We start from the raw sequence: 70112 nt of genomic DNA on the forward strand, positions 1-70112 counted from the left end.
TGCAAGGCGTCCCCTGGCAGGGCTGGCTGGGGAACAGCACCTGCTCAGGACCAAAGCCGGATTTGTCTCACACAGTGGGATCTGATCAAGACAGGGATGGTGACCCCAAGAGATGTACAGCACAAAAATTATTAGAGCAGGAAATTTCAAGTGGTATGGAAATAATTGCCTGGGTGTGTATTTATTTTAGAATCTTCAGTTTAATAATTTAGACATCCTTGGGTTGGGAAAGTGAAGGAAGAAAGAGGCATTGTCAGGTTAAGAGGCTGGTACATTCAAGCCATTCTTATCCTTCCTTGAATTCCAAAAACAGCAGAAGCTTTTGTGCGCTTCATTAATTTAAAGGATTCATAATTCACATGCATAAAATTTCCATTCCCTTTGTCCCCACTCCTTGCCTTCCTAATATTTACTGTAAGAGGACTACTATTACCAAAACGTCTTTTTCCCCTAAATGCTTCAGCACATGTGTGAGCACATTACTAATGAACTCATTAATTACAAAAAGTTTCACTACACTTGTCAGATAAATGAACAAAGTATATTTTGGTGTGACAGGCCCTGGGGGGATTTTCCGCCTTCAGTCTCCTACACCTCTTCCCCCTGTTTATTTGTCTGTCACTGAGAAAACCAAGCAAACTGGTGACAGCAAACACAAATTATCAACAGCAACCGTCGCTTCTCTCCCGCTTGTTCATTTTCATTATTCATCAGCAGATTTCGGAATTCTGTGACGGTCCAGAAGGTGTGTCTGGAGAATACATTGCAAAAGTGAGCAGGAGCAAAGACGTGCTCACAAATAGAAGGGCTCGTCTCGGCTCAGCAACTTGCCTGGCCCCCGGTTTAGCCTCTCAGCCCCAGAAGGACTGCAGTCTCCACAAGAAGGAAACGGATGCGTGGTGTGGGGCTTTCCAGCCACCGGCTCGGGCGCTGCTGCTCAGGGTCAAAGCAGGGCTGGAAATGGCGGGAGAGCAGCAGAGTCCTTTCTGAGGCAGATTCGCCTTGCTCGCCATGCGTGCTGAAGACAGCCCGGCTGTGGCTGAAGCACTGCTCTGTCCTTCTCCAGTGCACCAATGCAAACTGTGCCCCCACTGAGCTCTGTGATTATTGGCTCTCACCCTGTTTCCTGTGGACACGTCAGTGGAGCTGTGGCTGGTCCTCCACTGGGAGAAGCATCAGAGAGCAACCTCTGTGGCCTGCAACCTCGCCTCTGCCTCGGGTGTGTTCTGCAGTGACTGCACCCGTGTGGGAAGGGGCAGAGCAAGGATGAGAAACCTTCACACAGTGCCTCACAAAGGAAGATTAATATACATCATTGTCATCATCACAAGTGCATCTTGTGGGTTGACTTCGAAGTATCCAGAAAGCCACATGCAGCTCTCAGGCAGTCAGGGAAGGAAGGAGGGAGGGAGGGGCCCCATATCCATCCACTTGGCTCCTGCTCAGGAGCACCTTGGCTCCAAGCTAAGAAGAGCTTCTGCCTGTCCTCATGGAGGGAGCCAGTGGGTGCCTGCGCCACAGAGAGCCCTTCCCCTCGGCGGGGCGTCTGCGTGGGTGTGGAGGGCCTGTGGCCGTGTGTCCCCTCCCTCTGCGCACGGATGCCTGCAGCCTGACGTCTGGGCATGGGTTTGCCGCGGCAGCGGTGCTGGGGCTGCGGCTGGCTTGGGATGTCTGGAAGGCTTCCTGCTTGGGGACGGGGAATTCTGCGGGAGCCGAGCACCCCCGGTGAGCATAGCTAAAGGCAAAAGGAAGCAACTCAGCAGCACAGAACATGCTCAGGCAGCAACGGCGGAGCGGCAGACACCGCGGAGCGGCCCCACCCAAGGCCGGCCGGCGTTCCAGGCTGTGCCACTCCCGGCAGAGGCAGAGAGGAGGAGAGGCATTCCACCCGAAGGCTGAGGCCTCGCCCCTGCGTCATCCGCCGAGCCCGAGCCCGCTCTGATGCCAGTGAGGAGGAATGTCCAAACAACCGAGGAGATTTCCCTGTGCAGGAGCAGCAAGGTTTGCCGGGGGAGGGGCTTCTCCTGCTCATTTCCTTCGCACCCCAAGGAGCACGTCCCCTGTGCATGCACGGAACGGCCCTGGCCCAGTGTGCCGAGACAGCGGAGCAACCTGCCTGCTTCACTGCCTGAACACATCATGGCCCTGATGCCTCAGCCAGTGACGGTCACGCGTGGCCCAGCCGCAGCCTCTTGGGCTCTGCGTGGGGCACCTTTGAAGGCTGCTCAGAAACCTCACAAGAGACATGCCAGTGTCGGGCGGCACCCAACGGCCTCGGGACTGCAGTGGCACTGGCTGCCACTCTGTTTCTGGGCACAGTTAGAAGTGCCGGTTTACATGAAGCCCTATAAAACCTGGGAACCAGGCTAGAAAATCCATGTGGCTCTACAGCCCTGGAAGGTGTCCAGGCCGGCCCCAGGAAACCGGGTGCACAGAGACAGCTGGGAAGGTAGAGCAGTGACGGGTGGATTTGGCCCACGCAAATTCCTGGCAAGGTGGGATTTGGGCGTGCCAGGGAGCCACCCACAGGTGGGATGCTCCCCTCCTCCTGGCCCTGGAGAGCCTCCCTGCTAGCAGTGGGTGCCCGGAGAGCACAGACCTCATTCGAGGCACTCCCGACTCTCCCCGCTCCCCTCCCTAAATGCAGAAAATGAAGAGGTGCTCAAGACTCTGCTGTGTATATTGGAAACTAAAATCCCTTTAGAATTTAATCTCTCACTGGTGGATTTAAAACTGTTACAGGCAGCTGGGGTCTTATTTTATCCCAGGAATTGTAGTAACTCTTTGAAGGGGGCTCAAATTGAAAACAGCGTTTTTGGATCCAGGGCGCTTGTCACCACAGCATCCAGAGCGGCTTCTCTCCAACAGACCTCGTGAGGGAGCCCCTCTCGGGGGAATTTGCACGGGTGGCTCAGCACATGGGTGGATCCTTCCCCAGGGACAAATTCCAGCCCGTCCTAGATCATCTGACAGAAATTTCTGCATCTCTTCCCCAAAGCTCACAAAGCTGCTTGCTGCCAAAATCCCAGGGACCAGCAGGGCCCGCACGCAGGAGGGCCTCCCGGCTGACCCACACGGGAGAGTCGGCCGCCCGCTGCACTGGGCACGTGTGGATGGGCTGCCACAAGTGGGCTGTTCTGGTGGACAAAGGAAGCCAGGCCATGCCCTGCTCCATCTGCAAATTAGTGGAGAACCATAGCTGGGAAGAAACGCACAGGAAACGGCCCCGTACACACTGTGGGGACCCTTCGCGGCATGTGCTCGGGACCAATCTGCTTTCCCAGTCCCCATCACCCTCCTGGCAAGGTTAGCATGCTCTGCCTCTCAGGGCTGCTTGAGGCCCATGAAGAGGAACCACGCCAAGCGGTTTGCACATTAGAAGACTTCTGCAGAAGAAGGCCATGTTGCGCTGCAGCGCTGGCGAATCCCAGCCACAGGCTCAGGAGGTAGCCGCCTTTCAGCAGGCATGAGCTCCTCCAGCTGCTGCTGCAGGAAGGGGTCCCCCAGCCCCCTCTTTCTAGCCTCTTCTCTCGAGCCAGCAGCCCTCTCTGATGGGAGCAGTTACACAGACCTTCTTGCTGCTTCTTGGAGAGACGCTGGGGCCGGGGCTGTCAAGTGCTGGAGGTCCTCCCACTAGGCTGGGAGCAGCTGCCCCACGTTTTCACGGGAGCGTAGCAACATCGCCACCGGCCCCTTCTCCCCCCACCCCTCACCTTCCATGTACATAATGCCCTTTAACTAGGGGCATGAGATTTAGGTGCTTTGCAATGTAGGACGTGGCCAGGATGCATGTGGCCAAGGGAGCAGGCAGGGGGCCGGGTGTTTCACGTGGAGTCGTGCACCAGGCCGGCAGCTCTTTGTTCCGTCTCCCCGCTGGAATGCTCTCTCCATCCACTCCCCCTGCCAGGTAAAGGCAAAGGGGCCGTTCTCAGGTGCTGAAATGTAGACCCGTTGCCTGCTCCCCATCCTCCCCACAGATAAAGCTGCTGCCAGCAGGAGTTGCTGACCTTGGCCCGATCTTTCAGCTGCCATTTCGAGAGACCCGCAGAGCAGACACAAGGTCATTGTCTTTGCTCGACACCGGCTGAGTTGCCGTTTCATCACGGTGGAATAGGCTGGTGCTGAAGAGCACCGGGGCTCTGTGAAAGGGCCGAGCTGCGATGTCCGTGGGCCAGGCAGGGCTAGGGAGCGGGAGAAGTCAGCGACGGGATGGGCCTCGGGTACAGCGGCCCTTCCGCCTGGCAGCTTCCCTTCTTTCCTTCCTGGCCTGCTGGTGCTCCTGGATGACCTGTGGGGACCACCCGGCCTGGGGCTCAAGGGGGCTGTGCTGCCAGGCCAACACACCTGTCAGCTTCTCAAAATCCAGGATGAGGAGATGCCGGCCGTGGGGGCACAGAAGCCGTCCACCTGGCAGCGTGCTGCAGCAGCGATGGGTCGGGAGCAAATGTTCTCCGACTGACTTCCCAAGAAATGTCCCCATTTAGATTCACCTAAGTTTCCTTTAGTTCTCTCCCTCCACAACGTTTCCAATTACTGATGCCATTAGATTCAGGAGCTTTGAGAGAACAGGCGAAGTGTAATTGATATTGGAATTTAACTTACATTTTAGTTTCAAAAATTTATTTTCAAAAACGAATCTTCAGAATTCAAAACTTCTGCTTTGCGTTGGGTTGCGTTGTGTTGCATTGCTTTGCTTGTGCTTCTGTGGGCTTTCACAAAATGTTCGATTGCCCAGGTTTTGGCCTTCCGGCTCGCCTCTCACTGGCGGGATACTGTGCTGCATGACGAAATGAGAGTGCTTTGCCAGGGCAGCTCAGCCTGACCTGCACGCCCTGAGTCAGCCTGCCTACATTGGATGACTTCTGTGCACATGCACTCCTTTTCAGCTCTTCCTGTTTCGCTCCTTTCCCAGGAGGAAAGCCAAGGACTGCTGAGTCTCCCTTTGGAGCCACGGGAAGGGCTGCCCCACCTCGCTCAGGGTTCCAGGCATGCATTTCTGGGGCTTCAGGCTGATCTTTCCAGCCAAGCTGGCTAGGGGTGCCCGCGCTGCAGGGAGAGGAGCGAGTTCCCGCTGCCCCAGTGGAGAGCGCCTGCCCTCGCCAGCAAGGCAAACGGGGCCTTGGCTGCAGCCCCTCCGGGCTCTCCCTGCCCTTCTGCCCGCAGTGGCCAGGACCGTTTCCCACTGCAACATTTTATTGTCCCTGGTTCCCGTTGGAAGCCCCAACGTGGAAGTGCCGCAGACTGCAGCTGCCATGCCACGAGCCACGGCCATGCCCCACCACTGCCGTTCTCATGGCAGCCAGGGCTGGGTGGCCCCAGAGACCTCGGTCCCTGCCTCTGGCATCCCCATCCCACCCTAGACCCACTCTGCCTCCTCCCCAGTCCCCTGCAGCTCCCTGCCCTGCTGTCCTGCTCAAGGTGGGCCGCAGCCGGGCACACAACATGCCGAGGCATCCGCGCCTCTGCCGAAATCAGCCAGGTGAGGGCTTGAGGGCTTCATTCATACCTCATAAAGGAGGTGCAAAGTGGCAGGGATTAATCGCCCATTACCCCCGAACAGATGTGTTCGCACTCCACCAGCATCTCTGGGGCTTTGGACAGGGTTGTGGTAAGCCACAAAGGAAAACAAACCCTTCCGAGCCGAGCTGCACGCAAAGCCGGAGAGGAGCACCGGCCGCTGCCTCGCGCCCGGGCAGGCAGTGCAGAGCTGAGCAGCGGCCAAGAGGGCTGGCTAAAGCATCCGTCCCGCACGGCCATCTCGGTGGCAGCAAATGCAACTTTGGGAAAAACAAACAGTCTGGTGGCAGTGGAGGGAGGCCCGTCTCAGCCGCCCTGCCTTCTCCACGCCAGGATACCCTGCCAGGAGGGCCCGTCGCTGCTTGGAGAGCAGCTCAAGGTGGGGCTGAGCCAGAGGCTGAGCTGCTCTGGGGTATTTGCCAACCCAAGACCAGAGTTTTGAGCAGGATTGTTCGAAACACAGGGGAGCACCTTAGGTGCAGCCTGATTACACTCTCAGGGACCGCCGTGATGTTGGTGACTGTGACGCTTCTCGGAACATCGTCTTGCTGTTCCTCTGGTGCCCGGTCCTGATTGCGTTTGCTATGCGAAAGGAAATCTCAGCAAACCGAACAGGGAGAAACTATTTGTGATTTATTTACATGATTTATATACTACTCCATGGTCTGATATTGGGATTCTGGAGCAATGAACAAAAAAAAGACAAAACAGATGAAAGGGAAAACAGCATGTTAAAAGAAAAATCAATAAAAACTTGACAGGTGAGTTCAGGAAGGCGTCCTGAAATAAAAGTGTTTCCAGGAGGTGCCAAAACCAATACCGTGTCAGTGCCTGCCTGGCTACAGAGAAATGGGCTGCTACAATGCAGGCGTCCCCTACAAAGGGGGTGCCGTGGGGGGGCTGGGAGGGCACAAGCACCAGAACTGATGAGCGTGGCTGCGTCCCCTCTGCGCAACTGGCGGGAGGGACAGGTCAGCCGACTGGATGCATGGAGGAGCCACGGCTGGCGCTGCTTCCTTCGATGCGCGGCTGTGAAATTGGCGCCGTTACTGGCTCTGGCTGAAAGCTGGCCTGGTCCAGGGGGCATGGTGTGGCCACGGGCAGTGAGCATGGGGCTTGCCCCAAGGCCGGCAGGAGGCCATGTGGCTGCCCCGCCGCAGGCAGGACGTCCCAGACCGCTCTGGCTGATGCCGCCACTCTCAGGGCTCAGCCCGCTTGGCTTCTCCCACGTGCCTTTCCGGGCCGGGGGCGCCTCCCTTCCTGCTCAGCCGCCTCAGCTGCCAGGCGCACTGGCTCCATCCCTGGGCCCTCCCCAGGATGCCCCCCAGCACCATACCCCTTTAGTCCCTCTGAAAGCCCCCCAGCGAGCTCACTGTGCAGGCCTTGCCTCTCATGTGTGGCTGCACCCATTCAGCTCCGTCGCTTGCTGCCCGCCTCGCCTCTCCCCGCCCTGCCTCTGCAGGCTCCTTGGGGCAGGGAGCTGGGTTCTGAATGCATGCCTTGCTGTCTGCGGCCCATCTCTCCTGCAAGCAGCAAGCGCAGCGGCTGGGCTCCCCACTCAGCGGCCCGCCGCACTGTGCACAGTGTCCTCCTGGAGTGGAGCCGCCTGCAGACACATGGCTCGCAGCTGCCACGGGGAATGCCGCCAGCTCGGAAAGCTGTGTGTGAAGCTGAGCCAGCCAGGGATGCGCCGAGCCGGGGGGAGACCAGGAGCGGGCTCTTGACTCCATTCAGAGCCTAACAAGGGGGACACTGTGCGGTGGCCACTCCGCAGGGGCTCCTGGCTCGCACAGCAGCGCTTTTGCAGCCGCAGCTGGGAGGGAGACCCCGGCACGACTGCATCTCCTCTGCAGGACTGGAGGGGGCAGGGGAGGCCAGCAGCCCCAGCCCAGCCCAGGGCTTTCTACACTGGTTGCCACTTGGGGACTCCACACACAGTGCGGTGAAGACCGCCCCGAGGCGCCCTGGAGGGCATCCCGGATGTCACCAGGTGAGTGTGCGAGATGAAGCCACCTCGGCACAGGCTCCCCTTTCTGCCTGTGGCCGGTGATGCATCGACCCACTTCAGGGCACCAACTGGACAAGGCTCCTTGTTGGTGCAGGCTGGCTGGTCTTACGGAGGCGAGGGTGCCGCGGGATCGGGCCACATTCCCGCTTCTGCATTTCCACGGGGCATCTGACTGGAAGGCGAGCGCTGGGCTGGAGAGACCCTGCAGGAATGCCATTTTCGCATCTGCCAAAGCTGGGCCTGATCTCCCCCTCCCTTTTTTCCAACAACACTCCCAGGTTTGACTGTCTTTGCTTCTCTTGGAAGCCAGGACTGGGCTTGGAACATTCGTCAGGAAAGGTGATACTCCGTCAACAAAGGCCGCCTGCAGGGCTGGGCTGAACTGGCACCGCCTTCCTTGACCGACAAACCTCCCGGTGGGTGGAAGAGCATTGCCCAGTGCATGGGCGGGGGAAATCAATCCTGCACTGGGTGGGAGGGCGATGAGCACTGATTTCACAAATATCGTGAAACCAAGCGAGAATTCATGCCACAGGAACACCATGGGGGAAAGGGCCATCCACTCTTCTGGAGGCACTGCCAAGAGCAACGCTGGAGAAGTGAAGGAGCGGTTTCCCCACCACGCTTCCTCTGCACGGCGTTCCCCCACCTCTGGAGCCTTTGCGCACGGAGGCATTTGGGGATCCTGGGATGGCTGCTGCAGGGAGGCAAAGCTGGGCGGGACAGAAGCCGCCCTTGGAAGGCACTCTGGCTGGCACCAGATTCCCGGGGATGCAGGGTGGGACCTCTTCTCTAGGCACAATCGCAGCGTTTGACGTCAGCCCAAGGTTGCAGTTTTCGCTTTTGGGTGGGGGGTGAATTGTTCAATGAGCAGCACTCCAGTTGCCCTCTGCTCAAGCTGGGCCAGTCAGGCGCTCCGCTCTGCTGCTCTCTCCAGCAGGAACAAAGCCGATCGGGGGGAGCACCTGCCCACGGAGGCCCTCCAGCACCCCAAAAGGCAGCAGCTTCAGGCTTCTTGCAACTGAAGTCTCCCCTGATGCTCATGTTCCAGAGATGCAGCCCACCCTGCCGGGAGAAGCACCCGTAGGAGAGGGCAGCCGAGGAGAATGCTTCCACTGCTTTCCGGAGTGCTACCTCGAACGGCAGTGTGAATGCAGTGCCAGACAATCCAAGATGGGGTGGCCCACAGAGTGCCTGCTCTGAAGAGCAACTGGAATGCTGCCTGGAGATGGCACCAGGCAAAAGTTTGAGCGGGATGCTGAACTAGAGACTGTCCAATCGAAGTGAAAAGGAAATTAGAGATTTTTGGTTAGAACTCCTTTGTCCCAGCACTGAAGGAATTCACCATGCAACAAAGCCCACTGTTCCTAGTCCAAGGTCCATTCAGGCAATGACACTTTTGGAGTTACCTAAGCATGGGAACCAGGCCTCAAATGGACCTTCTTTCTGTGCGGCAGATTTAGTCTTCAAGCTCCCTTTCCAGACTGAAACAGGAGAAAAATATTTCGCTGTCGAGCAGTTGCATGAACCTGCATCTAAAATATTTTTTGCAGCCGAGGAGAATGCCTTCCCTCCACCCCCAAACCTACCCCAGGAGGAGAACGAGGGGGGACCCCTCAATCCCTTTTCCTTGGAAGCAGGCTCTTTCTGCTGGCTCAGGATTGTCCAAGAGACCCTGGAGTCACAGCACGAGCCAATTTTCAGCAAGAACCTGGCGCTGAGCTTGCTCTGGGGGAATTACACCAGCGAGCAGGAATGAGAAAGGGGGAAATCCAGTTGAAATCCTAGATGCCTGCACTGCTTCCTGCCACAATCACAAGAGGGCCAGCGGAAGCGCAGGTAGGCCCTCCTGCCTCTGCCGTGCACACCAGCAGGAGAGAGAGACGTTCGCCTTTGTGTCAACGTGGCCCAGAGGACAGGGAAACCGGAACGGAGCGCTGCAGACTTCAGGGCGGCTGAGGTGGAATTGAGGTGAGGGAGCAGGTCGGCTGGGTCTTCCGAAATCTTGGGGCAAAGACTGGAGTTCCTTGCACCCTGGAACAGGTCCACCCTCTCCTTTGCATTTGGAACTTCCACTGGCAATTGGCTAGTTGGCTAATTAGCCAACTTCATTTTAGCCCCTTCATTTTACTTTCCTTGCTTTTTTCTTTTTTTAAGAGCATGTCTTCCAATCACAGAGATCCCCCAAGCATTCCTTCATCTTTCTCCATTACTACATTCTTGGCAGCCACCACAAACTAAAGCTGCAATTCGATGGAGCTGGGTGTGTGGAAGGCTTCCTCTCTGAACCCAAACGGTTAAATGCCAACAGTGGGAGATGCAGAATTGCACTTCATGCTCCAGCTCTGCCCATTTGCTTGGTGGCCAGCCACTCTCAGCCTCCGCATGCCCACCCCTTCCCATCGGCAAAACGGGGGCAATGCTTGCGACTGCCTTGCATGCTGGTCGTGAAGATCGCTCGCTGTGAAGCTTGAAAGGGTGAACTTCTTTGCAGAGTTCAAGGTGCCACGTTATTTTTATTTTGACTCACCCTGCAGAAGCACGACCTGCTCCAGGAGAAGAAGATGCACAGATCTGCCATCCTGCAGAGGTGCAAGTGAACTGCTTGCCTCCCGGGCGGCCCCGGGGCCTCCGCGGCACACTGGCTTTCCCGTGCCTCCCTCGATAAGCAGAGCGGGCAGCTGGAGTGTCCCTCGGGATGAGCCTGGCCTTTTGGCAGGAAAGCAACAGTGGGGCGGGGGCAAAAGCGGCAGCAAGCTGGCAGGGGCACTTCGTGCGACTCTTGGTATGCAAGGCTAAGCAGAGTGCGCGGAGGCAGGGACAAAGCGCTCCTGGGGTGCTCCCCTTTCATGTGAGGCTTTCTGGCTCCCCAGCTGGGGAGAGACCCCTCCTGCAGGTGAAAGGCCTTTGTGCCTCGCAGAATCCGTGCTCGGGCATGCTGGCTGTGTGCCCAGCCCAGGCGGTCTCCTGCCCAGGCAGGTGGAAGCCCCTTGCTCCTTCCATTGTGGCCCCACAGGAGGGCTTGCAGAGCGGGATGGGGACTGGGGCTGGGGTGGGGATGGGGGCGGCCAGCCAGCGCTGCTCCAGGCAGCAAGGTTAGGGAGGTCACCATGGCAACCTGCAGGCTGGCAACTGACCTAAAACGCTGTTCTCATCTCCAGTGAACACGAATGTTCAAAGCCCTCCCCCAGCTGGTCCTTTTTCCCCGGGCTTCCCCGTTTCTGCTTTGTTTTCTTCTCAATAGAGTTTGGGGCCCTTCCCAGCCCCCCATCGCTCCAGAGTTAAAAGGTCCCCCGGCCGCCTTTCATCCCCAGCAACTCCTCTCAGGAGGTGGAGGTGACGCAGGAGGTGGACTTTCCACCGGCCGGTTAAGTCCACCAAAGGAGCAGGCGAAGCCCAAGTGTGGAGACGACTCAGGATTCTGCTCTGGCAGGCAGGGCCTTCGGGTCGCTTTGCCCAGCCCAGAGCTGGGGATGGCCCACCTGGGAGTCCCCACTGCTTGGAGGCCCAGGATCACACCCTCTGTGGACAGAGGGGCACATGCTCACGTGCACACATGCGGGGGTCAGGCCCATCTGAATGACCCCCCCCAAATTACAGTCAGGTCAAAAGAGCAATGACGCTGGGGGTTCAGGAAAGGGGTGCAGCCGGACAGCTAGCGGTGAAGGCAAAGCCCCTTAGGGGAGGGGCATGATTCCTGCGGTCAGGCAACTGCAAGAGAGCCAGGCGACGTCCGGGCTCAAGAACCTGTTACAGTGCTCTGCTCATCCCTTGACGAGACCAAGTTCCTTCCCTTCCTTTCCTCGTCTTCCCGCTCTCTCTCAGGCGGCCAGCCCAGGAGCTGAGCGCTTGCTCTTGGAACAGTTACATAACAGCAAACAGAACGTGCATTATGCAGCCATGCATGGAGGCCTGAGAGGGCCCCACTCTCCTCTGGGCCTTTGAGTCATCGCCCTCTAGCCCCCTGGACATTCAGGCAAGGCAAGGCAAGCCCATCCTTGTGCTGGCCACCCATGGTGGTTTGCACAGACCCAGCTGCCCCTGAAGCGAGCCCCGCTTCCCTGCCCTGCCCTCCTGCCCCACCACTGGTATTTTGACTGCATGCCCCTTGGAGGCAGGGGCCTGCCAGTTTGGTTTAGTACCACAAATAATGGTGCTGAGCAAGCAGTAGGTCTCACTGTTTCATCCTTTGCAGTATCTGCTGGTGGAGCAGCAAAGCAATGAGTTCTGCTCCTCCCTGTAATCGCGATTCCCATCACAGCAAAATCCACCAGGAGCAGCAGCATCCCTCGCAAGCGGGAAAGGCATCCGGGGCTCTAATCAGTGCCACGTTCTGGATGGGCCCACTCCATGTGTGCTCACTCTTTGTGGATCCTTGCTCACCGGAAATCAAAAGGCTGCACCTGTGCAGAAGGAAGCAGTCGTGGGAGCGAGCGAGCGAGCGAGCGAGCATGGACAGACACGAAAATGCAAGCGCCTGGGGCACAGCCTGGAGCTTCCGCCTCGCTTGCAAGTCCTGCTGCAGGTGCCAGTGCGGCCATGCATCCCAAACGGCAGAGAAAACGACGCGCCCAGCCCTCCTGGAGCTCAGGTCGAGCTGTGGCGGAACTGCAGGATTCTTTCAGGCCGGCACCAGCTGCCAAAACGCCGGGACGGAACCCGCGGATGCCGACGTCGGGGCCCAGTGAGGCACAGAGGCCCGCCCAGCAGTTGTCCGTTACTCCTTGCAGAAAGCAGCCGGGCTCCTGAACTGGGCCGCGTCTCCTGTCCCAGAATCCTGCTCTTAGAACCAAGTGACGGCCTTGCAGCGTGGCTCCTCGGTCAACCAAAAGAGTGCCAGTACGGGAGGCTGGAAGCCTCTCCCCTTGTCATTTGACTGTGACTCTCCATAGCCCCAGCGTCTTGGCTAGGCAAACAGGTGCGTGCTGACGTGGCGAAGTGGCATTCTGGCCAACTGAGCTCACAGCAACATCTCCCTCCTCTTGATCCAGCGCGCCGGAAGAGCACATGACCCCTGGAGCAGAAGTGGCTGGGGAAGGGAAACCGTTAGCATGGAAACTGGCGGTTCTGCTCAGCAGAAATTCAGTTAGATCTTTCCTCTCCGTTCGCACCCCCTAATTCCTAATGCAGAAGTCTGACTTGCTGCTCTAGCCCAGTTCCCCAGTTCCCGCAGACCTGAAGATGAATTTTGCCCCAACAATGGAGTCATTGGAAGGATGCAAATCCTATCCAATTTGGGTTCCCTAGCGGTCCTGAAGCAGAGGAGGAGGGTTAAATCTTTCCAAAGGACCTAATGACTGACCAGGCAAGAGCTATTTTAAGAAAACCCCATGCCATCTCTTGCGGTCTTTCTAGCCTCCTCTGGAGATATATAATCCAGTGATTAAAAACTCAAACCCAGTTTAAGTAATTAAAACACAACGATCTTCTCTTCACATTCTCCCCATGGCTCAGTTCTCTTGACCTTGCATAAGGTATGAAATTCATTTCCAAAATTTTTTCTGTAGTAAATGAAAAAGCACATACAATACAGCCCAATTCCATAGGAAAAAATCTTTTATTTAACAATATATCAGGTTCCATCATGGCTCCAGGGAATTCAAATCCCAGATTATTTATTACTGATGACAATCATGACATGGTAATTGGGTGAAAGCTGTGTATAAAAAGGAATCTCTAAAAAGTGACAGAATGACAACAAAAAGATCACACTGTTCTGGTAAATTCTGTGTCACCAATAGGAAACCCCACACCCTGAGCCCTTGGCATAAAAATCTAACGTTGGTGGAACATGAGTGGAAGCTAAAATGGGACCGACAGGCAGTGAAACCCTCAGTTGCCGCCTTCTGCGGCACGCCCGCCCAAATCCAGAAGCAAGTGAGGGGACACCACCTGTGTGAAGGGGTCTTGCGAGCTAGCGCTCTGCTCTCCACCATGAGACCCTCGGAGGGGGAGGGAGAACCGGGGCAATGGAGGCCCAAGCCTCACTCCCTTTTGCCAGCAGCCACTCGTTCCTGGGGGGCAGCCAGGTGGCAGCCTGGTCTCGGCAGGCAGGAGGGCGGGCTGCTGCCCTGCGCCGAGATGATACAGGCGACAGAAGGCCATTTGCAGCTTACAGGTGGAAAAGGGAAGGTGGCTGCTTGCCGGAGTGCAGGGTGGGATGTGGCAGGGTGGCCCTGGAGGGCCAAATGATGTCCTGTTGGGGCAAGTGTGTGCACATGCCCCTTGCACCAGGACTGGGCAACGGGGGGCCCTCCAGATGGCTTGGCCTACAACTCCCACCATCCCTCACCACTGGCTCTCCCAGCTGGGTTGGTGAGAGTGTTTGGCTTGCCGTTGGCAGGGCCACCTCTGCACAGGTGTGCTGACTGCACCAACCCCCCGGGCCAGAGTTCAGCATGCCAGAAACAGAGGGCGAGCCGGAGCGGGCTCCCAGGCAGCCGGACGCCAGCCATCCCTCCTGGGGCCTGGGAGGCGGTGGGCTCTCCCGCACTGGAGGCATTCAAGGAGAAACTGGGCAGCCACTGGAGTGGGCTGGTGTCAACTGGTGTCCTGCAACAGCACGGGGGTGGACCAGTGGCCTTCCTGGCCCTCCCAACTGCACTGTTCTATGACTGAGTGTCAGGGCAGGAGCCCGGGAGGGCTGTGGCTGCAGCCTCTGCTGCGTGAGGCGGGGCCCGGAGGCCAAGCCTGGCATGCGCCAGCCTCATGCAGCAGCTGTGCCAGGCAGCAGGGCATGGGGCGCACCGGCACGAGAGCTGCAGAGGCCATGGATCTGCAGCGCTGGAAATGCAGCCCCGGACATCTGGTGGATATGAGCGAGCCTGTCCCTCCACCTCTGAAATAGCCAAGACAGCTGGAGGCCTGCCAAGATTTCCCGTTTTTGAATAGGCTCCAGAGCTGAAGCTTGTCCCAGGCATAACTGCCTGTGCGTTTAGACACTCAGACCGGGGTCGGGGGGAGACTCATTCCCTCTGCCCAGGACAGCTTGTGAGGGTCTCCGACAGAATTCTCAGCAGAACGCCAAACGGCAGTTCCCAAGAATCTTTGGAAAACAGGGACACGGCACCGATCCCTGCGTGCAGGGCCAGGAGCGGGCCGATGGTGTGAGGGGAACCCTGCGGGGCCCTGCAGCAGTCCTGGCCCTGGGCAGGGCGGGAAACCTTTCCAAAGCATTACTTCAGCCCCGTTTGATTGCTCAACCAGCTCCTCTCATTGCTCAAAACTATGATGCATGCTGGACTTTGAAATGAATCCAAACCCGCTACTCCAAGCGATTTGAGTGAGGCAGGGCTTTTGTTCTCCAGCAGCAGAGAACTGCAGGCACGGCCACTCGGTCCCTGCCCAAGCCCAGCCCGGCCCCCCCACCGCACCCCCGGATCGGCTTTTTCCCTGGGAGCACTCGGCTGCTGAGCGCCACGTCCGCTCCCGGGCACGCACACGCACAGAGCATGGGGAATGGTCTTTGCTGATGGATGAACCCTGCTTAGGTGGATCGCATGTATGACAAATGTTCTACACCCGTTCTTGTGGTGGTTGTTTTTCCCTTGTTTTTTAGTTCTTATTTGTTTTTTTCTAAGAAAAAGCAACCAGAAAATAATCCAGAGTTTATACAAAACATCTTTACATTATATCTTCCAAAACAGACTAGTTATTTACACAAAATAAAACCTCAAATAAAAAAGTGTCCTTTGATGGGGGAGGGGGAAGAACTCAAAATAAACTGCTTTAGGACCCAGCCGACAGAGGTGCTAAAAATACCTCCCCGGCCCAAAGCACTTCCTTGTCCCCCCCCCCCCCCCCCACTTCCCATGTTCACTTGGCTGTCCGCAGCTCGTCGATTTTGCTCCTTCCATGGTGGCAACCTTTGAGCAGAGGCACTGCCTTCGAGCAGACACTCAAGAGGACAGGTAGCATCAAGGAGGAGGGGGCCGAAATCACCCTGGGGAGGGGCGAACTCGAGGCAACCTCCTGGAGGAAGCGGCTCAGCCCCCCTCCCCTCCGAGTCGTACTTCGCCCCATGTGCAAGAGAGAGGAAGCGCACTCCAGGAGCAGCGTGCCGGAAGGATGCCTCTGCAGGTGGCAAAAGGAGCAGCGCGGCGTTTTCTTAGTTTTCTGGGGCTTCCAGAATTTCCTGGAAACGACCTCGCAAGATTACATTCAGAGTGAACAACTGTGGCTCTGCGCAAGTCGGCATCCTACACTTTGCTTTGATTTCTTGCTGCCAGTGCCCCAACGCTGGCTCTGCTGCCTCGGAAGGGATCCATGCAGCCCCCAGCCCAGCCCAGCTTTTCCGGTCACTTCCCGGCCCAACTCGGGAACTGCCCACACTCCCTTAGGGCCAATCCGAAGTTGGGGCTTTGCCAACCATCACCAAGTGGGGCTGCACCACCCAGCGGGTTGCATCTGCAACTGCTGCCAAGCCTGGGAGGCGTGTGGGGGATGCACTCGAGATGAGCTGATTCAAGAAGCAGGTTTGTGCTGGGAAGGCGGGGGGTGCAAATCCAGCCCACAGGCTCGGGGCCAAAGCATCGGGGCCCTCCCTCCCTCCCGCCCTCCCTCTCCAGGCTATTTCTGCAGGCTGCGCCCACATATAAGGCGCAGAATTCTGCCCCCTCCAGGTTTTAAGCAACCTGCGTTCACCTACATTGGCAACAAACCACAGACCAGGGGAGGGGCGGGGAAATCTGAGTTTGTTTAAATAACAACACCAACGACAATTACAAAAACAAAGGCTGTCAGGTATCGTATGGGTGAGCCCTGAGATACCCACGTCCTGGGCTGACACCCGGACCATCCCTCGAAGCGCATGGCTGCTGAAGCCCTTGCAGGGGCAGGGGCGGGGGCAGGGATGGGGACCCCTCCCCGCCCCTGCACAGCGATCCTGGTGGGGGGAGAAACAGTGCGTGGCCGGAGCAGAGCGGGGAGGGAGGAACGCGGCCGCTGCCGGCAGGGAGGGCCTGGGAAGGGGCTGGAGGGGCTGCTCCGGGGCCCAAGAGAGCACCGCAGGGGAGCAGAGGCCTCTCCGGCGGCCTGATCCTACTCCTGCCAGGGCAGCAGGGCCCGTTTCTTGCCCGTGCAGGAGGGCGTGTGGGCTGAGAGGACATGGGGGCGGGGGGGCGGGCTGGTGAGGAAGCAGATCTGGCTGTCAGCTGTGGAGAAGAAGTAAGGCTTTGGTGCAGCAGTGGGCGGAGGAAGGTGCTGGGCGTGTGCGTGGTGGAGGAAGGGCCTCCGCTCTCTCCAGGAAGGAAGGAAGGAAGGAAGGAAGGAAGGAAGGAAGGAAGGGAGGGAGGGAGGGAGGGAGGGAGGGAGGAAGGGAGGAAGGGAGGAAGGACGGCGGGCAGAGAGGGCGAGCTGCATGAGGGCACGGATGCAGGCAGGAGTGTGGTCGCCTCCTCCACGCAAAGTAAGGCTTCTGGCATGGCGAATGCAGCATGGCAATGGGAGAGGGCGAGCGCCATCTCAGCAGCGCACCGGGAGCGGCTTCCACGGATTGCAGCTGGAGCCCCCCCCCCACAACGCAGGACGTGTGGGGGGTGAGAGCGGTCGCCTGGAGACCATGAAAGGGGCGCAGCAGGGTCTTTGATTGGTGCTCGTGCCCTGATCGCGGCGCCCCGTGGGGTGTGCCGAGGCGATCAGAGGAGCTGAGCCCCGCTTCTAGTGCAGAGTGGCTGGCCGGGCTCCGGGGCCGGCCAAGCCGCAGATGAGCTCCCCCTTCTCTGCGGGAGATGGCGCATGAAACGATGCGGAGCAGTCAAACCTGCCTCCAGCGCTCCCAGAGGCTGTGGGCGTCGTGCTTGTGGTGGGCCTCACGGGGCAGACCTCAAGGGGGGGACGCTTTCCGCAACCACACCAGGACCCAACCTCGCCGGGGCCTGCAAGCTGAGTCAAACGAGAGGACACACCAGGGGACCGCGGCACCCCTTCCATACTGCCGCCTCCTTCCCCCTTGGCTCCGGCAAACAGGGCGGGACGCTGGCTGGCCTGGCGGGTGCCGCCCCTGGGGGGCCTGGATGGCCACGGCTGCCAGTCCACGCAGCGGGCCATTCGGGGCCGAGGCAGGCTGGGGCAGGGGGGACTCCGCCCAGGGAGGCCGCCCTGGTGTTCCTACCAGCCCCAGCTTCCTTCTGAAGGCAGCTGCGACGCACCCCGCTCCATCCCGCCCCTCGAGAAGCGTTGCTGGTCCACAGGCCTTCCCTGGAGGAGCTCAGCAACCAGGCCAGCATCCCGTGCAAAGGAAGGGGAGGGCTTCACTCCCACCTGCCACGCTGCCACAGGCAGAGTGTGCCTCCCAGAGTTTGTCACCCACTCTCATGGAGAAAACCAAAGTGCCATCTGAAGGGCTGCCACTGTGGCAAGAGCAAAGCACACCTCACGGCCCTGGCCCGGCTCTAGATCCTTCGGGGGAGGGACCTGCCCCTGCCGGACATGCCGTCCCACCTCGCCACCGCCCTCCCGCTCCCCAGCCAGATGGCGCAGTCGCGCAGCCTCATGCCTGCGGCTGCCTGGAAAGAGCGCTTGGCTGGGATGTGCTCAGCCCAAGGACGGGGAGGGAGCAGGCCTCCAACGGGCGGCTTCAAAGCGGGATTCTCCCTCGCACTGGCCATCGCAGTTTTCACCTTTCCGTTTTGCAAAACAAACCTACAGCAAAAGGGAGCCCGAGAACGGGGAGACGTGGGTGCGGGGGATCCACGCTGCAGAGACCGTCTGCAGGGGGCGGCTGCACTCCAGGGCTGTGCGCAGCCGTGGGAGGAGAGGGCTAGAGCGAGAGGGAAAGCTCTTGCTGGGAAGTAGCAGGGGGGCAGCCCAGAGTTTCGAGGGTTCACCATTTTGCTTAAGAACGACGTTACAAAAAATATTTGAAAATTATAATTGTAGAAAGTTGGGGTCAGGCAGCTCCCTCCTTCTGCAGCTTTGCCACCTCTGTAACAGGCAGATGGCTCCTCTACCCAACTCTCCGGGATCGCCCAGCTCTGGGACTCACGCGGCGCAGCCCTGCCCCACCCCACAAATACCCAAATGATGGAAGCAGGAGCGAGCACGGCAATCTGGGAGCAAAATTCCAACCAGGACCGAACCCTGACAGGTGATGGCGTGGCAGTGGCGGAGGTCCTCCAGGTCCCCAGGCAAGTTCAAAGTGAGGAAAGGCACAGAGCCCAAGCCGGGGGGCTGCAGAACGTGCTGGCGACGACCAGCTTGAAGCATCCCCAAGGCCTCAAGTGGGGGACGCTGCCCCCCAAGTCTTGGGATTACAAAAGCTCCGAACTACAAAACTAAATACTAAGGGGAGGAAGGAGGGGGGCGCGGGCGGGCGAGGGGGCATGAGGCGGGGAGCCACTGCTCCGCCCTGGCCGCACGAGGCCTTCCGTGCCTCCTCCTTCGCAGTGCAAGCACACCGGGGGCCGCCCCCCTCGCTCGGCGAGTGCTTCCTGTCGGCGGGTGCAGGCCGCGGCTCAGACCTTGTAGTAGATGTTCGCCGGGCTCTGCGGGGGCATCTCCTGCACGATGTAGACTGGGTGCCCGTAGTCCCCGCTCACTTTCTCGTAGTGCGGGCAGTAGTTGTTCTCTGTAGTCCGCAAGGGGATGATGATGTCGCTGGGCTCGGAGCCCGCGCTGCCGCCGCCCCCGCCGCCCTTGGGGCCGGCCAGTGTGCTGAGCGACAGGGCCGCTGCGCGCTGCTGCGTGTGCTTCCGGTGCCGCTTGCGCACCTTGATCAGGAGGACCACGAGGAAGATGATCAGCAGGATGAAGATGACGCAGCCGGCGCCGATCGCCGCGAAGACGGCCACCTTGGAGCTGAAGAACCCGTCCGCGGGGCCCTGCGAGTCCTGGCCATCCTGGTTCACGGGGTCTGGCGAAAGAGAGCAGAAGGAGCGGGGTTGGCGGCGGCCTCCGTGGCAGCAGGGGACTCCTCCTTGGCCCCAGCAGACCCTACGGACACCGGGGGCCTTTGAGGTGTGAGCTGCTAAAGCGAGCAAGGAGGAGCGACTCGGGCACGTGCGTAACAAAGCAACACACGCCGACCAGAGGACCCTGCTCGGCCGAGGGTGCCCTGTGGGGCCCAGCCTTCGCAACAGACCGGACTATTCGGGGCTCATTCCAAGGTATCTGCCGAATCTGCCACAGCCTGCTTCTGCCACACCAACCGTGCAGGAAAAGATCCTGACGATTCTGCGCCAGCCACGCCGGAACCTTCCCTGCTCTTTGGAGAAGCTGGACGTGGCAGCCCGAAGGCCTCCCTCCAACTCCTGCTATGTGGGAGGTGGAGAAGGCTCAGAAGCCGTCCTACTGTTCAGATCTCTTTCACTTCTAAACCCTTCTCCCCTCCTGCTCCCTCCAGCAGCCTTTATTCATCTGCCCTTCTGCATTGTGCTGGTTTTAATCTTCTCTGGAAGCTCTTGGCTCCCTTCCTACTGTCCATTTCCTATCCATTCCTTTTTACTGTGCATTTTCTACGCAGCATCTTAAATGTGCAATTCCTTTCCTGGCAGATGATAACTTAAGCTATCTTCACTCGTACTTAGCTCCCCTCCTATGCTTCTCTTCGCTGAAGCCCAGCTTCAGGGTGGCCGGCCGGCCCTCACTTCCAGAGGCCACAAGCAGCAACCTGAGAGCTCCGAAGCTCAGCCGCCCGGACCGACGAGGGCTCTCCAGCTCTGCTGGCACGGACCTGGCGAGTCCAGTGCGCCTGGAGCTCGACCACCGCATGCTGGCAGCAGTGCCCCCTTTGCCACTCCTCTTGCTTCTGGCTTCTTCTGCCTTTAGGGATGTTAACTGAACTGTGGGACACAACTGACCCGAGATGAGGGCTGCATGGACCAAGGCACTTGGACAGCTCTGGAGGGAAGGAGACGCTGCCTGGCTACCCCTGAACAACTGTGTGACTACAGGCACCTGACAAAGGGCTACAACGATTCCCTTGGTCCTCCGGAATTCTGATGAGCTTACCATTATTTATTTTTAGGAAAGCAAGTTACTAGTTCTCATGATTAGAAATAAGTCTTTGATAGCTGAGCAATGTCAATTGGAGACTCTGCAACTAGATTTGTGCAGGATCAGGAAAGGCACAGAGCAGTGCAAGTTTCCCACTGTTCAGTGGATGGGGCTTTTGGATTTCCCCCTTTTCCCAAATTATGCTTCCGTGCTCTCCGCCCTCACTATAGTCTGAATCCTCACCACAAAGTCTTCACAGAGAGTGGCCTGCTAGAGCCGTGTGTTATGCCACAGCCTCACCATGCCCACAGACAAGTTCAGAGATATGAAGAAATGGGCAGCATCTTGGCTTTCACGTTTCAAGCAATGCGCTATCAAGGCTGGTTAGAAAGTATGGCCGGGCCATGCCTGCCATAGTGAGTGATGAACAGGATTCCCAGCAGCCAGGTGTGGCCAGCAAAGCTCCCTCTCCCTCCACAGGACTGGCGACTGCAGGATCTCTGCATCATGTGACACAGGCCAGGGCTTCGGCGCGGCTTGGGCAGATGCCTAACTCCAGCCAGCCTGGAGGAGGCGCAGCCCCGCTCCCCAGAGAGCTTGGAAAGCACAGGACCCCTGATCCACCCCAGGCTAAACATGCGTGTTGGAGCTTCCATTTTGAGTGGGGGAGTTTAGCTTTCTCACGACTTTTTACAGGTGAATCAAAAGCAGGAAGTGGCTTTGTAAGCTGTCCCCGGATCCAGGCCTCCTGCTGCTAGTCTGCGGTTCCAGGGTCGCATGCAAAACACTACCTGGCTTCCCAGGGTGCTCCACCACAGGCGGGAGTCTGTTGCGAGGGCTCTGTGTGGCAATGTGCCCTGTATTATCTGATTCCTTGCTGGGCCGGCTGGTTGTCAGCTGCTCAGGCATCACCGCATTGGGATCTAGGAACAAAGACAGACAGGCCTGGATGAGCAACCGGGGTCCTCGGGAGGCGGAGGGCAGCGCCTCACCTGGCCGAGTACCCACTGCTGGATGCCGGCCTGAGCTTGACCGTCGCTTCCTCATCAGCAGGGGGGCGTGCAAGGAACAGGCCGGCTTTGGCTGGGCCCATTGGTCGGGAAGCTCATGCAGGCAACACGCACTTGCAGCGGAAGGGATCCAGAAGGTGCCACAGGGAGGAACCGAGACGCCAGAAGCCTCCCTTCATTTGGCCCATTCTGTAGGAGTGGGCGAACACTGGATGAGTCTGCATGCCTCCCTTCAACCTTCAGGCCAAGCCACACACCCTGGCCTGCCCCGTGCCTGGACAAGAGGCATGCGCATGCAGAGAAGGCACCCACATCTTCTGCTAATCAGCCACCACGGCCTTTTTTGGTGCTGCCAATGTTTGGGAGACTTGCAGATCAGCAACGGCTGCAGCCTTGGCTTGTTCTGTGGATATTTCTCTTAACCCAGGTTAAGAGGCGTAAGCTGTGCACACACGGTCCCATCCAGCCTCAGACCCACTCAGTCCAGTCCTCCAATTCCACAAATCGCACTTCAGGACTAGCTTCTGCACCGCCCTCGCAGGCCAAAACCTACTTCTGGAGACAGCGAACAAGTTCATTTTCATCAAACCTAAACTCTGAGTGGAAAAGGTGCACCTGGTGCAGGAAAACCAGTTGATGTGGGTTTTCAGGAAAGGACCAAAGTGGAAACGGTCCCTGAGCAAGTTGGTCTTTTGCCAGTGCGGTGTGGTGGCCAGTATGTTGGAGCAGGCACTTGGGTGATCCGGGTTCTAGTCCCCACTCAGCCATGAAACTCAATGGGTGGCACTAGGCCAGTCCCAGACTCTCAGCCCAGCCTACCTCACAGGGGAGTTGTTTAAAGGACAAAAATGGGGTGGAGAGCGAAGTAAGCTGCCTTGGGCTCCTCACAAGAGGAAGAAAGGAGTGCTGTGAATGTAATGTAAGAACAACAACAGTAATAATAATAATAATTTGCATGGGGTCACTTAAATTTTAAAAAGTTCAGTTTGCACCAGGAAATCTTCTGATGCCCTAGGCCACAAAAAGCGTCAAAACAAGTCACAGCGGCTCACCCTGTAGCCCTCCAGAATGGTTTGCTGCCGACTTTCTCCCCACGTTTTTGAGGGATGCCCCATGGACTGCAGCCCATAGATCCAGGGGAAGAAAATCCCTGGACCTCCTGAGGTTGCCCACCTGGCCTCAGAGAGGGGTCTGACTCTGCAGGTGTGCTCTTCCTGCAGCTTGTGCATAGCAAAGCTGACGCCCCACCTTCACGTTTTTTTCTCAGAGCGTGACCTGAAATACTTGGGATGCCTGGCACTGCTCTCCAGCGGAGCCGGGGGCACCAGGTTGAGGGGTGGCTGCAGTGATGAATCTCAGCAGCCCAAAGGCCTGTGCAAGATGGGGCCGCCATGCCACCCGCCTCCTCAGACACGGTTCAGCTCTTTGCTGCCGGGGCTGTTGAGGCACATTCAGTTTTGCTGTCCTTACTTGTTCCGGTTCTGACTGAGATGTGGATGTGTTTCAAGGACAATCCACAGGTACAGGCAAGGACAAAAATCACATGTACATGGTTACCAGGAGCCACTGTACATTTCCTCGAAGTCCCTGCTCCTCTCCTCACATGTCCTCCATGGGCCAAAGTCCCGCCCTCCCCGTGTGGCCCTGGCACGCATCCCGGGGTACATGCCGACTCACCCTGGCCCACTTTCATGACGATCTTCATTGAGCGGGTCTGGCAGACCCCACCTTCTCTGTTCTCCAAGCCCTCCAGAGACCCGTTGGAAGTTGCTGCAAGGAGAGAAGAGAATTTTACAAACATCAGGACTGTACAAGGAAGTTCGCGCCGCCAGACATTCACCTGCAGCCCACAGTATTCCGAGGGCTGCTGAGAACACACCCCAGAGCGCGCCTGCCCGGACTCCGCTTGCGCTCTGCAGCAGACGGGCAAAGCGGTGCTGCAGCTCAGGCCTGCAGGGGCGGGAGTGGGGCACGGCCTGCAGCAGGGGTGCCCCAAGGTGAGTCGCCCAGACACAGGCGAGCCCGTGTGGCGGAAAGAGCATCACCCTCCTTCAACGGGGAGATTCGAGCAGCCCAAATCCCTGCCTGGCCACTATGTGTCTGAAGAACCCTTGGGCCAGGGCCAGAATTGCTGGCACAGAAAACTGAACCCCCCCTGCTGCTCTCTCCGCTGGACCTCGATATTCCCTCGCCGCCATGCAGAACCTGCAACCAGGAAATGAAGCCCAGCGCAGCCTGGAGGCGAATGATGGGAACCCCCTCAAGGCCAGATGCATACAAGGGGCACTTCATCACAGGGGCATTCTGCTTCCAAGTGGGAGACAAAGAGGCTGAGTCTTGAGGAGCAGGCTGAGAAGGCATGGCTGAGCAGAGGAGAATGTGGAGGAGGGGGAATGCCTGGAGGCTGGGGGGGGGTGCGCTTTGCACTCACAGCTGGAAATGCCTCCAATCCCATTTCCAGGGCCCCTTTTGTGGCTCTGTGACTGGAGGCCAATTGAATTGGTTCAGACAGTCTCAAAAGATCACTTTTTGCAAGGGGGAGGGTCCTCTCCCATCAGGAGAGCTCTGCCCACACTGCACAGGAGGTGGGGTGGCGCTCGAGGCCCACGCAGCTCATGTCCTCTGCTCCCCCATCCCCACCAGGAGGCGAGTCGACCAAGTCCCTGGGCGGGAGAAGGCAGCAGACTGCTGAAAGGAACATTTCATGTTTTGTCCCACTGCCGGGTTAACAAGCTCCTATTAAACGGGGAGACAAAAGGAGTGGGGAAGACGCTCGGGTTTTATAGCTCAGCCTCTGCAGCATTCCTCTTCCCCGGCTGGCGTCTCTGGCGGCCTTCCTGCAACTTTTATCCCCATTGTGCCATGGCCGGGGAGTGGGAGACTGCGCCTTTGTCGGCTGCGGCCTTCCCTTCTCCCCCAGAGCCCCGTCTAATTAACAACTCAGCAAATAGCTCATGCAGGAGAAGAACACTTTTAATGGGCCAGAGGCTGGCAGGGCGGATGAAGAGTAACTGGGGGCACAGGCAGCAAAGTGCGGGCGGCTGGGGAGCTGCTGAGCCCGGTTTCCTCGGAGCAACCCAGCAGGAAAGCAGCTTCCGCCCTGAACCTTCCACCAAGGGCAAACACTACAGTGGGAGGCAGGATGGGGTGAGGATGGGAAGCCCATTTTAACCCCTGCCGTCCACAAGGTATCCTAGACTATATCCAGCCTTCACCTGCTATTCTGGTTCTGCAGCATATGACAAGCTTGCCCCAGGAACCCAAAGTCTGGCTAGGTCCCAGGGCAGCAGGGAAGGGGTGGGGGGACGTGAATTTCTCCAGGCAGAACTATAGAAATTTCAGGAGCTCGGAAGTTTGATTCTGGTATTTTGAGGGCTGTTTACCGTGGCCAGCAAAAGTGCAATTTTTTTATACCTAGCAACTGAAGATACTTATTTTTCCCGAGCCTGGGATGAAGGGATTGTGACTTCCGCATCTCTGGTCTAGGGCTACCCCATCCCCACAGATGCAGGATGTCTGGGGAGAGAGTCCACGGGTTGCTGCATTCAGATTTTTACTTTAAAACTGGGATACATTTCTTTTAAATTTGTAAATAAAATGATGGACACAGAAGGGTGGAACCAACAATCGGCAGGTTGGCTCCATCCTGGCTGCACGCCTTCCGCTCTGCTAGTGCCGGAGAAAAGCAATTTGGCTCACTGGTAAGGAAGGATGGCGGACCTTCACAGGCAGCAGAACGATGCTCAGGCCTTCCTTCTGCCCTGCCCCAAGATGAGTTACGCACTTGACCCCGAGCATGATCCTTATCTTAAGCACCATAAATCCCTCTGCACCGAGTACACCGGATGGCTGCTTTCGCCACACACTCCGTCTCCTGGGTTGGCTTTCACTGGACAGGAAATGGCTACGTAGTGACCAGCACATGGTTGCTATGTTGAAAAGAAGGCCTTGGCAACCCTTCAGCTTTGTCCTCAAAACCAACACAGACAATTGGAGTGCTTCAGAGTGTGGAGAGGCCGGGGGGTGTGGTGGGGGGGGGGACAGGACGTCCTCACTGGAGAGATCATTTTGAAGCTCCATGCAATCTCTTTTGGCTTTAACCACCCAAATAATTTAGTTTTAACAGTAAACATGGCCGTGCCATTGTTCACTCCTACAACCAGATCATTTGCGAACATGTTAAAAGCACTGCCCAAGTACAAGTCCTCAAGGGGCCCACTCTCCTCCTGCAAAAACTGGCGCTATGCGCGAGAGCTGCGGAGCAAGCCCCGCACGGCCCTCAGTGGCCATCCGTGCTTGGCAGGCCATGCCTGTCTTGCTCCGGCCCCGGACTGCAGAACCGCTGCCCAGGAGGCCCGGCTGCCCCTCACTGCCGCACATGATCCAGGCAGTTTTGTTCTGCTGCTCCTTTCAGAGGGCTGGTTTGCCACAAACGGAAAGACTGTAACGTTGGTGTTTGTTTTGTTGGGTGTGCGTCTGCGTGTGTTGTTTTTAAGCTGTTTGCAGACCGCTGTGGAGTCCTGGAGGCTGGAAGATACACAGCAAACCATGCCGACCTCGCCACTGCTACTCTCAGCAGCAAGGAAGGGAAGGCGCTCAGGCAGCGAGGCCAACCGAACACAGCCGGGCGATCGTCCACGCAAGCCAAGGGGACGGGCAGCAGCCCTTCGCCCTTCGCAAGAGCCCTTCCAACCTGGGAGCTGTTCTGGGGGCCAGAGGAACCCTTGTCCCCAGCCTTTTCTGCCACCCGCCACATACACACGGGGAGCAAGGAACCAATGCACCCAACAGCAGCCAAGGACCAGGGGCTGCCTGACCAGACCGGAGGAATGCGCCTGCCCCCACGGCACAGCCCAACATGCAGTTACACACCATCACAAGCAACTCTGCTTGGCTGATCACCGCAGCCTCCCGGCCCCAGCAGCCATCTGGAACGGCTGTAATTGCAGGGCACATGCCAGCTCAGCTCCCCTTGACCTCTCCCCTCCTCCCCTCTGAACACTCGCGTCTCTGCAGGGCCTTTTCCTTTTAAGTCTCTCTCGTTCCTGTCAGACTGGAGGAAGCCACAACTATCCGAAGGCGAATCTCAGCAAGAAGCTGCCGGGTCACAAGCAAACCTCCCTGGCAGGCAGCGTCTCCCACTGCACTGTGCATCGCCTGGTGGCCTTGCTGCCGAAGCGGATGGCGCCTGAAGCGGCCCTTCCACCCCGCCCGGTGGCACACAGTCCCAGTCCGCCGCTACTGGGAGTGGGGCCCCACAGCGGCTGAGGGAGCCCTTGCGTTCCTCATCCACACTCGCAGAACCTCAATGCCTGCTCAAGCTCTCTTATGCTGTGGCGAAAAGGCAGCCATTCCCCAGACAAGCTCCGAAGCCAGAGGACAGGGGAAGGGCAACACTTCCGAGCTACAAGCCCCAAAAACTGCAGGCACGTCTGAGCAAGCAGCCAGGACAGCCTCTGCCACGACCCCGAGAGCCATGCCCCATCCCCACCGCCCCCTGTCCCAGACCCTTTGCACCCATGGCCAGCTCAGGAGCCCGAAGGGGGACACTAGCAGCCCACAGGCACTGGAGGAAGCTTGTTCCCAGTTAGAGGCACGGGCGTGATGCTGCCCCACCCCACCCCCCAGCCTCCCACATGCTCAGCTTCACCATATAGTGGCGGTCTGTAGTTTTTGTTTTAATTTTCCAAGCAGACTATGACTGGCAGGTTGGAAGATTTGGAAAGCAAGCTTGGCAGAAGATGAATGCAAGGGTCTCTTAAACAGTAAGCTTTAGATGAAATTAAATCTTTGTGTTCTCTCCCAGATTCCCTTTAGCAGGTCTCTGTTATGATTTAGACCCCAATGCACAATTAACATGCTGGGACTGTAGCAAATCCAAGACGCTCATCTTTTATTGTTCTTAATGACTCTTCCATCTGTGTGGAACAACCAGCGCGAGGTGCCGTTGCATGCTGTCTGGATACTTTAGAGATGCTGGTAGGAATGAGCCAAAATTACTGGCTTCTTCTTCTCTTTCCTTTTCACTTAGATCAAAAACCCTTCCTATTTGGACCAACTCTCTGCAGCGCAGCCTTTCAAACGAAGTCACGCTAGCAGCTGTAGGAACCCTTCGAGCTGCAGATCAAGTACATCTAACACCAACCCCAGCCCAAAAACATGGTGGGGCATTCTGCAGACAATGCGAGCATCGCTCGCTCTGCCTGTAAAGCGCTGTGTGGTCGGTGCAGGCAGGAGGCCAGCCCTCCACGCAGAAATCCAGCACCTCTGCAAGCCATGGAAGAGAAGCTTCCACGTAGACGCTTCTGGACCGGCCTGCATGAACGGATGGATGTGGCCTTGCCTGAGTCCACAGAAGCATTACTGGAGCTGCTCTGAAGACGATCAGCTTTCCGCATAACTTTAGCATTATTCCCATAAACCCTTCTCTCCCTTAGGGCTAAATGCATGAGCTGCCCTAACAGGCCGCCAAGTTCCGTTATTTTAAAGGGGCTTGGGGGGGACTCTCCTTTCTTGAGCAAACATTTCCTGTTGACCCCTCCCCACACTGCTCCCCGTGGCCAGAGCTCTCATACCAGCACAGAGACCAGAGATTCCTAAAGCCCATGCTCTGCCCCATCTGGAAGCTGCTGGCCATTCGGGCAGCCGGCGTCCTCGACAGCAGGTCATTTTCCTGCATGTTCTAAGCAAAGTGTCAGGTGCACATTGCTATTTCTGCCAGGCTAGAACCGGAAAGGTTAGAAGAGGCTGCAAGCAGAAGAGCGCAAGGGATGTGCGCAGGGCCTCGCGGAGGGGCAGGAGCCACCCCTGCATGTGGGGTGCAGGGCCCTACCTAGACAAGGAGCAGCCGTGCTCTCAGCCAGAGCTTGGGGTGGGCACCTCAAAGAGCTACTTGGAACTTCTGCAAAAACAGCCAAAGAGCAAGATTGTGTGCTCCTCTTTAGAAGAGAACCCACAATGTTTCTTTTCTTTCCCCAGAACCATTCTGGATGTTGTAAATGGCAAAGGGAAGAATTCTTTCTGAGCTCAGTTCGAGAGATCCCATGGCCCAACACAGCTTGGGAGCAGCAGAGCTGAAGGACCGCCTGCTTCCCTTGGCCCAGCCGCCCAGGCCTTCAGCAGGGGAAGGGCCTCCTCACTGCTGGCACCTTGATCGCAGGATGCCTCCCCGTGGGCTATCCCGGCACCGGGCGGAGGTCACCCACGACTTCTAACTCGCTAGTGCATTGTCTCTGCGCTGCCTGGTCTTCCCGCTGGCCCTGCGTGCAGATGTTTGGATCTCCCCCACTGCAGTGTTAACTTCTTGCACGCTGCCCTGGGAACTGGCTGAAGGCTGGGGATAAATCCCTTACAGAACCAAAGCCAAACAGGGCAAGCCAAGGCTAGGATAGGAGAGAGGGATCGTCCCACAAGCCTCTGCACTGCTTAAACTGAAACTCTGGCAGAAGCCCAACTGGGGGACGATTGCCACGTCTCGGTGGAAGGACAGATGCACACGGCGCGATCTGTACGATCTGGAGGAGGGCAGAAAACAGGGAACAAAACTCACACTTGCGTTCTACCGCACTCTGTGCAGGCATTTGCTTTGGATGCCTCTGCGGCCACAGCTCCTAGGAGGAGGACACGCAAGCCTCCGTCCAAATCCCAGGCAAAAGGATTCCGTGGGATTTAACTGAGCTTCTCTGCCTCCAGTTCCGAGATCAAGGTCACCAAGCCCAGCCTCCCATCCAGGCTGCTGGGCCCGTGTCTATTTCTAGGTCACGTAACGCAGAGCGGCGCATGCGCAGGCACACGGCTACCACAGCCATCTGCCTGGAATCCGGCTCAGGGTTCTGCTGGCTTGTGCAGCGCTCTGCCCTCTTCCTTCCACCCCAGGGGAGCCCAAGAGTAGCGAGGGAGGCACCTCCTTCCCTTCCCTTCCTTTCCCTCCCCTCCCCCCTGGCCCCTACCAGTCACCCAGAGGCTGCGCTATCTCGCCCTGGCCCTCAGGGACACGTGCTAATGGTCCTTCCAGAAGTTCGGCATCTTTTACTACTCTCATGCCTGTCAGAGCTAATGCAAGGCAGTTTGGCAAAGGACCACAGAGCAGAGATTAAGGAGCCTGGATGTCACACAGCCAGGAGGCCGCTGAGCTTTCTCACACTCAAAGAGCTCAGTGAGCAGGCCAGAGCGCGAAGGCCAACACGAGTCTCTGTGGGCGGCTGCCTGCCGTACAGGCACCGGTGGGGAAGGGAGGCCGAAGACAGAGGCCGACACACTTCAATTGGGTGAGCGGTGATGGCCTGCTCACGCCCACGTGGGCCATGCTCCGCAGTGCTAAGCCGCGGCCTGGCAGCCCTCGGGCTCTTCCCCTGCAGCCGCCTCCTCCGCAAAGACATCCTTGGAAGCATCAGCCCGGATGGTACCAACCCGTGAATAATCTGCATGCGGTCTGCTGCCTGCTTCATCAGCCATGGGTTCCAGCTGGCCTTTTGAGCCACAGAAATGGGTCTGGACGCCACGGAAGGCTGTGACCGCCTCCTCCTCGTGGCTCTACCGCAGGACGCAAGGTAAGCTCAGGAGCCAAGGCTCATCCTTGTAAGGCTAACCCGTGGCCTCCGTTTCCATCTGAAAGCGCCCCTGAGAGCCACACATGGCTGGCCTGCAAGAAGTGCTCCCTTGGAAGGCTCACGAACTGACCAGGGGCTCGGGACAAACAGGTGGCTTGTTATGCCCACTTCGTAGCTCAGCTCTGAACCGGGACTGGCAATGGCTTCATGGAACTGTCAGAATGAGCAGCGGTGGGAAAGGGACAGCCTTCATGCCCAGTCCCAAAAGTTCCGGCTGACAAGGGACCTTGCACCTGTCACTTGCTAATGTTTAAAAAAACCCCAAAACAAAAACCTGCAGCTCTTTGGACTTGTGGCTGTTTCTGTAACCTTCCCCTAAAGGCACACAGATAGAACCGTGTGGCAATGGATTCTGTGTGTCTTCCCACATCCAGACACAAAAGCGTGGCCTTCTTTACTGTCCTCTAGGATTCCTTTTCCTTTAAGAAGGAAAACACAAAAGAAGCGACAACCCCATTTGAGCAAGTTTAATTGCAGTTCTGTGGTGGCCCTCACTCAGTGCCACATAATTCTCCACCTGATGCTCTGCCAAAATTATTTGTGAGCCCCACGGGGGAAAAGGGGAGGGGGAAAGGCACTAATTGAGTTTTAACAGGGTGCAAATCTCTCTAGGTTGATAACAAAACATCTGTGGCCACATAAGAACCAGCTATTAAGGGAACGGAAATGGGCTCCTTTGGGGACAGAATCAGACGCCCAATTCAGTTAACTGTGTCTGCGGGGAAGACTGAATGCTATGTTTAAAAAACAAAACAAAACGCAAACTTCAGGAAGGAGAAACAGACATGCCATTTACAAGCTAGAACACCAAGCACAGCCCCAATAATCTAACCAGCAAGCAAGTTCCAACCTGGGCTGAGTAAAAGGAACCACTTGGATAAGAAACCCAACACTCTGTACGCTGAGAATCATCCGAATGCTTGAAAAATATTCATCAATTTGTTTAGGCTTTATTCAGGCAGAGAGCTGGTCAAATTCAGATTGGTTGCTCTCTCTTATTCAGTACAACAACTAGCAGAAATTCATGTGAACAAAGCACAGCAAATGATATGAATTTTTTTTCAGTTCCTCTTTCAAGAGGGAAAAAAACCCTGAACTGGAGTGACACCAGGTTTTGTTTGATGTAACATTTCAAGGCAAAGGTGGAGTTCAACTTCCTGAGATCTAAAATTGACCAGTGTGGTGACTGTATACCTGAGATCAGAAGGCGCAGAGCACTTGGGGGAAATGCTATGTCCGGCGTGAATAACATCTGGAAGAGTAAAGATATCAGCCTCCCCACCAAATGCAGATTAGTCAATGCAATAATTTTTCCAATAATTTTTCACAGCTACGTGTGGCTGTGAAACGTGGATGCTGAAAAGGGCCAACAGATGAAGGGTGGATGCTTTTGAATTGTGGTGCTGAAGGCGACTGTTGTGCATCCCACAGGCTGCAAAAATCACAAACAAAGAAGTCCTAGACCAAGAGTCGCACCAAAATTGTGACTTGAAGCCAAGATCGCCAAACAAAGACTGACATACTTTGGCCATGTCATGAGAGCTGACTCACTCGAAAAGCCAATCATCCTGGGAATGATCAGGAAAGGGAGAAGGGGCCGCCCCAGCACCCACTGGCTGGACACCATAAAGAAAGACACTGGGATGGACATGGCGGACTTGAAGGAAGCAGTGCGAGACAGACGGGCATGGAGAACAATGATCCATAGAGAGGCCAAGGGTTGGACTTGGCTGAATGGCTGACGATGACGACAGTTAAATATCTGATAATTAGGAAAGAGTTATTTTAAAAGGCTGACATCAAACTAGAAAAATGGCTCTTGCATCACCAGCTAGAACTCACAGGAACCCTCAATGTGGGAGAGGAGTCAAGATGTGTTTCCCACCAACTCTCAATGTCCCATGAGAAATCAACAGCTGGCGAGACAGATTTCTGTGAGGACAGGTGATGAATGTGGGTCTAGACTAGTGGTGGCAAACCTATGGTACGTGGGCCACAGCGGGCACGCAGATCCCTCTCTGTCGGCATGCAAGCCAAGGCACCCCAGCATCGCCCCAACAGCCAAGCATCAGACAACAGTGTGACTGGAGCCAAGGAGTAGCAGCGCCAGGTGATGATGTCACGAGCCGCGACTCATCAGCCATGACTCGTCTGAGCTTTCGCACGGCTGGTCAGTGAGCTGCCAAGGATATAGATATATTTGCTTGGACTGGCATGAGTTGTTTTTTCTAAATTAAAACTTCGGATTTCAGGTTTTATTGCAGTGTTGGCACTTTGCGATAAGTAAGTGGGTTTTGGGTTGCAGTTTGGGCACTCGCTCTCTAAAAGGTTCGCCATCGCTGGTCTAGAGTGACCACTTCTCTTAAAATGAAATGCCAACGCATATTTCTTAAGAGAAACACCCAATACATTTTGAAGGAAACAAGAAAACTGTTGACGTGGGCAGTAACTTTTCCAACGTGGAGCCTCCATCCATATTCATACATTCCTAATGCACAGAGTTGATTGCTAGGTGGATGCAGCAGATCCAGGACCGACTTGTTTTCAGCCCTGGTTGAGCTTACCAAGGCTCGTTACTATCCCTCAGCCTGACTTCTGGAGGAAAGCGGACGTGAAGTTTGGAGATGAAGCCTGCTAAGAGGAGGCTGTGCCTGAGAGTTCACAATGTTCCCCCAGCTCTTTGACTCTGCAAATAATATCCCTGATTATTTCTGGGCAAAATCGAGTAAGCATGATCTGAGTATCCCGGGGTTATCTGCACTTCTTCTGTTATGAGTACACAGACATGGCATGGAAACAGTTCTCATTATTCATTTGGTCTGTAAGCATTTCAAATCATTGCAAATAGAGCCTTCTTTTCTTAACTGCAGGGGAGAATCACAGGCATTTCCTACCAGCCTTTGTAAAGATAACTTGGGAAAGTGGCTGGGAACTCTTTTAGCTGCTCCCTTAATGCCCCCAGCCAACATGCACTTATCAGCTCGTGATATCCACTATAAATACTTCCAGTGATAAGATTTCTCTTGTGAATCGGCCCTGAACAATGGCCTGGGGAGTACTTTAGCTAGATAGAGCAATCTGTTCTTAACAGGGAAGGGGTGAGAGCGAAGGGAAGCAATGCACCTCCACCCCAGCATCCCATCTGCTTCATAAGCCTTTTGGCAGGAGGTGCCTCAAGAGGCCTTACACATCCCCTCGGTGTCCAGCAGCAGACACAGCCGGCCTCTGAGCTATCAAGCACTCCAGCGCTGAGAAGTCTGGCTTTAAACAGAATGGCTCCGTGGCTGCCTGGCCAAAGGCTGCCTGTCTGAACGGGCCACGCGTTTCCAAGTCCCACGTTATGAACAAAGAGAACGCCAGGCTCAGCGTAGCCCCTTCAGGGCCAATTTGCAGAAGAATCCTCCCTTCCTTCTCCCTGCAACGCCCTGCACACCTTGCTGGGCTTCTGGCAGCCTGTGCGGCGATTATGGGAACTCGGTGGCCAGAACACCATTCGATGCTCCACGGCAAGATCAAAGTGCTTGGTCACCACACTGCCAGAGCTCAGAAATCAATCATCCCTCAGGCAAGGAAGCCTCCAAGCAGCCCAGCAAGGAAGAAAGGAGCCCCTTCTCCCAAAATCTGGAAAGCGCCTTCTTTGGGCGGACGCTCACGCCACCTGCCCTCAGTGTCTTGGGGAAGGGGTCTCTCCCAGCCTGCATAAAGTTGCCAGGCCTGAACCGGGACCTCCTGCAAGCAGAGCGGGTGATGCTGCCACCAAGCAACTCGCCACACCTGGTTATGCTCAAAAAGGGTCGATTTTCCTGAGAGACACAGGCTGTCAATCTGGATAAGCCATCCTCAGCAGAGAAGTTTAGACTGCAAGTCCTGCAGGGAAAGACACTGAGGCATCACCTCTAGCTGTCTTACTAACCAAGATCAGCCTGCCAATTCCAAATAATCGCGTAGGGAACGAACACCCAAATGATCCCCCGAGGTACAGGAAACAGCAGAAGCACAAAAGGTGAGGCTTCTTGGGACCGTAACAGTGCAGAAAGGCCAAAGGATGCAAGCTCCAGATGCAGACAACTCAGGATGATAGAATCCTCCTCACTCATCCAAGCAAGCCTCCATCGATACCAAAGCCCCACAAAGGTCTCAGACCAAGCAGCAGATGAACTGGGAGTGGGGGAGGACTGCCCCCCACTGGGTGCTGGGAAAGGGGTCCTTTCTGGGAGCCATGAGGCTTCCATCAGGTGCTTGAAAGGGCTGAGCTCCAGCCGCCCAGGACAATGCAAAATCAACAGGCCGCTCATGACAAAAGTCAGAAGGGAATCGGAAGAAAGTGGGGGCAGAGGGGGGGCAGGGCGCCTGCAAAATCACATTTACTCTGGTCATGGTCTTCAGGCGAGCTTTCACGCCACAGAGCCGGGTGTCACAGTGGCCTTTGTCTGGGGCTGGCACGGCCCATTCGGGCACTTCAAAGTCCTGGAGGCGGCTCTGCGGCTCGGCCTGTGGCCGGGGCATCAAGCGGCGACAGGAGGGGTGGCAGGAAGCCGCTTGAGCTCCTCCAAGCCTCTCTCGCTCAGTCGGAACAAGCTCCAAGCCCCAAAAGTGGCTCGGCAGCACAGCTGGCACTGGGGAGGGACGAGCGGGTTCTCCAAACATGTGGAAGGGAGTCTCCCTGAGGCAGGACAGGAACTATCACAAGCTCTCCGAAGCAACTCTCCAGGCAGATTCCCACTTTTAGCTCAGCTCACCTGGAGCACCTTGGCCGAAGACAGGCCCCCATGTGAAAATCGGGGCCAAGGTCCCCCGGGGGCTCCACATGAGGGCAGCTTCAGGCCCGGGCTGTGCTCCCAGCGAGATTCGGACATGCTGAAGCCACCACCATGGGGAGGCTTCGCCCCCCGGAGCAGATCACAGATGGGCTTGAAGCGGCTGCCAGCGCTCAGCGACTGCCCCTGAAGGCCCACAGCAAGGCAGGCCGGCAAGGCAGGAAGGTGCTCAACCAGGCCAGGCCCTAAAGGGTGAATTCAGGAGAAGCAAAAGGCTGTGGTGCCTTAGGAGCAGAAAATCCCATTTATGGTCCTGCCAGAGGCCTTAAAGCTGCCTGTGGGCCCCTCTGTGTGCTTGGGGGGGGGGGGGGGGCTGCACCTGCAATCTGAGAAGGACAGCTGTAGTGTCTGGTGGATAAAAAGAAATTATTGTAACAATTAAAATGTTGGATTCAAACAAATTAAACTAAAAAATCATAAATAACACAGAACCTCTATTTCTCATGGGAATACTATATTTAGAACTAAATTCCATCATTAATATGCTAACCTTACCCACACAGTCCCATAAAATGAAACACTGGCTGTGTCACAGTGCCAAAAGGCGAATGGCCTGGCGGGCCAACACAGACATTCACCTCAGCGTTCACCTCATGCAAGCGGCTCTGCCCAGCCTCTGGGCGCTCCGTTTCCACTTCCCAGATCTAAGTCGCACTTGCAAAGGCACAAGCTCGACTGCACCATAAACCTCAAGCTCCTACCACTACTGGTCACACCAAAGATCCCACATGGGACACCTGCGACAGAACTTCCCTCTAGAGGCAACACAAACAAACAAGCCAAACATGCAAAATGCACACCGAGACATGATTTGAACACAACCAAGCACCCGTGGTTTGTTAACGGTGAGCCGTTCGGCAGCGTGTGGTTGTGGGCAAGCGAGCACATGGCTCCGGACTGCTGCTTGTTTCCACTTGGCTGAGCAACCCAGGAACAAACCGTGGGTTAGAACTTGGGGCTGTTTCTGCTCAGCAGCTCACGGATGAGGCGCCCCAGGTTGTCTAGCGAAGCAGAGAAGTGGCTGGGAGCCAATGTGTGTGTTTGCTCTTGTGCGCTGCCAAGCAACTCATGCCGAGACAAACAGATTGTAAAGATTGCGTACAGGAATGCAACCGTGTAAATAAAGGTCTATTTAGTCGCCGGGTAATGCGGCTTGGTGGTCACATTTCCAAAATGGTCCAGGAAATATATGAACCTATTTCAGTAGGAGACTTGGTTAAATTACTGCTTTAAAACAACCTTTTTTCTTGCTGGTTTAAATAACAGTTCAAAGCTCGGCAGTGACTTCTCTTCTCCAGGCTTTACAGAGTCGTTGGGCAAAGCACCCTCGGCAGGTCCCTCCTCCTGGCTTGCGTGGCTGCCGTGAGCTCAGCAAGCCACAGTGGCCTCCTGCGCGGCACAGACAAGCCAGCCCCCTCATCCCTTGGGCGGCAAGGCTCGCCTATTGTCTGGAGGCGGGCAGCATGGCTCCTTTGAGGAGGCAGCCCTGCCACGGGCAGTTCCTGGTTAATTGAGGGTTGCCACCACCCCACCCCACAGGTCCTGGAAACCGGGCATGGATGACACAGCAAGCTGTGCCAGGGTGGGCCACGGGGGGAGCCTCGGAGCCTGCACCACGGGGGAATCCACGGCAGGCGAATGCCCCCTTCTCCCCACCGTGTTCAGCAGCTCCTCCTGCTCCTCCACCGATTCCTCTCTGCTGACCTTACTTGACCCCCTCGCTGGCAAAGAGCTGGCACCGGGCTGGCAGTGGCCTCTGCTCCCCACCAGCACCGCTGCCCAGGCCAGAGTGCGAGGCAGGCCAACAAGACGGGGTGCGGGTCAGCGACCTTCCATAGCCTCTTGGCAGAAGTACGCGTTCTGTGAGCCACTGCGACAAGGACAGGTCTCATAAACTGGGCACGAGTAAGACTGGGGGTTGTTGAAACATTTCAATTACATGGGAAGGATTATTTTGAGGAGAGGAGAGGAGAGGAGAGGAGAGGAGAGGAGAGGAGAGGAGAGGAGAGGGAGCAGCCCCCACTGGCCACATGCTGCCCGTCCACACTTCATGGTATTCAGGGAGAGAACAACGGCCCCACGCAGGTGCTTAAGAAGTGCAGAGCCCAAGCAGTCCTTTGCTCAAATGCAACCGCTGGGCAGTCTGGAGCCAGCACGACCATGGCTTCTCCCACAGCAGAACCTGGCTTGCCTGCCCTGCCCAATCTTCCCGCCACCCACTTTCTGTCAACATCCATTTTTAAAGGACTTCAAGAGAGCGCAGTGAGGGATTTGTTGTTGTTGCACAAAATCGCACAAATGTCAACGCTGATCAGGTGTGCAAGGGCATCCTTGGCCACGTAGGCATCCTTACGGCCGTCCTACAAGGGTGGCCTTTCCTTTGCAAGAGGCTTGTGGGTTGCAGCTGTCAGAAGGCGCAGCAAAGTGGAGGAGGGCGCAAACGTGGGGCCTGCCGAACCAGCGCGCATGAAGGCTGACCTGGGGAGAGCTGCCCACAGCCAGCTGCCCAGCTGTCAGCTGAAGGATGCAGGGGAAGCAGCCGTCCAAGGCAAGGCTACTTATGCAGGGCAGCCTTCAGCGCACACCTGCACACATGCCGAGTGGCCCACATCGCAGCGAAGCATTGCTGGGCTGAAGTCTACCTGAACCAAATCGCTCTTTTCTGAAGCATTGGGTGGGGGTGGGGGGGCAGCAATCAAACACATAAGCAGAAAGGGTCCCAAGCCAGTGGCAGTCACGCCAAAGCTTGGGCATCGGCAGAAGGGTTGTGCCCCTCTGCCTAAGAGGCTGCCAAGAAGCAGCGTGGCCAGTTTGCAAGCACCGGGCACCAGACTTGCAAGCTTTAATACCCTCATCCGATGCAGAATGAATCTGGAAGGCAAGACTGCGACACGCTTTCAGGCTGGCGACGCTCCGCCCTGGACCGCTGCTTCTCTACTGCAACTTCCTTTCCAGAGGGTGGGGTGCACAGCACCTTCTTGCTCCCCTGTGCCCACCTGGACATGCATCTGCCAGTGTTGTCCCCTGCCACCCAAACCAGGTGCTCCACAGCTCCAAAGGGGCTTTCCCTCTGCAACCTTTCTTACACAGAGGGCACAGTGCCTAGTACATTTCGTTCCAAATGAAGCCAGTTCCTTTTGTACAGTCCCTGTCTGCCCCGTAATATTCCCCAGGAACACGTCCAATCCCTGTCACCCCCACCAAAGACACACACGGAGAGCTCCCGGGTTCTGCCCACACATCCGGCACACAAGCAGAGGCGCTCCAGGCAGGTCCCGCGCTTCAGCCCCACCTGGCAAGCCCAGCGCTGCATCCCAGAGGGCACACCTGCATCCCTCCGCCTCTTTCGTGCCAAGCCGGCACCCTGCACCCACTGCCATCCCCAGGAGGGGTGAACAGCAGAGCTTCCTGAAGAAGCAGCCACTGCTCCTGGCAGCAACGGCTCCCTTCCTGGAATTCACCACTGCCAGCCCTGGACGGACAGCCACATGCGAGCAGTCCGCACAACTTGCTCCTTCCGGCTAGAGGAGCCCCCGGCCTGAGCACACACCAGGACATCCATCTCTCCTTCTGAGGATACAGAAACAATTCCTCTCCTTCGCCCGATCTCCTGCAGAAAAGATGCTTTTAACTAAAGCCTGTTAGAATTCCGGGGCTGGATGTTGTGCGAAGCCCAGCAGCACAGAGATAAGTCATCACATGACCGTCCAAAAGCCATCCTAACTGTTCACAGTTCTTAAGCTCAAAGCAACAGGGGGAACAACGAAGTGGCCTTGAGGCAGCAGGGCTGGGGGTGGGGGCAGATGGAGAGCGGGCACCAGGAACTGGTGTGGCCCTGCTGGCTTGGGGAGACCCAGCCCAAGCGACACCGCAGCTCCCAAGCCCTCAGCGCCGTCAGTAAGCAGGGAGGCAGGAGGAAAGCTTGAGCCTTTCCGGACGAGTTTTGCAGGCGTGGGTGGCCTGGACTTTGATTTTTATGGCATTGTATGTATGCCTTGGCAAAGTGGAATCCCAGGGCTTCTTGCAGAAGGTACAGTAGCTCCGGGGAGCATCTTCAGCCCCCGCAAAGGCTTAAGGCCGGCGCTGAGTGCCGACACAGTCCCAAAGGCAAGGAGGTGGAGGAGGAAGAGCCTCCAAGGGAGACAAGTCAAAGCTCAGCCAAGCCAAAGGCAAGGAAGTCCCACTGGCAGGAAGTTGTATTCAGATGGTAGACGGCACAGGCTGCCTTAGGGCTCCTGACACGGGTGCAGTCCTGGGGAGAACAACGGGGTCTCAGCTGGAGCGTTTGCGGCTCTCCTCTCCCGTGATCCTTGGCCACCTCCTACGCGAAGGCCACTGAGAGTCACGGGCCAAAATACCTGGCTTGCCACACCTGGCACAAACCCGCTCTCAGAGTTCAGGATCTTGGGGTTGCAAGCAAGCATGCTTTGCTCTTGAGACCATGCAGAAGCTGAAGACGCTTGGAAACAGCCACAGAGGGCCTGAGCGGGCCTTGCATGAGAAGCTTGCATGTCTGGTGTACCCCTTGGGCCTCCCCAGGACTGGCAGGAGGCAAAGATCTGCGAGCAGCCCCTGGCATGCAAAGACGACCGATTCAGGCCGGCCGGCAGAGTTGCCGTTTGGAGGAGCAGGACGCCTGTTCTTTTGGCGGAACGATTCCCAGCTCACAGCCTCAGCAATGGCAGAGCCCCTCCGGGTGCCTCTGGGGAACCACCCACCCTCCCCAATTGTGGAATGCGCACGGCAGCAGCGCCTACCCAGATCAACCTGGACACCATGCGCAAGTGGGCAGCACGGCCCGCTGGCTCGCTGCAGCCCTTGGTTGAGCCACCAAGAGACTGGCTGGCTTCCCCACAGTCAGTTTCCCTGTATACACATCTAGTGCTGTGCATCTCTGGCTTGTTTTGTTTTCTGAGCACCCTGCCAAATTAATTTGCTCCAGTAATGCTTGCATACCTTGAACTCTTGGGCGTGTTTACAAAATTTGGTCCCTGGAAAGCTCTCTTCACTAAAAGGAAATTTACTGGGTCCCGTTTTGCCGTATGTCCTATTGCCAGAGTTGAAAGGTCCTTCAACGAACATGCATTTTGGAAACACACACAAGTTTGTACACCCAGAGGAGCATGTTTTGTAATAGGCAAACAGAGGAAGAAAGACCAACAGAGCTAGTAACACCCACCATCCGGAACTCAACAGGGCCCTGCCAGACAGGACAAAGAAGGCCCTGCTTCCGCCTCCAGGTCACAGCCCACATGCAGGATGACTTCTCATGTTCCTGTCCTCCAGTTTCTCTTCGGATAGTATAAATCCATGCAGGAACACCATAAGTGCAAAGGGGAAATGGGTACCAAGGAGCTTTTGCAGAGATTCATACCGTACACTCACTGCAACTGAATCCTGCCTCAGCATGGAACAGCTGCCTTTGCTGTTCAGCCATAGCTCCAACTTCACTATTTCATTCACATCTTCTGGGCTCTTCCCCTCCCAGCCCAGCACCACTCCCCACAGCAAGAGGCCCCCAGGAGACCCGGTGCGGGATCGGTGCCAGAAAGCCTCGGGTGACTGAGCTGCTGGAGCAACACAGCCGTGCCCCAGGCCGCTGAGCCAAGGCCAGGACATAAATCTGAGGACAAACGCGCCCATTCTTGAAACTGAAAGGTTGACGGGGTCAGAAAGCTTTCCAAAGACGCATCTTGCTCAGGAGCAAATGGCAGGCCACGGCCCGGCTCTGGCCCAGGCAGCTCCAAAGCCAGCAGGCCGGCCCCTTGCCACGAGCGAGATCTCTGATCCAGCAAGTGAGATCTTGCTCCTCCACTCAAGTGAAGGCACTCAAGAGAAGCGCCACACTTTTTGCGCTTATTCGCTGCCCTCAAGAAGCCACTGCATCCCGAGCACAGCTGCAGCAAACTCAGCAGGCACGGGAGAAAGCTCGCTCGCCCGGAAGCCTGTCCACTGCCACCCAGCTGGAGTCGGAAAGCAGGACCCAAAGGCAAGGTTGTCCCAGAAACGCCACAGCAGGGATGTGGGCAGAAGATTTCTCAGGCCTGATCTTTTCCATTGCCCAAGTTCATTAGTAAAACAGAACTGGAACCAATTGCAAATACAACATTGGACAAACTTAGCTGCATTTAGTATTTTCAGGTGATTATTCCCAGCAACTATGCAAGAGAAAACTGGTGTTGGTGAGATAAATAAAGGACACACTTTGGCGTAAGACAGATCTAAAAAGCAGAGATGGCAAAACTGAAGGTGCCTCAACAATGTCAGGGGAACATTGCTAACATTTATTAGCGTGTCAACAGTTTATAGTACCTCTGAGTTTTTCCCTTTTACATTTAAACAATGTAAGGGGAAGCACGTGCTTCTTTAAACTTTTACAAGTGTTCCTATAAAAATGACTATATACTGTAACACTGAAATCACATTTTGGGTCAACCACTTACTGTGTATTGGGGAAAACTAACATGGACTTTTAAGCCATGTTTTCTAGAAAGAGAATTCATTAAAAGCATTGCGCGTACTTTGCGGCAGCAAAGGGCCATTTCCCAGCCCCTGCTGCCGCTCCCAGCCCAGCCCAGCTGGCCTTGCTCTTCTGGGCAGTCCGGGGCCTGCTGCACTGGCCCAAGGAAGGGGGTGGACCCTTGGGTGGCAGCACAGGATCTGCCACTCAGCACTCAGAGGACAGCACTGCCTGTGCCTGCTGCAGCCGCGACTCCGCTACTTCAGCAGGTCAAGCCCACGAGATGTCCGGAGGACTGCTAATGCCAGCTTGGCTCAGCATCGCTTGTGCGTGTTTCCAAAAATCAATACGGCCACTGCTAAAGAGGCCCTCCAGCTGCAGAACATCTAAACAATCTTAGGCCTGCCGTTCAAAGCTCTTTCCAGTCTAAGGTCAGTGGAGTGGGTTGTCACTAACCAGATGCAGCCCCCCCCCCCCCCCGAGGAGGCCTTGCCAGGCACTCCAGCATCACCAGGACATCACTGTGCAATGCCTGGACTGAAGCCTTCTTGGTAGTGGCACCCACCCGGTGGGAAAAACGTTCCTCAGGCAGTTTGGGAAGCAGAAAACTGGCCTTTTTTAAAGACGCCCTGGGAACGCCCCTATTGGCCTGGGCTTTCCCTGACCCACAATTAAATTAACCAAGCTGAATCATTATTATTACTATTAATAATAATAATAATAATAATAATAATAATAATAATAATACTGTTATTGCATTGTTTTTAAATCTGTATTTTCAATGTGATTTTAACTGTGCGGTTGGGTTTAGGCTTAACATTTACATGGAAGCTGCTTCGTGATTTTTCTTAACAAGTGGTATAGAAATAACACAAATAAAGGAAGAATTTCTGTCACTTCTTATGGTGAGAAACAAAGCATGAATTTTAACAGCAGCAGCAACCGAAACACACATGTGAAGGCAGAACGTTTTCTGGGCTTTGCATGCAAGGTGAGCAGGGCCAGCCTTCCGCGAGCAACAGCCCTGCTCGCCCGCACGCACTCGGCAGGGCTGCAGAGCCACACGCTCAGGCCATTTGGGCAGATGCTGATGAGAAAGAAAGCGAAAGCAGCAAGCTGCAGCATCGGCCCCAGCCCACTCCAAGGACTGCGCCTGCGGCAGGCAGAGCAGCGCCCATCAAAGGAGGGCGACCTGTGACAAGAGAGGCTGCACGTTTCAGACGAGAAGAGCGTGAAAGGAGGGCAAAGTCTAAAGGCAGGGAAGGTGAGGAAGAGGAGGGAGACTCACATGTGATGAAGTAATCCTGGTGCCTTTTGAATTCTAAGCCCATGTAGTTGGGACTGAACTCCTGGAACTTGATGGTGAAGCGGATTTCCTGCTCAGGCCTGTTGCAGGTCACCAGCACGTTTGGGTCCATGACTGTGCTGCAGGACTCGGCTTGGTCCCGCTTCACCAGGTACAACTTGTAGTACTCGTATGGTTTGGCCGGCTCTGCCTTCGGACAGATTATGTCCAGTTTGTCCCCAATTTCTGGATAGATGACCAGCCCCTTCCCAGACATGAACCTGAGAGAGAGCGGAGGGGGAGAAAAATGCAATTAGGACAGGCTTAATAACCCCGCAACCATCATCCTCTGTCCCAGATCAGCACAATATTCCTGCACGAAGGACACTCAAACCGTTGCTAGATCTACCAGTCCTCAGTGGGGAACACCACTGCAGGCACCAGCCTCACTGATGCTCCAGCAGGGCACTACTGCCAACGGAGAGTCCATCTCTGGAGGTTCTCCAGAGTTTGGGGTACAGGTGCTCCCCGAGGTCTTCAGGGCAAGATGGACTACACGCATGACTACTGCGGTACACAGCTGTTCTCCCTGACGGTTGCCCAGCTATCTGTAAGGATTCTGTGTTCAACAACAAAAATCAAGGAGATCAAGTCCCTGATTCGAAAAACTATCACAAGTCTCCTCAAATTCCAGGTGAGCTGTCGACCACGTATGCCACAGGCCATCGACGGTGCTACCTGCTGCAACTGAACGAGGCAAGCGAGCCACCCTGCCGGCTGGCAGCACCTTTCCTTCCAGGCCTCCAGTGCATTCCCTGATGCTGCAGAAGCGGCCTCACCAGGCCAGGCTGCCACTAAGTACAGCTCCCTGCTAATAGGCCCATGAGACCATGAATAGGTCCATGAGAAGGGCCATGAGAGCTCCTCCAGCCGGCCCCATCTCTGAGGCAGAAGCAGCTTCTCTCTCCCAGTCCGCTCCCTGAGCGCCTCTACCTGGCAATGTCCCGCATCTGCAAGCGTCCGGTGCCAGGCGCCTGCCCGGCTGAGGAGCTGGGGGCGCAGAGCTCGCCGCTGCTGCTCTCCCAGCCCCTGTGCTGGCCCTCGGTTCTCCGGGTTTGAGGCACGGCTCCTTTCCCATCCTGACAGTCGAAGCCGTTCAAAAGGAAGCGATGGGGAGTGAACTGGGGCCTTCCGCGCACAAAAGAGGCTGGTGCCGAGGCCCCGCTCTCCCACTGCCCGACTCCTCGTGCTCTGCTCTCCCACTTGAGAGCAATGAAAAGAAGAAGATGTGGGTGGGGAACAAAAACATGACCTGAACATGGCCTGCTCATTTCGACGTGGGAAGTGAGGGAAGGGGCTTTGCACTTGAAAACACCAGGATTGCACCCCTGGCTGGAGAAGACAAACCGTGGGGAAAGGCGAGTGGCGGTTCCCTTCCCTCCTTCACAGGCAGAATCGCAGAGGGGAGTCGAGTGCTGGGGCTCCTCTCACAAGATGCTGCGTTTGGCCGGGCAGGATGCCACTGGCACGGGGATGAGGACGGGGGCAGCACAGACAGCACGACTGGGAGGCAGGATGGGAGGAGGGAGGCGGGCAGGGGCTGCAGAGATGACTAACACCCCGACTCCATTATTACAGGGCAATTACTTGACGGCATTTCTGAGCAACATGAATTAGAGGGACGGGGAGCACAGTGGAGGCAGCGGTGGAGGAGGAGCCGAATATCTACTTAGGCTAAGTACCATAATCTGCTCTTGATGAAAGATAACTTGGGAACAGATGCTAATGCAAAAGCATCCTGGCTGCACAGGGCAACAGCCGTGCTCTCGGCACAACCAGGGCCCTGCAAGCCAAGGGCGCGGCCCGGCTGATCGACGCTCTGCCCACACCAAGGCTGCCTTCCGACCCTGGCCCACCGAGGCAGTCCGGCTGCTCAGCTGCCTCTACGTCCACAGGGGTTATTCCGATGGGCACTTCTCACAGCCACCCTGTTCACACACAGTTACAAAAAGGCGCACGTGAAACAGCTCCCCGTTCTGCAAAAAAACCCCCACAAGCAACGAGAAGTCATGGGAAATAAACTTCTGAGCGTTCAAACTGTTCTGCATATGTTATCTCTGTGGTCTCTGCAACCATCTTGCAAGGCCAGCCAGCTTTCTGCCCCCAAGAGGAAGGCTGGCTTGCAGAGTTCTTCCAGCCAGAGAAGACGATGCAACCCGGGGCACTTCTGCGTGAGCGTGCGGCCAGGCAAGCCAGCGTGAGCCAGCCTTGCGCCAACACTGCAGATCACTGCCCATGAGCCTGTCCTGAAATCCGTGAAGTTCGAGTCTCGGGGGGCCATAAATGGAGACAACCTCCGGCAAGCCCCCTTGGGGACACACCCCACACCGCCTTACAAGGGCACAGACGTGTCTGCTAAGCCACTGCACCCTGAGAAGAGCGCACCCACGCCCAGTCTGCGAAGTGCAGCTTCACAGAAACAGAAGCAAAGCCAGCTTCCTTGCAGACAGTTCCAGGACTGCCCTCCAGTGCTGCTCGCGCAGGCAGCCAACCTCCTCCCACCAGAAGCAGTTGCTCCCATCGAGCCAGGCTCAACACACAGAGCACAGCCAGCAGGAGCAAGCTGGGCAGCCCCAAAGGGTAAACAAAGGCTAGGTCCATGCTCAGGCGTAACTGACACACATGCACGCGCGTTCGTTTCCTCTCGTCCACACATGCACATTTTCCCAATCCTTTAATGCTTTGGGAGAAGCTGGTCCAAACCAGGGCAACACCTTTTGCAGAGTCCAGAAGATCTTCACCAATCCAACCTGCGAATTTTCATTGCCAGCATCCAGATTACCACATGCCCTTCCACTGGAATCCCCTCTCATGCCACAGATCGTAACGGTACACTCTGCGTTCCGAACAAAAGTGGTATAAATACACACACACATGCTTGCACACATGCACGCATGGTAGAAGCCAAACATAACCACAATTTCCCCAATTTTCCCAAATTACACACCATCTTGTGAAAATTGACCTTCCTGGGATCCCCAGATTTTCTAATGTGCCTTCCTGAAAATCAGAGAAAAAGGGGAAAAACAACTGTTGGGCAGAATTCACAGGCAGCCAAGTACAAGCCACCTTCAGTTACACTGCCCAAGATGTCAACACACTTAGCAAGACGCGGGTATTCTGTTGAGACGGACCTCAGAAGATGGGCCTTGCAAAGTAGGAAGAATTTCTCAGAAAAGCCTTCTAGCACTAAATTCCCTTCCCTAAATGCAAAGAGCACTCCTGGACGGAGATGCTTCCCCAAGACGGAGAAACAAAACTTGCCCATTCGGGTTTGTGTTTGCCAAGCCACAGCCTGGAACCTGCTGCTCTTCCCCTTGCAATGAACAATAGAGGAAATCTTGCATTCCAAGCGATTCATGCAGTGTGATTACTGGAACAGCCACGTAAACCATCAAAAGAAACGGGCCAGTCTCCACTGATCTCTAAAGAGAGGACCAGGAAGGAACTGGTACTGTGAAACAGCTGAAGAGCAATGAAAGGGAAGAGCTCACAAACAGTTGCATATTCTCTATATGCCCTACAGTTCAACTATACTTCTCTTTGTAAAGGTATGGAAAAAAGCCAGAGACTCAGATGGAATTCAATGAATGTTTCTTCAGAAGTAAGCCTCACTTGCTCCAAGTACCCTGCCCAAGTAGAAGTGTTTAGAATTGCAACCTTTGGTGATTTTAACCAAATAATGTCACGCAAATGCATGCTGCTGCTGTTGTCCTTCGTGTCCCCTGCAGTCCTTTCATGAGTTCCTACAAGTCACATCTGCGCTGCAGCCCTGCCCCCATTCGACCAGAGGCAAAGGAACTGAGCGAACTGAGGCGAAGGAAATGCGCAGTGAAAGGCACAAGGGAGTGCAATTTTAAGCAAAGCGACACACAGCTTCCCCACATCTCCTTCTCCCTTCCATCATATACACAACCTTTGCTCCAACACCTTTCAGGAGCCTGGTGACTCACCACAAAGCCCCCGCAGGTGATCAGTGAATTAAGACTCAGCTCTCAAACAGCCGATGAGTAAGCAAGCTTGTGTCAGAGCTCGTATGACTGAACACGATTCCATTAAAGTAACATATAAATATTTTCAGTCCAACTTTAGACCTGCTTCTTAACACCTCTGTCCTGTCTGTGGAGAGAACTGCTTTGAACCGCAGCTGAGCTGGGAGTTCTTGGTGCACCTTCCACTGTCTTTTGAACATTACTCCTCTCGTGTCAAATGTGCGGGTATTTCCTACTTTGCACAGAGAGCACGCCCTGCATCCTGTGCTGAGCAGAGGGAGGTGCAGCTAGCATGGATGGTGCGCGGCGCTGTGGCAGCTGGGCAAGGCAGCCTTCAAAGCCAGCAGAGAACGCTTCAGCCCCCAAGGACGCCCCAGCAGTGGGCATGAGCTGGGCCCTTCCAAGACAGCCTGGGAATGTCAAACTGCTCAGCTACACATCACCCATTCGCGTATGATGACTGTAAGCCTCTCTGAAGGCCAGGGGAGGGGCATATGCATCTATCAACAAACCAACAAACAAACTCAGCTTCACAGTCTGTGGCTTGAACAAGCACAAAGGCGTTTCTTAGCTCTCGGGCTCACCGATGCAAGAGCATGTGTTGTGTGAGGCATTTGTTCCCATCGGTACTTTCTGCCTTTCAGCTCCAGTGGACCTCCCTGCTCACCATTCCCCCCGAGCCCCTCACTCAGCCCTGTGCTAACGGAGGATGCTCTTTCAGGCCCCTGAAGAAGCAGGCTGGGGCAGGAGAGCTTTTGCCAGCCACAACACGACTGGCAAACCTGAAGATGCCCCAAGACTTCGCTGCTTCTGCCACAAGAGCTTCGACATTTCTGAATTTCTACGATGGCAGCCGGCATTTTCTCCACATGGCAGTGGGAAAAGCAAGAGGGGAAATAGCGTTCCAAAAGACTTCTCCGCTGGAGCATCGAGGGGCAGAAGTTTTTACAGTGTGCAGGAGGACAAGATGCTCCTTGCAGCATGTTGTGCTGCATTTTCTGGCTCCGTGAAAGGGCACTTCTTACTTGCCAGTGTTGCCGCTAAAAAAGCAACAGCTCCCCCTTCCTCCCACCCCTCGAATGCCTCCTTTGTGCCAGGACGGGTGAAGAAAGCCTCAGCAGGCCAGCCGGCCTTCCAGGCAGCCCTCAATGGCCCGAGCACAAAGGAGAGCTTCTCCAGGGCTCTTCTCGCAGGCCACCTACGGAAGCCTGTTTGCTCAGAGCATTCTTTGCTCCGTAGGTTCCTCTGGAGCTATCAGGTGGCAGCATCCAATTCCCTCATTGTTTCAAGAGGTGTTTTCTGATGGGAAAGGTGAAAAGGGTACTTGTGAAGCTTGTAAGCTGATTCCTCCGAGTTGGGTAAACAAGGAGGGATCTGCTGGCAGTGGGCCTCAGGGGGCCACAGAGATGCCCTTGCGGGAACAGAAGGAATGAAACAGCGGCTCCTTTTTCCAAAGCAGGGAGGGCCAGAGGAAGGGAGGGACCCTCCATGCCAAGGACAGCTCAGCTGAGCAGTGGGGCCGAGCCAGCTCTGCAGGTGCGGATGCGACGGTCCCAGGACCCCACATTTCTCTCCCTCCACGAGAACGCACAGGAGGCCTAGAAGTGCCCGGGGCCACACTCCTCGGCTTGGTGCAACAGATGGACGGGGCGGGGGGGACTTCAAGCCTCTGCAAGCAGCCCCTCCTCACCCATCTGCCACCACACAAGCCCCAGGCGGGTGACTGGCCTCCCTCCCCGAACCTGGCCTCCTCCAATTCTCTCCTCCCCTCCACCCAGGCTGAAGGCCATCGCACTTGCGCACACACTCTGTGCTCAACAACTCCCTGCTAAATATGCGAGTTGCCTGCCTGCATCAACAAGCCGCGGCTTGCGCTCAGCAAGTTTGCCCACGCAGCCTCTGACACACGCGGGGGCTGCACGGAGGGACTCGGCTGCCTGCAGAGGGGCGTCCTCACCTGCCCAGCTGTGCTGCAGGAATGGGAAGACCAGTGCTGAAGGGAGGGCTGACCGCTGGTGGCTGACGCAGGGCAGCTTCCTCCTGGGGCTCAGAACTTCTCAAGAGGGCCGAGCAATTTAGCCTTAATCCTTGCTCACTCCACGCAGGGGCTTAAGGGTTCCCAGAAGGCTTCAGTGGAACTTGATCTTATGGCATAAGTGCTGCATCTGGCAGGGCGATCCAACAGCTCCCGTGCACACAAGCTGGCAGAGTGCGCTCAGACACTCCTGGCTCCATTAAGTCGGTTTTGTTTGGGGGGGGGAGGGGAGGGGAGGGACCGAGTTGGTGGAACAACAATCACTTTAAAGCACCCAAGGAGAAACCCGTAGAGCCTGCCTAATCGAGTCCAATATACTGTGATGCAAACACCGGTTTTCAAAGCCCTGTCCAACACCCCAAGGCCCGGGGAGGAGAGGGGCACACAAGAGAGTGCAGAGGACCACGTGTGACCAAGGAGACACGTATGGCAGCACCTGCCTGTCTTTCATGGGCCGCTGGGACTCCAGTGGCTCGTGAGGAAATCTGGACAGCCAGGCTCCCACCCTGGGTTCAGTTATCTTGGATATCTGACCCATTACTGGGTCTAGCAAGAAAGTTGCACGAAATCAAGTAGAAAACGATGAGCTGAAAATTGCATAGGAAAAGCATGCCCAGACGTTTACTTCAGCTCTAGAGACAGGGACTGTTCCGGCAGAATCCCTCTGTCCGTGCAACAGGCCTGCTAAAGTGGGACTTTCGTGCGCTTGGGGCTCCTTGGACACGCGGTGCAATCGGACGGCCCCTTTGTGCATCAAACTCAGCAGTGGTTCCTGTCATCACAGCCCGTTGCTTTGGCCAGGATGTGTGTGGCAATCAAGCAAACCCCAGACTGTTTTCCCTATTGCTGGTGTGCTTTTCTCACACCGATTTTGTCGGGTTTCATTTTTAGACTGGTATCGCTGGGACCCTCTGTTCCAGGCCAAAATGTAGCACAGGCAGGCCAAGATTTGGGGTCCAGACTTTACAAGAAGTCATGGTTTAAATGACCAAGCATCATAAGCCATGCTTTCTATTTGTGCCTTGTAACTGGTTCTGACTGAAAGGCCCCCAAAGAATTACATAACAAATATGTGTCAATAAAAAAGAAACACAAAACAAGGTTAACAATATCATATGGAATCCAGTAAGAGGCCTCTAAATATGCAGGCATGAAGTTCAGTGGAGACTGTTAAAAACCGCAAGATACTGTCTCTGAAAAAGCATTTTATATTAGTCACTAACCTACCATTAACATGAAACATAAATCGCCCCCAAATGAAAACATTCAAGATTTTACTGGGGCTATTCCCATTTAACTATATCTGGAAACGGTTCGCCTCACAGTGGCAAGAGCAGTGCCGTCCACGGCTGTCTTGCGGCACCTGGGCAGGCCTCTCCAAGTCCTCGGACCAGTCTGGAGCATCCACGGCTTAGGATCGCCCTCTGCCACTTTGGATGCCACCGAGATGCACCCACCTTCTCACAACCCCTGCCTTGGTCACTGTCCACATCCGCCTTCCCCATGAGCCACGGGGCCACGCAGAGCTGCCTGCCGTGTGGTGTGAACATAACCACTGAGCACACGGGGTGCCGAGCACAGCCTGTCCTGGTGGAATAATCCCAAGGATCGGGACCTTCTTGATGCCGCTCTGCCCCAGTGACAACCCACTGTTGCATTATACGGACACATGACCACCCCCTCAAGTAGCACCACTGCATAGCCAGAGTTGTGCCTGTCGGAACGGCAGCTGCAGCAGCTGGACCTCAGACTGGCACGCCTCGGGGCACGTTTCACCTTCCTCGGCCCAGAACAGGCTCCCATCGGGCCCCAGCCCCATGCCCGAGAGTGCCCTGCGGCCAAACGAAAAGCTGCGCTGGATGGTGAAGGGGCTTGGCAGAGGCTTGGCTGCCTGTCCCGGGGGAATTCCCGCGAGGCACCCATCCCGTTTCTCATCCATTGGGTCCTAGCAAGGCACCCACCACACCAGCTGAGCAGCGCACCTGCTCAAACAGGGCCCGGATGAGGCGGAGATGGGGGACAGCAGGCGCACACGGGCAAGAGCGTCCTCCAAGGAGCCCCCCAGTGTGTCCCCTGGGGCTGTGAGTCCAACGGCCACTGATATCTTACAAGGTCCTCCAGCAGTGACTTGGCAAGGGGCCCCCAACCCCATGCTCACCCCTTCCCCAAGCGAGCCAGGGGCCCATTCAAGGGCCACCTTGACTTCCTCCTGTCTTCCCCAGCCTGGCAAGCCTCACAGATGGCCCAGGGCAGCTCTTGGGCCCCCCGGAGGTTTCTCCAGGCTGTGCTCCCTGGAAGAGAGTCGCCCAGGCCAGCCTGTGCTCGGATGGAGAGGGCCCACCTGGCCCTGCTAAGGCTTCCGCAGCAGAGAGGCTGCAGTGGCAGAGCAGGCGAGGAGAGCGCCACACCTGCCAGGGCAATCCCTGCCGGGCGCAGCCGCCTGGGCAACCTGCAGCAGCCGAGGCAGCCTCCTCCGCCCCGCGAGGCCGCCAGCTCCAGGCCGCACTCGGCACCCCCTCGCCCGGCTAGAGGGCCCTGCTGCAGGATCCCAAGATAAGCGGGGGCTCGAGGGCCTTTGTGCCTGCCCTCTTCCACTTGACCAGCCCTTCGGAGACACGCTTTGGGGCCATTTTTTAATGTTTTCGCTTTAATGAGGCCCATTCAAGCCTCCCAAAGACAAAGGGCCCTCGAGTTTCTAAATGGACTTACATGATGCATCAATGAGGCATAAACAGGTTGCCACAGCAACCAAGTCCCCCAAACCAGCCCCCTCCTCTTCTCCTCTGCTTCAGCACAAAACAGTTTAGAATTTGGAAACCTCCCCACATAAAACCTTAGGCCAGGGTTAACCCTGGAGTCCTGCACACCCCCTTCCCACAGCCACCCCCCCCCCCCCCCGCAAACAGCTACCATTTTGCATCTTCATTAACCAACAACGCCATCCCCGTTGCTTCTAGTTCTGCCCGGTACATTCAGAGCAGCCTTGTTAAAAATAAAATAAAATCCACAAGAACCACCCTTCCCATATCCAGGAACAAGCGGTAGCAGGCCAAGAAAAGAAAAGACCCTTAAGACTCTTGCTGCAGCAAGAGGGGAAATTGAAAAGGAGAAGAAAGTATCATATCACGGATGCTCCACTCAGACGGAAATGCTGGAGGATAGAGGAAAGTTTCCAGAATGCATCCCATTCTTCTGAGTCAGTCCATCTCTCTGTCTGTCTCTCTCTCATGCACATATGCAGGCTTCTGTTTCTTAAGGTGTTCCCTCCCGCTGCCCATGCATGCTCAGTCAACACCCACGCACTTGCTGAGCATCACAAACACACGCTGAGCATTGAGCTCCCGCTGTTATTGCTCCGGTCACCGCCCTGGTCTGTGGCGCCCTGGGCCAGCACTGTGGGCAGCGGGCAGCAGCCTTCCCGGGGTTTGGGCAAGGATCTGCCCAGCCCTGCCAGGACAGACCCTGGCATCCTCGGCATGCAAGGCGCCAGGCTCCAGCTCATCCCTGCCAGCTGTGCCCATGGGACACGGCCAATGCTGCAGAGGGCAGGAAGGGGCACTTTCTCTCAGGCTGTTCAAGTGTGGCCCGGGTCCTGCACGAAACGCGACCCTCGAGGCCAGGTCTGCCGTCACAGGGACGCTATGCCAGGGCTTGGGACGTGCTGGTGCAGACACGACAGGTCAGAGGGACCTGCTCCCTTCCTGCTCCCCCTCCAACAAGAGGCTTTCCAGCCAGCCTCTCCACCTCGCAAAACTTGAAAGGCAACGCGGGCGCTTGGGGGCTGGGGCAGAGAGTGACCTCCTGCTCCCTTTTACCTCAGGCAGCTCCCTCCTCAGCCCGGGGACAGGCGTCCCGCGGTGTCTCCGCAATACACTTGCTCACGGCTGCTGCGGGCTCTCTGGCAGGCTCTCGCCTTTGTTCGGCTCTTGGCATGCAAGCAGCAGATTTGGTTTCCCAGGAGTTCACCCCTCTCTTTCTGCTAGCTCTTCATGGGAAACCTCCTCCTTCACCCCCCACACTTCCAAACTGGGCGCTGCAGCCAGGTTTTGCTGAAAGAAGATTAATGCCACATTTAAGGAAATGGCTGCAGAAGGCCATTGAAGAATCTGGGCACAGTGGGAATCCCAAAAGCCCTTTTGACCTGGTCAAAGGCTAGCCCAACTGCGGGAATCTCTGCATAAGATGCCTCCCACACAGCCCTTCCCGGCAGCAAGAGATGCTCGCGACACACGAGGGACTGCGGGGGGGGGGGCGGAGAGAAATGGGGATGTTTTGTTCCCTGCCACCCCCTTCCTAAGAAGCCAGGAGGAGCTGCGCTTCCGCAGGCACAGAGGAGCCTGCGGTGGCAACAGCAGTGGCAAGGCTGCCCCGGGGCATAAAGCACAGAGACCCAGAGAGGGAAAGGCCTCGCCATGGCGGCCCCGGGCTGCAGGACACTTTCCCAGTGAGCCTCCCCGGCACCAGTATTGCCGCCTCGGGCGGGTAGGTTCAGACTTTTGTCTATCATCTGGCCTCTGACAGCACACAGTGGGCTCTTCAATGCACCTGTGGAATTATGTATCATTTGCTTATTTGTTTATTTTTAGCATTTACGGACAGCCCTGCAGCCCAGAGGGCCCTCTGGGTGGTTTACAATAAAGCACAGTAGAATCAACAGTAGCTGTAGTAATAGGCCTTGCCCCGGCAGAGCGCCCGGCGCCTGAACCCGCGCCGAATGGGAGCTTCCTGTCGAAGAGGAACAGCTACCAGGCAAAGCCACACCCGAATAGTTGTCACTGGTTTTAGCTCGGGTGGTGATGCTTACCTAGACAACCATTTTTACCTGTATTAGATTCTGTATGTCTTAATGATATTGTCCTTTCTGAGAAACGTCCTAGAAAGCTAATTAATAAATTGTCATTATCCAGTATGGATATCTCTAGATTTGGGAGGAGTCCAGCAAACAAGCCAGTCTCCTTCATTGATCAGGTTGGGTGGGCTGTAGAAATGCCGTGCACATAACTCAGCTTGATGCCAGAAAAGCATCCAGCACTGCCTGCCATGACAGTTTGGTCAGCGAACTGGCTCAGTGAAGGCCAGATAACTCACAGGCAGACTCACAGCTCCTCAGGACCCATCCTCCCAACAGGCCCTGCACCAATGGAGAGGTTTTGAGGGTGCGCAGCACTTGCAACCGTTGCTCCAGCTGCTTGGGATCAGCCCTCCCCAACCTGGCCCTTAGATATCAGAGGCTTTATTATTTTACTGATTTTAGTTATTACATTTCTTTCCCACCCAGTAACCAAAGCTTTCTGGGCAGTTCACAAAAATTAGATGGATAAATGGCCGGCAGCCTCAGCCAGCACTAAAAAGGACTGGGAAAGCTGAATGTTGCCACCCAGAGTCTCTGCAGGACACTAAGTGAGTGGTTTAAAGCAGGGAGTGGAGCAACTGCTGTCAGACCTGCGGATGACACAAAACCGGGCAGGTTACTTCCCGCACACTCTTCTGGCCCTGGGCAGCATGCTTCAGCCACCGGGCAGCTCTGAGTGGAGACAACTTGGAACAGGCTCAGAAGAGGCACACAAAAGCAGCTCCTGCGAGGAAAGGCTGCAGAAACCGGAGGGAAAGGGCTTAAGAAGTATCCGTCTCCCACTACCTTAAGTTCTCCCACCAAAGAAAGCAGGAATGTTCTCTCCGCTGCCCCAGAGAGCAGGACTAAATCCAACAGGTGTCGAGTTACAAGTGGGAAGACTTCAGATGAACTTTATGGCAACCGCAGATCAACAATGGAAGCAATTCCTGCGGCCCCCTCTCCCTTGCAGGAGGCCCGTCTGTGGGCTGCTCCAGCTCTGGGCCGCCTGTGGGGATCAGGGAGCCGGACCGGGCCGCCCAGAAGGCCCCCCTGCTCCGTGATGCTATGAAATACAGGACCAACTTCAAAGCAAAGACAGGAACCCTTTCTAGATCAAATCCTAAGAGGCAAAACAAACAGCCTGCTGGTGTTTTGACATCGCTGTCTTGTATGGATAAATAAAGCAGTCTGATGACTACTGTTCCCACAGACAGAGGAAAGGATTAAGATGTGTATAAAATTTTAAGAGCTGCAAAAGAAGCACTTTGGTACAAATATACGTTTCTCTGCTTCAGGGCAAACTTAGCACAAAGAGCTTCTGCAAGTTGTCAGCACGGTTCAGTCTGCACAGGCCAGATGGAAGCCGGGGTGCGAGCGTCTGCCCCCGTGCCCCGGGAGCAGCTCCACTCTGATGCCTGAGATGGCTTCACCTCACCAGGATGCAGAACTGCTGTTTAAAATGTACAGACAGCCACAAACCCTTTTCAGAATAAGCAGGCCAGCCCACCTGAAAGGCATGGAGAGAAGCCAGCTGGGATGGAGGGCACAACGCAGTCTGCCGGGGGCAAGACGGACGGCAGCGGCTCAGAATGCCGGGCCCTTTGGCACTTGAGTGCTTCGTCACCAAGGCACTGCCTCCTTTGCCAAGGAGGCTGCCCAACTTCATGGGGCACGCACAGGGCACACAGATGCCCTGCCGATCCCCAGCCGAACGCGTGTGAACACCCCCCGCCGCTACATTTCTTTGGGGCCCCTCCGGTATCTGTCAGAGGAATGCACCGACGGCACCCAGAAGCTTCTCCTCACCCATGCAGGGCCTGGGCACAGCCGGAGAAAGTGCAGGTCGCACCCCCCGCGAGAGTGCACACGCCCTGCCCTACTGAGCTCACGGTGCCGACAAGAGGAGAGCAGCACCCGCGTTGGAGGAGTCGCTGGCTCCATTTCCCAGGCCTCTGCACTGATTCACAGATACCACGTGCTCTGCAGTCTAACCACTTCTGCAGGACTCACACACTGGAGAAACCCACACTGCTGGGAAAAGTACAAACACACCCTCCTCTCCCAGAAGCTCCATTTCATTCTCACCACAAGGCCCAGGGACATCCTGTGCAATCCTTGCATCCAGAAGCGGCTCCCAGGCCATCTTCTCTCCCGCAACCCGACGCCCAGACAGCCAGCAGCTCCCTGGGGGGAGGACGAGGCCGCAGCCATCACCCCAAGGCCCAGGCTGCCTCAACGTCTGCAATACTATCCCTATCCAAGAAAGTGGGCCAGGAGGCTGATCCGGTGGCGGTCAGGCGGAGGGTTGGTGAAAGGCTTTTGGAAAGTGCTCTGTGGGGGGGTGGGGGGGTGAGCACACCCCATGCTCCCTCTCCAGAATGCCCACTCAGGCACAAGCAGGGCCCCTTCTCGGCCCCTGCACTGTTTTCCCTTCCTGCAGGCCTCATCCCCGTGAGCCATGTCAAACCAAGCAGATGCAGGCCACGCCACGCACCCCTTCATGTGCAGAAACGCACTTACGGACACCCCCCTACAGTGCTGCTCTCATTCCCACGTGCACACACAGGCACACGGAGAGGAAGGCCGTCCCCGGGCCTGCCTGCCCCTGGCAATCGGACTGGCGGCCTTGCTCAGGAGCTGCATGGAAACGTTTCAGTGAGACACCTGAGTTGACCTCATTTCCCCCCAGTGAGTTAAATCAGTTCTCCATGAGAGCAAGAAAAGCGACTGGATGTCTGGAGAAGCATCTGAGGACAGAAACACCTGCCTTGCGTGGCCCACAGCAGTCGTCCCTCTTGCTGGTTGCAGGGTAGCTGGGCATGACGCCTGAGCCGGTGCAGAGCGGCTGGCACACACTGGCTTGCAGACCCACAGAGCCGCCTGGCTAGAGCCCGGAAGCATCCAAATATTGTTTCTGTATGTCACCTAAATTCTGTACACCACCCAGACAGCCTCCAGGACAGATGCACGTATGTGCCATGAATAAATCGGGGCCAGTCTGAAGGAAGGCCTTATCCAGCCCCCATGTGCTGCAGAAAACGCACAAGTCAGTGCCCGGTGGCTGAAGCAAGCTAACGCCTTCCCCTGGGGACCCCGCGCTGGTCCTGCACTCGACTTCCTGTGCTCGTGCAGGGTTCAGCTCAGCTCCTCCCAGAGCTGGCCTGGCCAGCCCTTCAGCGGGGAGCTGGACCCCACACCGCGCCCGTCTCCCGCAGATGCCCACAGAGCACTGCCGACAGTCTTCGGTCCCTTCTGCCCCCTTTCTCCAGGCCTTTCATCCCCTTCCCTTCACCTGGCATGAGCCTCTCCTTTGCCCATTTCACATGGGGGGGTTGTTTTGATGCCTTCCAGGGACCGCCCTTCCATAGGCGCCCCAAGGGCAGCAGCAACCCCCCGCCCCATCCGCACGGGTAAGCCCTCCGGTTGGGAAAGGGCCTGTTCAGCGGAGCCTGTCGGCAGGGCTGGAGCTCAAAACAGGGGCCTCCTGCAACATTTGCCCCAGCGATGGCGGGAGGACGGGCCCGGGGGCTGTGGGAGTGGGGGGGGGGCGTTTGAGCCGCTTTACAGGAGATGCTTTTGGGGCAACTTCCATGAAAATACCACAGGCCAATTTCCATCCCTGTGAAAATGAAACTGTGATGCACTTATCCCCAACAAAGGTTGTGCACAATTGTTACAAAATTGCCTGCACTGTCCCTACTTCAGAAATCTGCAACAAATGAGTGTAGCATGTTTGTGGAGAGATTTCAAAGTGAGAGAGGAGTAAATGACCCAATTCCTCTTTCTTCCTCCTTTTTTTGATGTGGCAATTTGCCCGAAAACTTCATAGAGGTATCCGTAACTGAGAAAACTGCAGCATTGTAGAAGGGACAGTTGCAAAGTCTAGAGAGCTGTGAAGAATGAAAATAGCGCAACGCTTTCTTGTCTTCTACCCACTTGCCGCTAAAAGAATAGACGGCAACAGGGCAAGGGGTGGTTGCTGGGTGCAGACCATGCAGGAGCTGAGGCGAAAGGACGTGAGCTTCCAGTATTTCCCAGCGAGCATCCAACACTACGCCCTCCCACCTGGTCTGCCTGCAATGAGTGGCGGCTGCAGGCGAGCTTCCCCACACAGCTTGTTGTAGCGGCGGCAGCCCCCAGTTAGAATTCAGACCCCACACCTTGTCTGTGCACGCAAATCTGGCAAGCACGGGCTGCCAGGGCACTCGGCGAGCCACCCAGAACCCATGGACCCTGGACAGCTTCTCATTACAGGCCATCTGGCCCACAAACTCCTTTTGTGGCCAAGTGCCGTTTTTTGCAAAAGAGCTGCAGAAAGAGGCACTGGCCACGGGATCAGTCCGGCAGTAAGGCCCCTTCTAGCAATCAGACACGGGGCCGGCATCCACCTAAGCACGCACACAAATCAGCTCCCGGCTTGCAGAAGGAAGAGCAAATAATGAGGCTTGTAAAGTAGAGACGGTGTGGAAAAAGTGAATGCCCTTCACACAACTTAGCAAGCATGGCAAATGTTCTCCACTGCCCCAGGCCCAGGCCACCCCGCACAAAAAGTAAGGGGGGCGGGCAAAGGCATGGCAGACTCATTTCCTGGTGAGGCCACCCTGGAGGAGGGCTGGCGCACCACCCCTGCCTGCCTGCCTGCCTGCCTGCCTGCCAGTCCCAGCCTCATTCCCTCATTGGGAGGCTGCCCTGGAGGGCTGGCCATCGGCCGGAAATGAGGGTGAGCCACACAGCACATGGCGGGGACGGCTGGACGGAGGCTGCCTGCACCCGCCCCGCCCCCAGCCAGCCCCACAAAGATCGAGGGCTGAACAACAGGGAGAAGGCCTGCCCGGCTGATGGCTGATGCTGTCAGGAAGGGGGAGCTGCTTCCCAGGGGCTGAAGCAGCACAATGCCGAGGGAGGGAGAGGAGTAGCTGCCTGGCCCCCTCCCCACCCACCCCCAGGGCACATCAATGTGCAAACCGCCATCAATGGGACCCCATGCTGGGAATGAGGTAAGACTGGGGAAGAGCGGTTGTAGAAGGCTGCTTGTGTGCGCGTGTTCTGAAATGTGCCATGGGGAACCGCTCTTGACACAAACTGACAGGCAGCTGAACAAAACCATCAGGGCCATGAATGGCAACGCAGCCTTTAATTGGCCTCGGAATGAAAAGCAACCTGAGACAATGACTTGCCAGGCTTTGCTCCAAATGCCCAGGCTGCAGAGGGGAGGGACCCGGGGCCGGGGAGCAGGAGGACCCCCCCCCCCGGCCACCCTGGCACCAACTGTGAACAAGCAGAAACTGCGGCTCCTGGCCATGATGGCCAGGCAGCGCCTCAAGGATCAGGGACTCCAAACGCGAGCGGCTGCTGGCCTGCGGGGGCATGAGGGGCAGCAGCTGCACACCGAGCTGCTTGTGGTCTCTCGTACTGAGCAAGCAGAATGCTGGACTGGACCGGCTGGCAGGCAGGCAGGCAGCTTGATCTCCCGGGCCTTCCCTCTTGGAGACACGGCTCCACTGCTCCACTCCTTCTGCAGCAAGAGAGTCCAGGGATGTGCTAAGCTAGCACAGGGGCCCTGCAGGGATGGGCGAGGACTAGCAACCCAAGCGCAACGCTACCCGGGTGAGACTAGCGGGTGGGTCGTCTGCCCTGATGGAGGGCCCTCAACCAGTTCTGGATGAGGCGGCATCCCCCAGAGGAGCGGGTTCCTGGCTGGGGGTCCTGCTGGAGCCATCCTGGCCACTCAGGGCTCAGGGGTGCCCAGTGGCACGGACTGCTTCTGCAAGTGTCCTAGGCGGGGCTGCCCTTGAAGACAGTTCAAAAGCAACAGCCTGTGCAAAACACAGCAACCCAACGAATGGCTGAGAGCAAAGTTACATCGGTTCTGGCCCACTGACACTAGCCGCCTGCGTGCTTCTCAGCTCAAGGCAGAGGTGCTGGTGGTGAAGCATCACACAGCTTGGGACCTCTTGCAGCCACGCACCAGCCTGATGCGACAGCCAACGCCTGAGGCTTTCCTCTGAGTTCCAGCCCTGCGGGAGGCTGAGGGTAGCAACCAGGGGAGGGCCTCTGAGTGCTGAGCCCCAAAATATGGAATGGTGTCTCCCTTAGGGCCTGCTTGGCACCAACTTGGTCATCAACACCAGGTTCCCGCTGCCTCTTGTGCTGAAGCATTTAAGAACAGCTCAGATTTATTTTAAGGGCTGGTCGGGGGCACCCCAGCAGGTGCTTTTAGCAAGTCTACTCTGCATTATTGTTTAGCTGTTATATCATTTCAAATGTTATATTTTGGAATAATTTTATAGTCATTTTAGTGTATTATTGTCCTGTTCTAGGAACTGCTGTAACTCCCCCCCCCCGCCCCGCCCCCGCATCGCACACATGTCCAAGCAACACATTATGAAGGCCTCCGGGTCTGGACCATAACCACCCCAAGCACCGAGTTACGTTCTTGGTTACAGGGAGACACTGAATCAAGGTCCTGCTTGAGTTGGTCACATCCACTGCCTCCAGCGGCCCCAGGTCAGTCATCAGTAGCTCAGCCCCTCCTGCGAAGGCGTAAGATTTTTGCGTATGGCATTATTTACGCACTGCATAATTGGCTGCATTGGAAGGACACAAAACACTCTTGCTGCTTGGACAGGCCCCTCCACGCAACCTGAGACTGCTGCTTATACAGAGAAAGTGGGAAATGCCCACCCAGTGATGGAAGCTGGCTGCAGCAAAGAGGTTCTGAGGTGTCAACCACGTCACAAGGTTTTTCAGCATTTTATTATATTGTTCTGTATTTCTGTACTTTGTAAACCACTCAGAAAGCTTTCGGGTGGTATAGAAATTAAATAAGTAAATAAAGGGCTGGAGGGCTGATAGGAATGGAGATCAGATTGGGTTGACTCCAGAAAGAAGGCAGGCCACAGAACAAATGCAGAAGCGGGGAACTGCCCCCACCCCAAGCACCATGAAGAAGCTCAGGGAGTCCTCCCGGCTGGCCGAGGGAAGGCACAGAGCCTCTCGCATGCACGCATTCGGGTGAGCAGGGGTCACATCAAGGCTGCCGTTTATCTGCTCTTCTTGAAGGATCCCAGCCAGAAAAATGTCCCTCAGCCAGGTCCTTTTCACTACCAGGAATTCCAAACAATTCCTGCAGAAATGGCATGGACCCAAAACCCCAGTCCTTGGACTCCGCAGATGCTAAATGATCCGGCAGGAGCAGATCAGGTTCCCGGACTTGGCGGAGCTTAGTTTTCTATTTTGATTGGGCTTGTGAAAGCCCAGCCCTGCCAAGAGATCCACATCCCAGGCAACAGTGTCCCTCTCAATCTCTTCCCAGGGAAAAAGAGGAGGTTGAAAGGGAAGAAGTCTCAATCCAGCAGCTCTCCTGTTCCTTCTGTGACCCCCTTAGAAACCAGGCCAGGGGGAGGAGAGAGAGTGCATTTCCCAGTTCCAAAGCAAAGAATTACTTTGGCACTGAGCACGGTGGCTGAGTGCCCGTCTGGAAGGGGAAAGCGGCAGCAGCAGCAGCTAAGCACTCCAGGAACCTGAGTGGGAGACCTCCCAGCCAAGCCCCACAGACGAATGCAGATTAATCCCAGGTGAGAACAGAGGGAAGGCACATTAGCGCAGCAAAGCATGTCACAGGCTCCACCCGTGCACAGGAAAGCGACAGCAGATGCGAGCGTGGGGGCAGGACCACGGCCATTTACCCAAAATGCCAGGGTCAAGGCCAGCAAAATCCCAGGTCCTTTCCCGGGGCTGGCACCCCTGTATGCAGCAGTCGCTGGGAGCTTGGGTGGGCAGAGGTCTTGCACCCTGTGACAGGATGGATCTGGCCAGACCTCAGTGGGACTCTCTGCTCTTCTGGTATTCTCATGCACAGGCAGGCTCCGTGAAGCACCACACGCAACCTCAATTTAGCTATCAGAAGGGACTCTGTCCACCTCAAGCCGTCCTCGGGGCATCGTCCCCTGCCACAGAGAGAAAGCGCTTCCTCTGGCACTCTGCTGCAAGAGAACTAAAGCTGTGAGAAGAGACAAAGGGGCTTCATGCCGGAGGAGTCTGGCCTCCCCTCCCAGACCTCAGAAGGGGGGGGGCAATTCTCCATGGTCAGACATGTGGGTGGTCAGAGCTGCAAAACACTTACGGAGTAGCATGAAAGGCTGCACCAAATTCATTTGCAAAAAGAAGGGAAAGCAAGACTTCTCCAGGCAGAAGCACAAAGAGGCTAAAGTGGCCCCTCTCCACAGTCTCACTGCAGCTCCACAGGTGAAAACACCAAGTGCACCCCCCCAAGTAGCCCTGAATACCTCATCATACCCACTGCCCCTGCCCCCAGACCCCCCGGAGAAGTGGCAGGCATATCCCGTGTGCAGCCACTTGGAGACGGATGAGAAATGACAGATTGCTTGAGATGTTGCAGGTGTTCAGGCACCGGAGGAAGCCTCACAGTTCCTACAAAGTGCTCGAAACCTTCTGGCTAACAGACCACTCTTCTGGCAGAGAAAGATCACCCTGCCAGGGGCCAGGGCCAGGATGTGGGCAATCACAGGCAAGGCAAGGCAAGGCAGAGGCCCTGGGACCACAGCGGCAGAGCCTGAGGCAAGCCACAGTCCAAGGTCCAAAGGCAGGTCCAGCGGCAGGTCCAAGTCACAGTCAGGAACCCAGAAGTACATATCCGGGCAGAACAAGGGCCTGGTCACAAACAAGCCAAGGGTCAAGAAAAGGAAGACAAACCTGCAGCCATCCTGTGGCAGGATAACTGGGCAGGATACTGGGCAAGGGCCAGCCAAGGTACAGGGGCTGAACCGCACCACAGGCAGCAGAAAGACCTTCATTGCTGAGGCCAGTCCTGGGTGGAAGAACTTCTTAGAAAGATCTTCCCTCAGGGCTCCCGGCTGGTGCCCATCAGGAGGCTGAGAGCTCCAGCAGGGCCTGGGACCAATCATAGAAGAGTTGCAAGGGGCCATGAAGGCCAACAAGCCCAGCCCCCTGCTATTGCTGGTCACCAGTTTACACCATCCCACTCAGATGACTGTCCAGTTTCTTTCTGAATGTCTCTAGACCACCACCTCCCTAGGCAACTGGTTCCACTGTTGTATTGCTCTGACAGTGAGAAAAACTTTTCCAGATACCCAGCCCATCCCTGGGTTGTCACAACTTGAGTTGATTCTTCTGCATCCTAAATTCTAGTATGAGTGAGAAGAGAGCTTGACCTTCCTCTTTGTGACAGCCTTTCAGGTACTTATATAAAGTGAAATCAGGAACCCAATCAGGGAAAACAGAAATGTGAAAATTTGTGTGATTTCTTCTAACCAAAGAGTTTTGTTTCCTAGGGAAAGAATGATGCAGTCTTCGATTGCCTTCATAACAGAAGAAATAATCCCTGCTCTGTGAGCAGCTGAACCCATCAGGTGCTTGTGCAGCTCCATTACTCAGAGATGCAGCCGGCTTGTGGGATGCTCGCCCTGCAAACAAATTATGTCAGACTATTCCAATGGCAGATCCTGACAGCAACAAAAAACCGCAAACAGTCCCAGAGGTGCCAATCAACATCCATCGGCCAGGAAACTTCCCCCCATTTTTGCTCCTTGTTCTGCAGGCCGTGCAATCTCAAGGGCAGGCCAACAGCGTTCCCATGAATCACAGAAGCATAAAATAGTAGAGTTGGAAGGGACCATGAAGGCCATCGAGTCCAACCCCCTGCTGCTGCAGGACACCACATTACACCACCCCACTCGGATGGCTGGCCAGTTTCCTTTGGAATGTCTCTGGGGTGGGAGAGCCCACCGCCTCTCCAGGCAGCTGGTTCCACCGTCTTATTGCTCTGACCGTTAGGAAGTTTGAGGAAGCTCAGTTGCATGGGAAGCGCTCACCTGCGAGAAGGAATCCTACGGAGAAGGCAAATCTGCATGAGCAGCCGCGTGAAGTGCCACTGAGCCTCCTGCCCTTTTGACACCTTGACACCTGGACCTTGCTTCTGTGCCTCTGGATTATGCCACCAATCTGACCGCATAACTGCGCTCTGACCTCCACCTGCCACAGCCTGATCCCTGCTGCACTTCATCCTTTGCGCTTGCCCACTGGCCTATTTTTAGATAGCTGCTCCAACCACAGCAGGAAAACAGCCCAGAAAGAGCAGTTCCGCAGGAAGCGAGTTCCAGGTTTTGCACATGGCTCAGCGGCACGAAAATCTCTGCAGCAGCAGCCTTAATCCCTGTCCCCAGTGGAGGGGCCATTCCAGAGCCAGGGTCCCCTTCCCCCAGGAAGCACCATAAATATCCCCGCTCTGGCTGGCCTTGGCTTCAGTCCCCTGAACAAACAGCAGGCGAGCCACTCTCTCTGGGGGCAAGAGCTTCTTGTTAGCTTTGGCAGAGAGAGGGCAGGAGACACAGGCCGCCGGCTCTGCCCCTATTGAGCCTTCCCAGATGCTTGCGAATTCCAGCTCTGCTTCCCCCAGAGACAGAGGCATCACCCACGTTGCCAGAAAAAGGCCAGATGTCCTTGATAGCAGGGACTCTCCCACACTTTGTCCTTCTAGCGGAGGTGGCTGCAGCCTCTCCTTCCCAACCCACAACTTCTCAGGCCTATTTTGCATACTAACCCGGTGGGCCTGCAAGGTGTACACAAAGGAGAAAGGTGTGTGGGGAGGATTCTCTGGCAACGCCTCCTGTCTGAGTCAATAAAAACTTTACGGACCGGACCGGCATTTGCGGGAGGAAGCGCTGGTGCACACATGCACCCCGCGCATGCAGAGCCCGCGGGAGTGCGGGGCGAGCCCCTCCTCTGTGCACTCACAGCCTCCCTGCCAGTGAGCCACCCAGAATTTCCAGCGGCCACGAAGCAAGAGCTCAGCGGCCTCCCTGAGCGCTTTACTCTTCCCATGAGTTGCACGTCTGCACAGTTGATGTAACATGCAAGAGCACGTCTCAGGCCCGGAACGGGGAGTGGAGGACCGGGGGCTGTCTCTGTGGGGACCTCTGCACCCAGGTCAAGGCGTGCCCTGGCCGGGCACCAACAGGGTGGAAGATCACCGGCTGCAGGTGGCAGGCTCAGCCCTGCCTCCTTGTCACACTTGCTTATCTGTAAAAGTTCCAGTTAAACAACCCTTACAAACAGACAGGGAAGAGAAATGAAAAAACAAACATTCTCAGAACAGAAAAGGTTCGTGGCGATCTGTCTGTCATACGCAGCATCGTCCTCCTCGCCCTCGCCCAGCACTTGGGCACCACGGGAAAACGGCCCAACCGCTGGCAGTTTCAGGAGCAGAAGAAATAGCAGCAGCAGCAGCAGCAGCAGCAGCAGCCATTTAGGCGAGGGAAGAGCCTGGTCCGTGCTCAGCAGTGCTTCCGAGGAAGCCGCCATTGAGCCATTAAGGCTGTAAAATAATCTGGAGCAAGTAACCACTTACAGAGAGACAACGGAGGAGAAATGAGACTACAGAAGCTCACGGCCTGGGTCATCTCTCAGCAGCGAAGTGCTGCAGTCCTTTTGTACAGCAGCCAAGTTGCCTAAAAGTGCCTGCCTGCCTGCCTGCCTGCCTGCCTGCCTGCCTGCCTGCCTGCCTCGCACAAAAGTGGAGGGCGACGACCGGCAGTCCAGGACAACCAGCAGAAGCCAAGCTGCAGGCAGCCACATCTTCCCCACAGCTGTTGCAGGAGCAGCAGCCCACCCAGAAATCCATCTTCCTTCCGAGAGTTTCCTGCAATGATCAGGGGAGCCGGGGATGAATTTTCCCGCTGCAGCATATGGTTCCCTATTGTAATACAAAGTATTTGGGGGTGGCCTGCTCCTGAATGGGCAATTAAGAGCCATTTGCTTTACAAAAGACCTGCTCTTGGTGGAGAGGAAAGCTGCTGGGACTGGCTTGTCCCTGCGGGCCTGGGTCTCTGGGTACGCCTCTGGGTGTGGGGCTTGACCCGGAGAGCCCCGCAGGGGAGCTCCAGGGGGGCCCTTTCCAGGCCGGTCCGGAGGAAAAGGGAGCGGCCAACTGCCCAGCCGCCGGTGTAGCTGCGAGCTGGCACTGCCAGCTCCCGGGTGCAGCACTGGACGTGGTGCCAGCGCACGGCGCTGCGGTATTGACCTTGCTGTTGCCACACACTTTTGTTCAGTTGCATGAAATCCTTTCAGAATTTGGAAGAGCAGCCTAAAAGCCCGAACTGGCAAAGCGCGGGCTGGCCGGGGGAAGCAGGTGGGACCAGGCGAGAGGGAAGCCCCGGGAAGCCCAGCAGGCCCAAACCGGCCCCACCCTGGCTGCGTGGCTGCAGCCCACGCGCCCCTCCACCAGCAGCTCCTTCACGGGCCGCCACTGGCAACCGCACACGGCAGCTGCCACGGGGCAGTCCCCCGCGACACGCCGGCCCCCCGCGATCTGCAGCAGTGCTCCAGGAGGACCTCCCGGGCAACAGCTTCCTGGAGAGGGGGCTGCCCAGAGAGCTGCAGGGAGAGCACCCTCCCCGCAGGGGCCTTGCTGAGCAGCGGCCTGAGCAAGGGGGTAGATCCTGGCCCTGCAGCCATGGATGCCATGTGGCCTGCACAAGGTCGCCATCGATGATGCCAGACCGAATTTGGGACCGACCTGCTGCCTCCAGCACACACTGGCTCGCCTCCCTTCGGCATGGGACTCTTGCCCTCCACCCCGGAACTGCGTGCATGCACGCATTTATTTATTTTTTATAAAGATATACATTTATATATATTTAATAACATTTTTATGCCGCCCCCATCGCAACAAAGCCTCGGGGCGGCTCACGGCAAAAACAAAATATACAAATATAGCAATTATACAACAAAAATATATTTTTCCCTCTGAGCTCATCCTGCTCCTCCGTGAGCAGCACTGGGTGCTCTCCAGGGGCCCTGAGGACAGAACCGCTGCGCCCGTGGAAGGGAAAAGGCAGCAGGGCTCCCCTTCAGACGCGAGGCAGGACATGGGGGTTGACTAGTGCCCCGCTCGCCCGCCTCCACCTGCCTTGCTTCCGGTGGCAGCACTGAACCCTGAGCAGCCAAACGGCCCTCGTGCGCACGCACTCCAGGGCCAACGCAGCTGGCACCCCGCCCCCCTTCAGCCAGACCGTGGAAGAGCCGGGCCCCTGGTCCAGGGCCCGATGCTACAGCGCCTTTGCACACGCAACAGGTTCAGGTGGGGCCTCAAAACCCAAATGCCACAGGACTGTGAGAGCGGCACGACAGGGCGGGCGGAGGGGGGGGAGAGACGGCACACGGCAAAGCTGAACAGTGGTTTCCCTGTGTAAACCAAAACAGCTTCGAAGCCCTGGAAAATGAAATTATTCAGTTGGCTTAAAGTTAGGTAATACCTTACAGTTGCAAATGACGATTTCAAAGAAGAGGTCAGCTGCACGATTATTTGAGATGAAATCTCCATGTAACCACACTTCACAGGCAACAGCTACCCCCTTCGGCTGCTTAATGAAAATACTGGAGTGCAGGGCCACGCACGCTCGCGTCTCCGTGTTCTAGAGCGGACACCAAAGGGTGGATTTATTTGTTCCCTACTGAACACTGGTAGCATTTATTACCCATTACTTGGCATTTTAGAATGGCTAATCATGCCGTTAAATCAATGCCATCTGTAAGGGATCCATTTTAAAAAGCTGCCACATGCATTCAGTGTCTCTCAACAACTGGAGCATTCAATGAACAAGGAACCTGAAAATGAGATGACGTGGATCTAGGATGCATTGATGTTGGAGAACGTGTGGGGAGAACCTATCACTCCAAACCTTCCTTCCAAGGTACTACATGATATACAGCAGGTGTAGGTTACCTGGTGGCCCCCTGAACAACTTCCATAATCACTGAGCATAAGCCCCCCTGGCTGGGGTTTATGGAAGGTACACTTCTGGCAGGCACCGGAGTAGCAATCCCGGCACATGCCACGATATGTCAGGAAGGCAAGCCTAACATCCTCTTGCACTGCCAAGAAGCACTTCTGAATAAATCAAGATGCCCACTGCCTCCCGCACTTCCTTTGGCACCCGCGGCCCAAGGAAGTAAAGAGCTGACACACAGGAAGGGGGAGGCTGAGAATAAGTCGCTCTTCTCCCGTCTGCTGAGCCAGGGCCCTGCAAAATGACCTGGCCAGCTTCCCCTGCCCGGATGGTCTCCGCAATCAGCTACACGCAACAAGCCACAAATGGCGCTGAGCGGAAAAGGGATCTGAAGCGCATTTCGTCCCAACAGCAGAGCTGAGCCGCAGCACACAGGCCTTCCGGGCTCACGAATGACGTGGAGAAGCGTGTTTTACTCTTGGGTTATTTTCCATCACGCAAGGAATACACACGGCCGGGGGAGCCCATGCCTTGCGTCCGCTCTGTGCACTCGCGGAGGCTTCGAGGCGCACTGACTGGCTGGGCCTCTCCCCAGCTCAGCAGCGCTGGCCTCCCGGTCCCAGGCAGGAAGGCCTCCGCCTCTCGTGCTGCTTGGGAGGGGAGCCGGATCGGGCAGCAGAACCTCTTGCCCAGCCCGCCAGCCGCCTCCAGCAGCCTGCACCAGCCATGCAGACCCCGCCCCCTCCTCATTTCCAAGTGCTCCCCTTGGCACGGCTGGGATTAGGCGCTTTATGAACTCCTTTGTTCCGCCTTCCTATTTTTCCCATGTCCCTCTCCCTCGCTGCTCTTTGTTCAGCTGCAGCGCAGAGATCCGCCCGGGGACAAGGCAGGCGTGGGCTGCTTTGGAAGGGCTGGGACTGCCGAGGAGCATGCTCAGGGAGCCCTGGCAGCTCAACGGGCTGTCCAGAGGGGGGGCGGTGCTGAGCGCCCCCTCCTCCATGGGCCCCAGCATCCACCAGGTCATTCGTGCTGCTTCGCAGGAGCTCAGTCACGGTACAGTTGGATGACTCTGGGCGAGACCCTCAGCCCACCTCCCCAGGCTGCTATTGCGAGGCAACCACGGAGTGGAGGAGGCCTATTGAAGCTACTTTGTGCTCCTCACAGGGAGAAAGCAGGGAGGATATAAATGTAACATAACAATCACTGCATCAAGGTGACTATAATCAGTAAGAGAAATGGCTTTTCAAATCCTTTTCAAATCCTTTTAAAATACTGCAATCTCACAACTAAACAGTGTATCGGTTAGACTACATTGCATGAGACAGAAGGTGATGCTTGGTATATATTTTAGCTTGAATTTTACTTCATTGCTTAATGAGGGATTCTTTTTAACCTGAAAGAAAAATTCTGGAAAATGTTCCCATACAAGCCCTTTCCTGGACCAACAGCGACAACAGTTTGTGAGAAGAAGTGCACAGAGCACGCACTGCAGAGGGCCGTGCCTCTTCCTCCGAGACCCTCCTTCTCTTCTCATCTTTTGGCCTGGCTGAAAGCACACGGGGAGCATTTGCTTCCATTTTCAACTAACAACTGCAGTTTGTCATTATGTCCAAACCGGGAACTGCAGTTAATGTTAGCTACGTGTTACCTATCCAAACAAGCCAGGATCATGAAACAGGGTTTGAAGATGGCTTCAAACTAATCACAGTGAAAATGGAACCACTGTTTCTCCCAGTTTGGGCATATTGACAAACCACAACCTTGGAAAGAGGCGCTTCCAATCTGCTTATTAATGAAAGAAAATGCATCCAGTCTCCTTCTCAGGTCCTTGCCAGGAAGGAGGAAGCACACGAGTCCACAGCTCACACACGACACTGATGAACAGTTAGTGGCATTGCATGAGAACTAAATAATGAACCACAGAATTAACATGGCTGTATTCAGATAATTTAACATAAATCTTGGTAAAGGGAAGCTTCATTTTAGCTGTGCTTTAAAATCCATTTAAATTTTAAAAATCATTGTTTATCTGCTCGACTGTGTGCATGACATAGGAATCAGAAACTTTTTTTAATGATGGATAGTTAATGTTTTAATTGGGAGCTTGGAGCTTTATTGTTTCTATTTTCATCATCATCAGTATTATCACTACATTTACTAATGAATACATAAGCAGCACAGTATTTTCACAGGATGGTTAAAAAACAGCTTCGCCATTTCAAGGTGTCCCTGGCAAGCCTGCCAGGTCCAGTCCTGCTCACATGGGAGGGGAGGCCCCCCTCAGCAGGGACTCCCTGGCAGGTGCTCCTGAAGAACCTCCGCCATCTCCTCGGCCCGGCCCCTCCAGGCAGCTAGGCCAGTGGCAGCGGAGCACAGCCACATGGACAGAGAGCAGGCAAGACTCGCCGAGCAAAAGGAAGCCAGCCCGCTCATGCCACCCAGAGTGGGCCAAGCAGACCCGAGGTGCCGGCTGGGTGCCCGTGAGGCCAGCTCGCGGGGAAGGCAGCGCGCCAGCCCTGCATTCCCCCGCACATGGCATGGCCCAGAGGACTCATCCTCAGCCTGTTTCGCCAGCAGTAATCTGTAGGGCCTTCCTGAGGGAGCGCTTCTCACCCGGCAGGTTCACCAGCCCAGTGGCACATGGAGCAGGGTCGAGCTGGAGAGCCACGGGCCGGGCCGCAGCAGCCCAGCTGGAGGGCCGGCTCCTCCCGGTCCTCCTGCCTGCCCTCACAGGCCACGGGCGCCCTCCTCCGAAGACAGCGTGCACCAATATCTATTCTGGA

At 56.2% G+C, this 70112-nt stretch overlaps 1 protein-coding gene across 1 annotated transcript; it reads right to left on the bottom strand.

Annotated features, from left to right (window-relative positions):
* Nucleotides 1-13063: 13063 nt before the first annotated feature.
* EFNB1 (ephrin B1) lies at nt 13064-43099 on the bottom strand. Its single transcript, XM_044437766.1, has 4 exons — nt 42643-43099; nt 23146-23238; nt 21250-21381; nt 13064-19376 (listed from the first exon to the last, which is right to left on the bottom strand). Exons 1-4 carry the CDS (start codon nt 42914-42916, stop codon nt 18979-18981), a joined length of 897 nt encoding a protein of 298 aa, XP_044293701.1. The 5' UTR covers nt 42917-43099; the 3' UTR covers nt 13064-18978.
* Nucleotides 43100-70112: the final 27013 nt, after the last annotated feature.

Source organism: Varanus komodoensis, unplaced genomic scaffold (genome assembly GCF_004798865.1).
Source record: "Varanus komodoensis strain SLA01 unplaced genomic scaffold, ASM479886v1 scaffold31, whole genome shotgun sequence".
NCBI lineage: Eukaryota > Metazoa > Chordata > Lepidosauria > Squamata > Varanidae > Varanus > Varanus komodoensis.

Coding starts and splice junctions, on each gene's coding strand:
- EFNB1 (XM_044437766.1), bottom strand. CDS start 42,916: ATGTCTGGGAAGGGGCTGGTCATCTATCCAGAAATTGGGGACAAACTG. Junction 23,239..42,642: donor CCAGGATTACTTCATCACAT/GTGAGTCTCCCT, acceptor CTCTCCTTGCAG/CAACTTCCAACGGGTCTCTG. Junction 21,382..23,145: donor CGTCATGAAAGTGGGCCAGG/GTGAGTCGGCAT, acceptor CTTTGTTCCTAG/ATCCCAATGCGGTGATGCCT.